Genomic DNA, 60,948 nt, shown 5'->3' on the forward strand with positions numbered 1-60,948 from the left:
ATTTAAAATGTGCTTAGTTTACCTAAAGAAAATATGACAGAGTCTGCCCAGTGGTGCCACAAGTCCCTGACTTCATAACCAATTCAGTCTAAATGACCACTGTTGAGTTGCTCCCTGCCCAGGGGAGGAAGTTCAACTTGGACTTTCCACCTACTGATTCAACTGGCTTGGGGCAGACACTGTGGTTTGGCTGCCCCCGCACTCATCCTGGCCACTCTTTCCTCTTCCCAGCCTTCCTTGCAGTTAGGGGGAGGCTGGATGACCCAAAAGCAGAAGCTTGCTGAAGAAACAGATGTGGCCGCCACTGTCAGTTCCTTCTTCTGTCTTGGATGTTGAAGTGATATCTAGAGTGGCAGCGGTCACTTTGAGGACATGAGGGGGCAGCGTGAGGAAGGGAGGGAAATGTGAGATGGCAGAGTACAAATACGCAGTCTGGGGCTCGGGGAGCTTCACTGAGGGGTCAAGCCAACACCAGCCACTGTCTTCCTCAGATTTCTTGTTACTTGAGAAAAATTAATTACTATTTGTTTTAGCCAGTTGTTCAGGTTTTCTGTGCCTGCTCTTGCAGCCTTTTCTTCTGGACACAGCAGGTTCCAGGAGCCCCTTTCAGATCTAGAACACTTGGTTCCCTTTTTCACTCTGCTCTTCTGCTTATTTCTTGTGGTGTTTGAGCAGAAAGCTTCAACTCAAGCTTGAGGTCATCTGGGGAAGCCTTCCAAGAGTGCCTTCCCCAAGCCTCACACCAGATGAGTTGAATCCACATCTCTGAGGGTGGGGACAGGCATGAATACTTTTAGGGGTTCCTCTAGATTACTCATTCCCAATTGTTTTCCTCATGACACTTTATACTCTTAAAAATTATGGAGGAGGGCCTCCTTTAGTGGCACAAGGGGTTAGGATGCAACCTATAAAGCTATCTGCAGCCACCGCAGCACAAGTTCGATCCCTGGCTGGCCAGGGAGCTACCCACATGGCGCGGCAGACCTCTCCTGACTCTCCCGCTGCTCCCCTCAGCAGTGTATTTCAGTCAGTCTGCCTGTTCTGTTCCCCACTCTGTCTCTGGTGAATCCTTTCACCCCCCCACATCTCAGGCCTGTAGCGCAGTTCTTGTATGCACAAATAAATAAATCTTTTTTAAAAATTATGGAGGACCCTAAAAGGTGTTACTTATGTTTGTTGTGTTGTTAATATTCACAATATACAGAGTTAAAACTGAGCAACATCAATATACATTTTTAAATAGAAATAATAAGCCACTTTTTATGTTTTCACAGTAAATTTTTTCATAGTAAAAGTAAACAAAAATAATTTAGATGAGGACATCAATTTTTAAAGACTTAAAGGATTTTTATCAACTTTATTTGGATTGTGATTCAAAGAAATACAAAAAAAAAAAAAAAACAAAAAAACAAAAAAAAAAAAAACCTCTAGAAGGCCTGAGAAGTGAGTAAATATTTGATGATGATGGGAATAAATATTAATTTTTAGATGTAATCATAGAATAGTGATTTTTTTTTTAAAAGATTTATTTATTTATTTATACAAGAACTGGGGTACAGGCCAGATGCATGGGAGGGTGAGAGGATTCACCAGAGACAGAGCGGGGAACAAGAACAGGCAGACTGACGAAATACACTGCTGAGGGGAGCAGCAGGTGAGACAGGAGAGGTCTGCCGCGCCATGTGGGACCCTCGCCAGCTGGCCGGTGCTGCAGAGGCTGCGGACAGCTTCACTGTGCGGGGCTCAACCGCCTGCACCCCCAGGGGAGGCCCTAGTGATTGTATTTTTAAGAGCCCTTATCTTTTAGGATTATATACTAAAAACGTTTGCAGATGAAATCTTATGCTATCTGAAACTATTTCAAAAGAATCCAGATGATGAGGAAGGAGCAAGTAAAGTAGAAATGAAGCAAGTGAATGAGATGGAAACAAGTGAAAATGTTGATCAACTCATGATGTATAGATACCAAAAAATTCATTTATTATTCTCTGCATGTTTGTATGTTTAAAATTTTCTATAACAAAAACTTCTAAAAACAGATGGTAGGCATAAATAAACCAGATAAAGCAAAAGAGAAAAAACAAAGCTTTTTAACATCAGACTAAATATATTGATCAGATTGTGCTGCTTGTAACAAAAAGAAGCTTAAGAAGAATGGCGCCATGACAGTTCCAAGATCAGAAGGGTAATGGGGAGCAGTGTGCCCCAGATGACAGTGTGTCACAGTGATCAACTCGGCGAGATGGAACCAAGGCAAATGCCCTCCCTTCTCTTTCCAAGGCAAAGACTGTCATTAAAGGGGAAATTACTCCCTTGCAGAGTAAGTACTATCCCCTTTTGTGGATGAGAAACCTGATGCTCATATTAAATAAGCAAAGCACCACTGGCAAGCTAAATGAAGAAGCCCTTGTTAGGAACATGGAGAGGCCTCTCGCCAGCCAACATCCGAACCATTCACTCTTGGCCCTAAGTCTGCTCAGCCCTCCCTAACCTAGACTGTCGCCAGTGCAAGCTTTTTCACTACAGGAGCTCTCTATCACCAGGGCTCCAACTAAATGTATTATTTGCCATCTGCTCCCTAAACCTAATATCTCCTAAACATGTTTCTTAGTCTTTACTTATTTGCTTCAGTAGATTTTCAATTTTGAACAATAAAGAAAATCTTGAGGCATTAATAAAAATAAATACAGCTAGAAAGTTGCAGAGTCATAAGATAGAATCATAGGTATATCTTATTTAGTGAGAAGAACTGACCTAGTACCTGACCCAGCACAATAGCCCAGATCCCGGGGAGACATGCTCACAACGTGTAAACATACCACAATGACCCAAATACTTCAGCCCAAGTTGCCCTGGAGTGTAAGCCCTTTGTAAATGAAATGGTGAGATCTGGAACATGATCTTTCTACCGGCAGCCACTGTGTCCAATGTGGCTTTTATCTGTGAAACATTCGAAAACCACTAGTCTTTCTTGGGAATCAAAAGACCTTCCACCTGGAAGTGAGCTATTACTAAGAGAAAGAGAGGTCAGAGCAAAGTAAACAAATGGATGGCCATGCTCCAGTCACCTGAGGGAAGGCCGTGTGATGAGCTGGCTCTCACTCAGGCCGATTTTATCATGTGAGCTGTTTGGGGGGGTACCCTAAAGGAGGCGCCCCAAAGAATGTCCCTGGTCTTCATTCAAGGACTATTGGACAGGTCTTCTCTACTGAGAAGGCAGTCTGCTGACAGGGCCAGTTCCCACAAAACTACCCTGAAGATGAGCAAAAAGGTAAAAGAAAGCCAACTGCAACACCCAAGGGTGACTTCTACTCACTTCAACAGATTTGTGCTGGGAAACATCATGGCAGCTTATGCACGGGCATGCTCCATGAGCAGCACAACTGGTCAAGAAGCTAGGCTGTGTCCTGACACTCACTCCCTGCTGGTCATGCCAAGCTTGCAGGAATAGGGACTGGAGTCACCATTCCCTCCCACACAAGAACTTCCTTCTGAGGCATCTAGAACCTTGCTTTGATCCACTTCCCTCCCCACCTGTCTCCACCCACCCTGATCCACTCAGAAACTACAAATCCCAGCATGCCAAGCAACCAATGGAGGGGGGACTATGGGGATATGCAGTCCTCTGTCTTATGAGATACCGATGCTCCCAGGGACAGTGATCTAAGTGGTCCAGATGTTACACATTGGTTTTTGACTATAAGACACAGGCACCAAAAATATCAGCCCAAAGCTAAAAAGCAGCTGCGAGGATGTGACTGATAGGCTAAAGGCCCCATCCCCACAGCCTTGGCCCTATAATCTCACTGACTGTCCCTCCCAGTCTTCTCCCCTAAGCGTCCAACCTGCTGTCAGTGTGTGTCTTGTTCAGGCCCTTCAAACCCTCATCACATCACTCCGTATATGTGGCACACAACCCCACCATATCACTTACCTTTCAGACATGTCAGTGATTCCTCTTCATTATTGGGTTCAAGTTTAACTTCTTTGAGAGGCAATAAAGACAGGTGGGAACCCAGCCCCTCTCATAAGAGTCTGTGTTCTGATCCAATCAAACCCAAAGTAGCTCCCCAAATCTCTGCCTCTCTCTCTTTTATTTCCTCCCCACCCCCGCTGCCCACAAGTCACTGGGACCAGCACACATATGACAGGGCACGTTCACTACCCACGCCCCACCCCACCCTGAGCTTGGAGCCAGACCCGGGCTTGCCCCAGGGAGGGAGAAGATCCTCCCGCAGGAGAGGGCTGTGGTGCTGGCGTCCTCGGCGGCAGCTTGGCACAGACGGCCTGTAAAACTGTTCTGTGGGTTGGTTGGCATAGTAATTGAATGGGCTTCTGTGGGTTGGCCTGAGAACTAACCGCCGTGTATAAATATTATCTGAATGAAAGTGTGGGGTTGTTTCCATGGAGAAAAGCCCTGTGAGCTCAGAGCATCTGACCAAAAGTGACCTTGGGGACACTCCTCTTTGTGCTCTGCGGCCGACCTCGGGGTGCGGCTGCAACTGCGGAGAAAGCCCCAGAGAAATCTCAGCCCGGCGGGCGCGGCCGGCAGCCGGTGGGGGAGTTGGCGCGCCGGCCGGCCAGGCTCTTCAGCTGGGGCCGGCAAGGAGGCCCGGCTGGGGTCTGGAGCCTTGAAACTTGGAGACTGAGACGGAGGGCATGGCGATCCCAGAAGCCTCATCCATTGCCTGACCCCAAAAGCACTAGGTCAGGGGCGTCCCTTCAGTCTGGCCTCCTCCGGGGCTGGGCGCAGCGGCCGCGAGGGTCTGGCGGGCGAGAGGGCGGGCGCGACCCGTCGTCTGGCTCCGCTCGCCCCTCCGCGGGGCGCGGCCTCCGCGGGCACCAGGGGGCAGCAGAGGGCGCGGGCGGCGCAGCCGGGGCGCCGGCGCGGAGGAGGGGCTCTCACCCCGCGGGGAGGGGGCGCCCACCCACCGCCGGTGCGCCGCGCGTCTCCAGGCCCGCGGGGTACAGTTAATTCCGCCCCAGAACGGGTGAGAGCCTGGAAACGCAGCGCGAGGATGGAAAGTCCCAGAAGAGGCGGGAGGCAGCGAGGGAGCCCTGCCAAGAGACCCTGTCCTGGGCCCAGGGACTGGCCCGGACGCCTGGCCCGGAGGACCCGCTGAGCACGGCTGAGTGGGGCCACTGCAGGAGTCAGTGGGGACCGCACAGAGTGGAGGAGACAGCGAGGACTGTCTAGACACAACAAACAGCCTGGAAAGGGTGTTGACGCCAAAGTACACAGGAGTGGGGGCAGGGCCCCAGCGCTGGCTTTTTGTGACAGGACGTCACAAGCCTGACAGGGATGAGGTGACCAGAGGTCCAGGTGCTATGAGCCTTGTCACCTCAGTCACCTGCACCTTGCAGACAGTTTAGACCCCCCCCCCCATCTGAGGCTCCTCCAGGGAAGGGGGAGCCTGGAGCTCGTGTTGAAGGAGGAATCTGGGAATCACCCAGAGCCAGTCCAGCGCCAGCGCCTCGTTCCCACCAGATGCCACTGGGAATTTGTTTGTAATTCTGTCCTTGTCAGCGTTATGACACCCTGTCAGCGTTATGGGGCCCGAACACCCCAACTGGACAGGACCGCCAGGAAAGAGGAAATAAGCCATCCTTTCTGGCAACAGCTCAGCCAAGACAGACCATGGGGCTGGGTGGAGATTGAAATAACAACACAAGCACCACACACACACACCCCGCGAAGAGACAATCACATTATTTAACCATCAGTCAGAATGGTCGCTGGTCATAGGGCTAAACAGGTCCTGGGAGTCCCTTCATCCACATGCCACACATTAACCCTTCAACTGCAGGATCAGGGGACATGAGGGGTGCCAGGGGAGGGACTGGGGTGGCCAGGATGGCAATGGAATACTCAGGGTGTTCAGGGCCCTAGTGATTTCCCAGCTAATGATATTTTCAATATTTCAACAGTCTGTGAAAACAGGCCCCACACATATCCCTCACTATTGCATTTCCCCCCTGGGGGACCTGGCCGGTCCCCACACAGCAGGCAGTTCCTGCAAGCCCCAGACCAAGTGAAAGACAGCAGGTGTGTGGGTCAGGGAGTCGGCACCCAGTAGGTAGGGACAAGGTGCCCCACTCTGGGCAGTCACAGCCCTGAGTCGAAGGAGACCATTATATTCCAGCATTCACAGTGGGTAGTACAGGTGGGGTGGGGGGGAGCTGGGGTTCAGCCAGAAAACCCCCCACATAGTCACTGAGAAAAACCATGAGGCCAGGATGAGGGTGCGGGGCTCACCCCTGGAGAGTGCAGCCTCCAAAGTTCGCAGAATTTTGTTGGCATTTCTCTTTATCTTTTTTGTTATTTTGTTTTCCACTCTTTAAATAATTAATATAATTACTTTTAAATACAAAATACACAGTGTCCTTTCTCTTCTCTTCCTCTTGTTTGGGGTGACTGGGAGATGAGTTTTAAATAAGGATTTCAGCTGTCTTAACAGGTCACAGGCTCCAGGGGGGAGGGCCAAGAGCCCCAGATGCCACCCCCCGGGGTTTCCTGGCACCCACTTCACCCCTCCCTGGACTGCCCCTAACAGGGGGCTCTCAGTGCCCTGGCCCAAGGCCCCCTAGATGGTGAGGAGCCCTCTTGGAGGTGGCACGGAGATGATGCTGTGGGATTCCAGGTGGGCCTGGATTTGATGGACAGGCTCAGAGAAGTCCTAGCCCATGAAGCAAACAGGCCCCAGCAGCACCCCTCCCCGCCTTGTGGGAGCCCCCAGATCTGAGAAGGAAGCGTCCAACACAGGCAGCTGCTCCAGCACAGGGGTTCGCACTTCCAGCACCGTCCGGCCCTGCTGTGTCTTAAGAGAGAGATGGAGAGGCAGTGAGCACGGTGGAAGCGCGCACACCCCACAGTTCCCCTGACCTGAGGCCAGGCTCACCTCTCCTCTGAGCACCCGAGATGCTAATCCCCCAATTTTTCACATGGTCAGTCTTGCTAAAACTTCTTCCAGAGAGTCAGGATTGGTAAAGCTGGGAAGGTGGAGTGTGTGCATGTGTGTGTGTGTGTGTGCACATATGCATGCACACATGTGCTTGTGAGCCAGTCCATGTAGCTTTGGGTTTGTCCTTGAGATGATCTGCATGTGGCAGCTGTAGGAGTCTGTGCACCTTTGTGGGTGTAACTGTGATGACAGCTGACATGATTCCATATGTGTGTATACCTGTGTGGCTCTGTCCAGGCAACTCTAGGAATGTACAGATTGGGGGTGTTGGTGTGTCCCTGTGCCTTTATGGAGGATATTTGTACCCCCATATGCCTCTTCTGAGCCCATATGATACTGGGTGATATAGCTGCGTGCACAGGGGGACACTAGCTTCTATCCTTCCCACCCGCTTTACCCCCATTTGAGCTCCCACAGGCATATCATGCACTGGGAAGCTCCCCTTGGATGCCCATACCCAAAGGGTCTTCCTCAGCCTGATTCTGGGGCCCACCCCTACCCAGCTCTTCCTGGTGCCCACCTGACAGCCATCTCTGAATTCCTTGACATAGGGGCTAGTCTCTGGGCTCAGCTCATCCTCATTGGCCCCCCGGAGCCTCAGGGGGCCATCCCGGGCCACCCCAGTGCAGGGGTAGGAGACATCCTGGTGAGCTGAGACACTGAGCAGCCGCAGGAAGGTGAGCTGGACCACGCCAACGGGGGAGCCTTCTGAGTCCACATAAGAGAACTGGCAGGAAAGAGTCTGTGTCAGGGCAGAGAGCTCCGGAGCATCTACAGAATGGGGCGGCTGAGCCAGGGTCACAAGCAAGGAAGGGGTAGGAGGATGGGCCAGAGTGGGAGCCAGGGGCCTGGGGGTCAACAACAGGCAAACTTATCTTGGGTTGTCAAGGGAAGGAAAGGGAGCAAGGAATGGAGACAGGTCAGCAGGCTCTGTACTTGTTGCGGGAGCCAGAAACCACTAGGCCTTGATGGGGTACAGCGTGGGGCAGGGTAGAGGGCAGTCAGGGGTCAGCTCTCACTTGCGTGACATCATCCCTGGGTGTCACACAGGTTTCCCCTCCTGCTGTAAAGTTGCAGAAAACCCGGAAGGCGTCCCGAGCACAGCCCTGGTTGGGGTCCACCCAGTAATCTCCTGTTGGGCCAGAGAAAGGGGAACATCAGGGCCCCCAGGTCTCAGACCCAGATGTTCTTTGCACCCATGTTCCTACACCCCCCCCATTGCTCTAAGCCCACCCAGCCCTCCCCACAATGCTGTCTCCCAATCTTTCCGCTCTCCCACCTGAGCCCCATGATACAGACCACCCTCCCTCAGTTTCCCTCATCACATTACACCCCTGCCCTATCTCTGATGTCCCTGTCCCAACAGGACCCCCAGGCTCCTCATGGGAGAAGACAGGGACACTGACACGTCATACTGGAGCAGTGCATGCAGATAGTTGACATATGTGTCCAACTGTGTAAATGCACACTCGTGTGTTCCAATGTGTATGTTTATCTAGTCCAGTAGATGTGCTGGTAGGACCGTACAGTAGCTAAAGTACTGAAATTCTTCTGACCTGGTTGGTAAAAAACAGCTGTTCCAAGCCCCTCAACCCTCACCCCTACCTCAACACCTTCCCCAAGGCCCCACCAACATGCATTCTGCTTGCCCATTCTGCACCATCCCTGCGGCCAGCACTGACCGTCGGGCAGCTCCGGGTGGCAGAGTTTCAGGTCCTGGCAGGTGCGAGCAGGGCTGTCCTGTGTCCCTGTCGGCCGTCTCATCTGCTCAATTTCTTCCCGCAGGGAGTCCAGGGAGCCAAAGATTTCCTCCAGCCCCCCAGGACTGCCCGGGGCCCCCCCAGTCGGCATGGCCTCATCTTCTTGCATCAGACGGCTACCGTCGACTGAGCGCCGAGTCTTCTTGGGCATCTGGATGGGCAGGGGCTGGATCACCTCGCCTGGAGGGCCCTGGGAGGAGGGACAGATAGAAAGGAAGAGAGGTGAGTGTGAGGGTAACGCAGAAAACAGCAGGGCAGAGGGGGGCTGTCAGAAAAGCAGGCCCTGACTCATAACTTACCGGGTGTCCTGGAGGGCCCTGGACACCCTTCTCTCCCTTGGGTCCAGCTGGGCCCTGCAAAGGAGTAAATGCGGTCATGAAGGAGTTAAGGAGTCATGTGATCAAGTTCATATGGGGTCAAATCAGCCTCTAGGATAAGCTGAGGGGCTCCCTGGGAGAGAATGTTTGTTCTGGAGAGACAGTGTCAAGTCCAGCCGGGGAGAGGGGCAGAGCTCAGAGATGGCCGCGTCACTTACTGTGGCTCCTTTGGCTCCTTTGGGGCCAGCAGGTCCCTGTGAAATGAGGAACAAGGAAGAGATAAGGTGGTCACCACAGGGGGAGGTCAGGACATGGAGGAATGAGAGGCTAGATGCTGAGTCCACACAAGTAACAGGAGCTACTACAGGAGGGACAGGCCAGAGGGAACATGGGGGTGATGGGAAGGCCCTGGAAGGAGGAACAGGAAATGCTGCAGGTCTAAGGACTCAAGGGGTTTCCAGGGCCTGAGCTCCTTCAGATCAAGGTTGCCATGGAAACCATTAGGGGATTATGGAGGGGAGAGCTGTGGGGCTTAGGAGATTTAACCAGGGAACAGATGGGGTACTCACAGGGAGGCCAGGGGGACCTCCAGGACCAATGGGGCCAGATGCTCCTGGAATACCCTAGGAAGGAGAGGGGCCTGCTTCAGTGGGGTCCTCCTCCTCACTCCCACCTCAACCCACAGCCGACTCTCCACCCAATCTGAATCCCTACCCCCATCCCCGCAGACCTCCCAGCACCCTCCTCTACTCACTGTCTCTCCCTTCTGTCCAGCGGAGCCCTGAGGGCCAGGAAGTCCCCGATCACCCTTCTCTCCCTGTTCCCCAGGGGGGCCGATCAGTCCAATGAGACCTGGGTGACCCTAGAGAAGGCACAGTGGTCAGCGGAGGCAGAGAGATGACATGTGGATGCAGAAGGAGCCCAGAGAGGGCCTCAGGCCAGAGCAGGACTGTGAACAGCTATCACCGAACAAGATCCCACCCCAAGACTGGGGTGCTGGAGGCCTGGGGCACAGCAGTGGGCACTCGGGGCCCCCATAGGTTTCAGGGGTAAAGATGAGGGAAGACAGCTGGCGACATATCTGTCACTCACCTTCTCTCCCTTGGCTCCAGCATCTCCTCTGAGGCCAGGAAGCCCTGGGGGTCCCTGTTCGGAGACAGGAAGAGATGGGCGCAAGCTCTCCCCCAACTTCCTCCAGGGCTTCAATTCATAGGCTACTATCCCAGAGGGCCCACCCATTCCAGTCACTCACCACAGGACCTGGAGGCCCAGCCTGGCCTGTAGCCCCGGGACGGCCTTGTTGACCCTGAAAATTTGAGGTGACCACAGAGATCAGGGGTGTTCCCAGACCATACCCCTCCCACCCCAGCCAAGTTCCATGACTCACCACTGAGCCTGGAAGCCCCCGCAGACCATCAGGGCCAGGCTTTCCTGCTGGGCCTGCAGGACCCACGGCACCTGTCTTCCCTGGGGCACCCACAGCACCAGGATCCCCCTGAAACACACATAAGGAGTATGTCCTAAAGGGAAGAGGAGGAGCAGGTGGGTGGACATAGAGAGTCCAAGACAAAAAGGGTACTGCAGGGTGATGGGGCCAAACCTCAAAAGGCCCGGAGCAGGAACAAAGGTAGGGGACCCCATCCCCAAAACGGGTACAATGGGTGGGGGTGGACATGGGGAAAGGCATCTCAGGAACTAGAGGGGTGGGAAGACAGAAGAATGTTCCAGCATCCAAAACAGCCTGTCCCTCACCTTGGCTCCCTTCTCTCCTTGTCGCCCCTCAGGACCAGGCGTGCCAGCAGGCCCCTGCAGGTGGAGGCAGAAAGAAGAGTAGATGAGGCAGGAGGTGGCCAGGCTCAGTACACGCAGACACACACACCGGCCCAGGCCCAGGCCCAGTAGCGGAGGCCGAGTGGTGATGGTGAGAGCCGGTGCAGCTGCACCAGCGGCTGAGACATGGAGTAGCTCTGTGCATTTGGAGAACAGCCACTTGTGTGAACACCAGCAACTAAAGCGTTAAAGCCTGGCCCTGCCAGAGCCTCCAGGAAAGCCAGCTCCTTCCTCCAGTGTCCATTCTGATTGGTCAGCACACACCACCACCCCTGGCTCGAAATACATGCCAAAGCCCAGGAACAAACACTCACATCTGTGCAGCATACTTATAAACACACCTGCCCACACATGTACACGGGGACAGCCCAATACCAGGCATCTGCCACTGCCCCATCCTCCATGTACCCTGCCCAGGGACTGCCCCTCAAGATCCCAGGTGTCCAGCCTGCTTACCCGCTTTCCAAGTGGTCCAGGGGGCCCATTCTCCCCAGTGGGACCAGGGGATCCCTAGAGAGGGAAGAATAGGAGTGGCTGTTTAGTCAGAAGCCAAAGGACCCCCCAGGATTGGAGACAGAAGTAGGGTGAGCGGTCTGAAGGCTGGGGTTCAGTGGTGGGGGAGGGGATACAGGTCACTCACAGGCTGTCCTGGCTCGCCATCCTCTCCACGATCGCCTTTAGCACCATCCTGGCCCTGCAAGGATGATGCAAGGTCAGGTGAGGCCCCACTTGACTGGCATCACCCCAAAACTGCCAACCCTTCTCCCCTCTGCCTCCCCTGCCTCCCCTCCCCCAAGCCTGTCAGCCCCACGGAGGCCTCCGTAGAGGGCCCCTCCTTGCCCTCCTGTCCCCCTCTAGATCAGACTCACCCGAGGGCCACCTTCTCCAGGAGGGCCAGGGTCACCAGGAAAACCAACAGGACCCTAATCCAGGGGAGATCAAAATTCAGGGTCACAGCTCCCTAAGCCCATCCAGGGCCAACACAGACCCCCAAGGGCACATGCCATTCTATAGGCAGAACCCACCTATATCACCCTGGCAAGAGGGTTTCTTGAACCCATTTTCCCCCACCTCATGCCTTCTTATCTTTTAGGGTATTTACCAGAGGGCACCTCTGCTTTATCATTCTCTGGATCCTGGGCCCTATACCTCCCTACCAGAAGACCCCATCCCCAGAGACTTCCTCCCACGTATCCCCCTGCTTTGGGCTCCCCTCACTCCAAAGTCCTCACTCACACACACCCATATTCCCAGGTCTCCTGTTCACAGGTCGGTCCCCCAAACTCACAGGGTTCCCTTTGGGGCCGTCATCTCCAGTGGGACCTTTAGGCCCTGGTGGTCCTGCCTCTCCCGGCTGCCCAGACTCTCCTTTCTCCCCGCGCTCCCCGCGTGGACCCTGGAGGGTGTGCAGAGGGTACAGACGACCCCAAAGCGGTCTTGAAGATCAAGGATGCAGCTTCGGCCTCCTCCTCGTCCCCTCGGAGACAGTGGGAGGCACACAGAGTCCAGCCCACAGGGGAGTGCAGGGCCCTCTTCCCTTCAGGCAAGGCGGGCAGGGCTCCCAGAGGGAGACCAGGCCTCAGAGCACGGCTAGGGGCACAGACTCCTGGGCTGCGAAGGAGCAGCAGCTCAAGGAGGGCATGGGAAAAGTGGAGTGGAGTTGAGGGGGACAAAGGGGACTTCAGAATGGGGCCTCACAGTTACCACTCACCTTGACACCTGGCTCGCCCTGGACCCCTGGAGATCCTGACTCTCCCGGCTCCCCCTGCAAGGAGATTGGGGTCAAAAACCTCCTCTGCCCCCCAAATCCTGATATTCCCCAAATCTCATACTCTTTTCTCCCTGCCCCAACCAAAATTGGTATAAGTTCAACCCTTATCCCCCCAAGACCATTCACCCCCTTCCCAGTCACAGTTACCTTCTCTCCTGGGGGGCCCAGGTTCCCAACACCTCCTGGGGGACCTTGTGGACCCTGGAAGAGGAACAGACATAGGGATCACAGCTTAGGAGGTGCCTGGACAGAGGTGGAGCCTGCCTGAGGGCCCAGGGAGTCGCCCCAGGCCAGGGCTTGCCCTTCATCTGAGAAAGGACTAGAGCTTATAGTCTGGGGAAAAGGAGGCAGAGGACTGGCCACGCCGATCTGAAGGGACAGGGGCCAAGAGGACTCACGTCAGCTCCATTGGGTCCAGCTGGGCCTCGAGGTCCTGGGGGGCCAGGTGGTCCCTGGGGAGAAGTAGATACAGCCGTGATGCGGAAGGGGAGGAGAGAAAGCATGATGGCCACGTGTGAATGGCAAATGGCAGGGGTTGGGTCAGGCATCAAGGAAGAGGGGCAGCCAGGCTAGAGGAGTGGTGGGGGACCTCACCTCACCCTCTGTCAATGGTGGTGGGGTGTTGGGGTGGGGCTGGATGGGCAGGGATGACAGTAGGTAGGGCTGGGGTCAGGAGAGGTCACACACCATCAATGGGGTCACACTCACCATAGGGCCTACATCGCCTGTTTCTCCCTTCTCCCCCGAGGGGCCTGGCAAACCCTGTGTAGCACACACAGCACAGACCCAGGTGACCCACCTACCCAAAGCCCAGCCCCAAGCCCCCCACTTCCCTTCCCCTCAAATGGCACATGCACTCCTAATCCTCCCAGCTCCCCAGTCTTCATCACCAGAGGTCGGGGTCTGGGGCAGACATCAGCCCTGGCCTAACCCCACCTCCTCAGCCCCTGGCTCCGCCCCAACTCACAGGACCCTCCACCCCGCCTTACCTGCAGGCCAATGGGTCCTGGGGGCCCATTGAATCCTCTTGTTCCTTCATCACCTTTGGCTCCAAAGTGTCCCTGGGGTCCCCGAGCTCCGGGCTCCCCATCAGCTCCCTGAGGTGGAGGGAGGGCAGGGATGGGACACAGAGATGGCCCCAGGTCAGGTGTTCTCTGTCCACAAATCTCCCCCAGAGCCGGCAGCAGGCCCAGAATCCCCCACTCCCACCCTCAACCCCAAGGCAGAGGGGAATAGCACGTCACTCACCGCTGCTCCAGGCTGCCCCACAGGACCAATGGGTCCAGGGGGTCCAGGAGGGCCCTGGGGAGAGAGAGGAGAGTCAGAGATGTCAGGATGTCAGGACGGAGAGAGAAGCGTGGTGGGAGCGAAGTTAAGGTCGGAGGTCAGAAATCAGTCATGGACACTTACGTGTTCACCCTTGTTCCCTTTGGTGCCCTTCTGTCCGGGATCTCCCACCTCACCCTGGGGGAGAAGCCAGATGAGCTATTAGAGACAGGAGCTGGGCAGAGCGGGGCGAGTAATGGGACAGGCGGGGCGCCATGCCAGCCCAGTGGCCTCATCAGGGAAGAAGACAGTCCCGGGTAGTTGGACCCCTCACCTTGTCTCCATCCTCTCCTGCCACACCTGGGGGCCCAGCGGGACCAGGAAGCCCCACAGGACCCTGCACCCCATCACGGCCAGTTGGACCAATAGGACCCTTCTCACCCTGTGGGAAGTGAAAGAAAGAGTGATGGCCTGGAGATAACCCTGACCCTCAAAAACCCCCACAGGAAACCCTCTGTGACCCAGCAGGCCCCTCCCCAGTATCTCCCCAAGGGCCCCGCACTCACCGGGACACCCTTTTCTCCAGCTGCTCCAGGGGGCCCCTGAGGTCCTGGGCGCCCTGGGGGGCCAATGGGTCCACCTGATCCTGCTGCACCTCGCTCCCCAGGGGAGCCCTGAGACAGGAGATGGACTCAGACCCCAACGAGGCGACAACATCCCACCCACACAAGAGGACCCCCCAACTGCAGTTCCCAGGGGAACAGCACAAAGGGAGTTGGTTGCAGTTGGCCCTATCCCCCGCTGCTGGCCCCACAGCCCCACCTACATCTAGATGCCACTCTGCATCCTTCCTCTCTCACCCCTTTCCTGGTTCCTCCCCTCTTCCCTCAAGAGACCCCAGACTCACTGCAGGGCCAGGAGGACCAGCTGGACCTTCATTTCCCTTCAAACCGGATCCACCCTACGAACCAGAGATGTGGGGCAACAGATGTGAGATGGGAGGGTGGGACTCCACAGGACAGGAGTAGAGGGCTGTGCAGAGGAGACTGAGAGGAGACAGGCTGAGATGGGTTGAGGGTGGGGTCTCTGAGGGGTGCCAGAATGCAGTGACTTCTTATAACCAGAGGGCTGGGGTCACACTCACAGCTGTGCCTGGAAGGCCTCTCTCTCCTGGGAAGCCCCTCAGACCAGCAGGTCCATCCTTCCCCGGTGCCCCTGGGGGTCCAGGGTCACCCTAAAAGAAAATGAAAGGTGATGAACCACAGTCATGCTCCCAAATTAGGCAGAGTGATCTCTGACCACCGCCCCCCCAAGTCCCTAATTATCTGTTCCCTTCAATACCCCAAATCTGGTCCCCCATGTCTCCTCTGACCAGCCCTTTACTGACCTTTGTTCCTTCTTTGCCAGCTGTTCCAGTCAGTCCCTGCTCTCCAGGGGGACCTGGGGGGCCAGGGTGACCTCTCTCCCCCATGGGCCCAGATTCTCCTGCTGCTCCCTGGGAAAGAGCAGAGAGACTCCAATTTCAGATGCCTCATGCTACTGTTTGTCCCAAGATGCTACCATGGCCATCCTAAAATAGCCCTCAAGAGCCCCTTTATCCCTGTCCCAAAGTTATTAGGAAATCCTGGGGTTCTCCTAGGCAGCTATGCCGATTTTAGGCCCATGTGGAGGAACTACACCACCTTGTGTCTCTGTTGAAGAACTGCCTCTTCTTTGAGACATGAGAAAATTGAAATTGGCCTAAGAAACAGGCTTAAGTTCGGAGTCCCTTCTCTAAATCCCAACCCCCACCACCTACCCCACCCCAGGGGTACAGGGGAGGCAAAGCAAAGGCAGGGCATTTCACTGGGAAGAGGGACAAGGGGGTAGGACGACTCCAGGGTCTGGGGTCCTTTCTTTCCAGAGGGCAGGCATACCTGAGGCCCCACCACCCCTGGAGGACCAGGAGGGCCGGTCTTCCCTTGGAAACCCTGACAAGAGAAGACAGAGCAGTCACAACATACAGTCAGGCACGGCCTTTGTGAGATTGTCCCAGGGTTCCTAGAGGCAGGGCAGGGTCACCACCATGTCCCTGACCCAGGTCTGAACAGTGCCAGGATCCTCTCCACCCTGCCAGGACAACCTCCCTGGTGAACCTTCCAGACAGCTCTAGAGTTTGAGGGTCTGAAGGGGTGAGGGCATCGCTTACCACTTCTCCTCTCTGGCCAGGGTGTCCCGGCAGCCCATCTTTCCCAGGGGGTCCCTAGGAGAGGTTCAGATGTCAGGGGGACTCTAGGCTAGAAGGGGATGGAAAAGAAGGACTCACAGAACCAAGGTGGGTCAGAGGTCAGAGGTCAGCTTACGGGCGGTCCTTTGGGGCCAGGAAATCCGCTGGGGCCCTGAGGTCCAGGGAGACCCTAGAAACAGAAACGGGAGAGTCAGGAGAATAGGGAGGGGTGCTAGGCAGGGGACACAGCTCTTCTCCTTGGGTGCTTTGGACAAGAGACTGAAGTCACACTCACCCTCTCTCCGGGGGGGCCGTGGGGGCCATCACCACCTGATGTTCCCTGTGGAGGGAAACAGAGTGAGAGGAGTTATTTTCTTGGTATCTGGAGGTCGGAGGAGTTGAGGGGGGCCTGGGTTTAGGGGCAGATATGGCAGAAATGCTGCCAAGATCACTAACCTTAGCTCCAGACTTCCCAGTGGCACCTCGAGGTCCCCGCTGACCCCGCGGACCCTAGAGAGAAAGTGGGGAATTGTCAGAAAGACCCCAATGCTACTCTGGATCCTGAGACACATGCCTCCCTGCTGCACTCACCGTGGGGCCCCTCTCTCCCCGAGGCCCGGATTTCCCCGACAGGCCCTGGTGGGAACAAAGCAGAGACAACACACATCACCCAGGCTGCGACCCCCACAGAGGCTCCCTGTCCTCACAGCCTCTCCCTGCCCAGCTTACCCGCGCTCCCTTCTCTCCACCGGCTCCAGGAAAACCAGGAAATCCCAGGGATCCCTGGTGAGGATGGAGAAGGGGAAACATTGAGAAGTCAGGGATGGGAAAGGCCTGGAAGGGCCAGGGGGGTCAGGGGAGGGGCAGGAAGGCGGTGTGGGAGACCTGGGCTCTGGCCTTGGGCCAACCCCTGCTGCCATCTGAACCTCTGTTCCCTCATCTGCGGAATGGGGGCAGGCTAAACTCCCACAAGGTCCCCCACTGCTCTGTCCAGTGCTTTCTGAAACCAGTGGTCTGGGAAAGGAAAAGAGGGGTCACAAGTGAGGCCTCACATCACCTTGGGACCCTGGCGTCCAGGGTAGCCAGGCAGACCAGGAACACCCAGCTTGCCCTGTGGAAGAAGAGGGAATGATTAGGAGGCAGATTCCCCGGGGCCTCAGCCCTCAGCACTGGGGCCAGTCCCCACCCAGCTCTACTTTCCACCAAACCCCCAGCCCTGGCCCTCATTTCCCACCCCAGGGCTGCCTGACTTTTGTAACCTCTCCTTCCTGAGGGGATTCTCCTGACTCCAGCACTGAGTGTGGAGACTAAAGTCTTGCAGTTCCACCCAGCCCCCAAGTGTCAACCTCAGCCCCCTCTTCGCCAGCACACATTGCTGCTCCCCAAGACCAGCCAGTTCCTCATAGACCTCCATACCACAAGGCCCACCTCTGCTCCTTGGCTCATGCTCCACACAGCCCCAATTCCCCAGCACGCACCCCCCACACCCCTACCCCCAGGTGCTTCGGGGCTGTCTTTCCAAGACAGATGTGGAACAGATGTTGGGAGCAGGAACTCTGCAGCCTGACTAGTTGGGCCCAAGCCCCGGCTGGGTCCCTCATTGGCTGTGCAGCAACAAGCATCCTAACCTGGGGGACTGTAACAGGACCTGCCCCACAGCATTCCCCTGACCAGGTCGCCAGCAGCCCACAGAGCTTGTGCAGTGAGAGCGCAGAGGGTCTCAGCCTCACCTCTTCTTGGACCCTCCTTACTCCTCCTGCTCTGAGTCTGGGCACATTTCACTCTGCCCTGCACCTACAGTTTCCCTCCGAGACCTCCATGCCTTGTCCCCATCCATCTAGTAAACACTCATGACAGGGATTTTCTGTATACATATCCCCCTCAACCCCTCCAGTGTCCATAGGTGCCAGCTACAGAGAGGAGCATAATTAATGCATGGTCACCTTTGACTTACAGACATCAGGTGTGGGTGCCCCCAGGCCCACCCTGGCCCCAGTGCCCAGGTCCTCTTGCCCTCCACACAGGCACAGACCCCTTAGCACCCATCACCTTCTCGCCCATGAGCCCAGTGGGCCCAGGGTCTCCAGTGGGTCCAGTGCGTCCCTTCGGCCCCTCAGGACCATCCTCTCCCCTGGACCCAGGGACGCCGACCTCGCCCTGGGTGAGAGGGTTGGAGAGGTCAGTGCCGGGGATGCGGCATGGGGTTGGACCCCAAGAGGGAAGAGGTGGGTCCCAGTGAATCCCCATGGAGTGGTGGGGGGGCCAGAGCTATTGCAGGGAGAGCTGTGACAGGAGGACCGTTAGGGCACAGGCCCTGGGGTCGTCATGCTGCAGGGGTCAGTCTCTACAGAGAGCAGCACACTGGAGATGGGGAGATGGGGTGTCAAGGAAGTAGGCTGGCAATTGGGGCTCCAGCGTGGAGGATCACTGGGACACAGAGTTGGAGGCCAGTGTCGGGGTTTCTACTCACCCTGTCACCTTTCACACCCATGTCACCTTTGAACCCAGGAAAGCCATCCTCGCCCTGAGAAAGATGGGGGCGAGAAGACACCACAGATGACAGAGCTCCAGGGAGGGTAAAGCAGAGGAGTTGAGAGAAGGTGGGTAGAAGGGGTGGATGTTGGGAGGCGGGACAGGGTGGCGGTGAGGAAAAGGGAAGGCAGAAGGGCTGGCGTGGGCTGGACAGCTGGGGAGTCAAAGCACACCACTCACCTTTTCACCCTTATGACCTTTCAGACCCCGAATTCCATCCACACCCTACAGTTGGGGGTGGGGGGTAGAGACAGAGATCAGGGAATGGCATTTGGGTTGGAAGGGCTGAGCTCCCCTGACCGCAGCCCTTCTTTACCTTGACACCTCGAGGTCCCGGGTATCCCAGAGGACCCTGTGGTCCAGATGGACCCTGGAAGGAGAAAGAGAGGCATCCATGAAGGAGTCTCAGGGTGTCACTGCGGGGGCCGCAGGAGGTGGGAGAAATGGCAAGCACCACAGGGCCTGGGGCTAAGATGTTAGAGCCGCATGAATGAGGAGACAAAAATCCCAAGGGGAGTGGGGCCCAGGGTGGCAGAGCTTCCATTAGGGGATGAGAGGAGGCATGGCGATCTTACTTGGTTTCCTTTGGTTCCAGGGGGACCTTCCTTCCCAGGGTGACCCTTGGGACAGATAAAAGAGAATGTGACCACAGGCCCCCATCGCCTTTTTTGCACCCAAACTTCAGCCCAAATCCCCCTGTGACATAACCAAGCCGACTGACCGTGGGCAGGCCCCACCAGTGACCTCCCAGGGCAAGGGACTCGGTGTGGACAGTCAGTGAGGACTCTTGAAGGTCACTTACCAGCACGGAGGGACAAGGGTGGGGGGTGGAATAAGAAGTAGGGACCCACTCACCGGAGGTCCATCAGAGCCAGGCATACCAGGGAGCCCTGGTTTTCCTCGAGGCCCCTAAGGGAAAACAGGAGGCTCAGGGTCACAGAGGTGTCAGCTCTGAACATGGCTAAAGTCCCAACCAGGCATTTAGGGCCCTCCCCACACCCCTTCTCAGACATCCGCTGACCCCACATCACCTAGTCACTTACCTTCTCTCCATGGGGGCCAATGGCACCCTGGGGCCCAGGAAGACCCTACATACAAGGAGAGAGAAGTTACGGGGGCCTCATGGGATGAGTCCGTTTTTCCTCCAGCCCACACCCTCGACTCAGAGTATGTGTCAAGTCTTGAGACCCTTAATTTTCCATCTCTATCTGGGATCTGACTGACTTTGGAAGCCCAGGGGAAGTTGCTGAGGTTGGGGGAGGGGACAGACAGGACCACTCACCTGAGTGCCAGGAGTGCCTTGTTGTCCAGGAGGTCCTGGCTCTCCCTGGGGCCCCTAGAAACAGGCCACCAGGCAGGGGTCAAAAGGAGGTGGTAATAGAACAAAGAGGACAGGGAGCCAAGTCACATTGGCGGGGACCAAGAGGACAGGACCCAGAAGAGGCAGGGAGTCACTCCCCTACCATCCCTCCCGCCCCCCACTCACCAGGCTCCCTTTGGGACCATTGGGACCATCCATGCCTCGAACTCCCTGAAACATGAGCGGGGCGTGAGCAGGGCAGGGCTGGCCCTGGGAGATCTGTGGTTTCTGGGAGGCCCAGACATTCCAGAGGGTGAGCAGGGGTCAGACCTCTAATTCATCCCTAACGTAACCAAACATAGCAGTCCCAGATCCACAGGGCGTAGGTCTGAGGGTTTGTGGGTTTTGTTTTATTTTCCTTGAGGATTTTTCCTTTCTTCTTTTGTGGCTCTGGCCAGAGCCTTTGGTGCCCTGCACCACCAGGCCCTAAGAGGGCACCAGGGGGTGAAGACTGAAGCAGGGCTGGGGGTGTGGGGGTGGGGGGCAGCCAGGGAGGAGGAGCTGGAAGGGAGGGGATGGGGAAGGAGGAAGGGTGGAGCATTAGAGAGGTCAGGTCAAAAGTCAGAGGCAGTCACATACCGGAGGTCCAGGAATACCCGGTGGGCCTTTGGGGCCAAGGAGACCTCGTGGTCCCTGCATTCAGGTGGGGTGGGGGGAGAATGGCATGCATGGGTAAGAGAACTATGTGTCCCTTTCATGCCCATATCCTTCCTCTGGCATCCTCAGAGTCCCCGCTCCCAGTCTGAAGCCCTGAAAACTCACCGATTCTCCAGGCAGTCCCCGAGGCCCAATCTCCCCATCGTCTCCCTAAAGGAGGAGGACATGGTAAAGAAGCCATCTTCCAGACCCCTCCCACCCCCAGCCTCTGCCCTGACCACACTCACCCGCTCTCCATCCTCACCAGGGGGGCCAGACAGGCCCTGCACACCAGTATCACCCTGGAAAATGGGCAAACAGGAAAGATGGGACTCAGTCCCCAACACAGGCAGACACAGCCTGACCCTTCCCATTAACCAACCAGCCTCATTTAATGGGCTCTTGCTGAGACCCTCAGCCTCCCTCCCTTGTCTTGACATCCTTCCCTCCCCCCTTCATTGTACTCACCCTCATCACAATACCCTACCCCCCAATACTCACCCTGTGTCCCTTCTCCCCCGGTAGACCTGGGAGTCCATCAAAACCTCGGTCACCCTAAGGGGAAGGGGGGAAGCCCAAGTGAGGTCCCAGCCCCTTCCCACCACACCCCTCCGCACTGCATTCTGAACGGGGAGGAAATGCTACGTGGGGGAACCTGGGGAGCTGGTCATCCCCATAAATCAAATGAGCTCAGGTGGGACCGGGGAAGCAGAGAGGAAGCCACGTCTGTTACCTTCACTCCAGGTTCCCCAGGCATTCCTCGGGCTCCGTCAGCGCCTGCTCGGCCCTGCAGGGACAAGGGAATGTCAGCACAAGTGGAAGCACCGGAAGCACCTTCCAGCTCCACACCCGCCTCCTACCCACTCCCATCCCGCCCCCAGCTCACTCACCCTTCGCCCAGCCTTGCCAGGGGGGCCTGTGAGTCCCTGAGGTCCTCTGGGGCCCTGTGAGGGAGAGTCAAGGGTGCGTTAATGGAGATTCAGGGGGAGCCACTGATCTGTGAATCAGCTGGAAAGGGGTGTCACCTGAGGTCCTAGGTCTCCAGATTCTCCTTTCAGGCCAGGGCTCCCAGGTTGTCCCTGTGAAAGAGAGGATAGTGATGTTGAAGCATGCACCCGATAGTAACCTCAAAACCCTCCCCAAACAAGCAAAATAATTTTCAATTTGATCTCTTTCCAGAACTATCCATGCCCCCCCACATATAAACACAGGATTCTCTAACCAATACCCCACTCACTCACCAAGGGGCCAGGGCGGCCTGTGTATCCCATCGGACCAGGGGGGCCACGGAGTGCCAGCTAGGAATCAGGGGAGACAACAGAGCTGAGGAAAAGGCAGCTGGAGAACTCCCCACCACACACACACACACACACACACACACACACACACACACTCCAAATTCACCTCTGCAGTCAATCCTGGTTCCACTGCCCTATATTCTCTCCACGTTTCCTCTCAGTCCCAAACCAACCCAGGCCTTCCCCTACCCTATATTCACTCCAAACAGCCCTTCCAACCCCTCCTAGAGTCCACCCTTCCCCGCCACACCCCTCTCCACGAAGATGCCCCCAGCCCTACTCACCCGTGCCTGCTGCAGAATTGCCTGGGCCTGGGCCTCCTGGGCTGCCACGACAGGGCCCTTCTCACCCCCACTACTACCAAACCGGAACTGAGGGGCAAGAAGAGAAGGTTCAGATTCTCTTCCAGGAAATCCAAGTGGCCCTTGTGGCCAGAGGGGTCATCCAAGATTTCTGCCCCATCCCCCAGGTTCTAGGTCACACCCATGCCCTCTTCCAGGGCCCTTCCCAGAGGTTTTCAGAAGTTCAAATCCTGTCCTCTTCCCCTACTTTCTAGCCTCCTTCTCCTAAAAGCCTCTCCCTTGGTTCTTGAGCTCCTGAAATAAAAGATTTTCCATCTGGTTTTTGATGATCCAAGTTTGGTTCTAAATGATCCAAGTTTGGGTCTAGGTCACTTCAAAAGGCCCAGTCTCTCCAATCTAAAGAGATCAGTCTCTTTGAGACAACGCCTTAGCATCCTGGCCTTCCAGTTCTTGGTGACACAGCACCATCCCCCTGCCCTCCCCATCAGTTCATTCCAAAGCCTGGAAGACAACTTACTGGGAGCATGAGGGATGTGCCGGGAGGGCCAGGGGCCCCATCAGATCCAGGGAGCCCTGCTCGGCCAGGGGGGCCCTGAAGTAAGGAGAGAAGGAGGAGAGGTGATAGATGGGGGGATATAGGAATCCTGGCATCATTTTGCAAGTCTCCTCAAATGGACAGATATAGATTTCCCTAGATCTTTCTGGAGCCCCCTCCCCTCCATGGAGAAAAATAAGGGTAAGACACCAGACTATTCCCCTCCCCAACCAGCCCCTCTGCCCTTCATTCTGATTGCCAGGGAGCACACCAGCCCCTCATTCATTAATCGCTAGCTAATGAGGAATCACTGACTTGGTACCCGTGTTGGGTACTAGTGGCTTTTCTGTAGGCCTCCCCCAAATGCATGGATAATCCCTTACCCTCTCTCCAGGGTCCCCAACTGGACCTGGGTTGCCCTGGATGCCAGGAGGACCAGTCAATCCCTGAGGGACAAAAGAGGTGGGAGTCAGGTGCAGGCGTTCAGACAGAAAAGGGTATGTGGCTGAGGGGTGGTGCCTACAAAAGGGATTTGGGAAAGTTTGTCTGGAAGGAGCTCAGGAGCTCTGAGAAGTTCTGGGAATGTGGGAAAGATACAGGGGAGTGTGTAGGAGAGGCCTCTGGATAAAAGAATGGAGGTTAACATATCACATTAGACTCACCGCAGGGCCTTCTGGGCCAGGGGGCCCCTCCACTAGCATACCCTGGGGAGTCAAAGGTTTAAAGTCAGAGGCTACAGGAGCAGTGTGCGCACGTGCGCGCGCACACACACACACACACACACACACACATACACACTTCTTCCTTCCCTTCCACCATTCTCAGCTCATTGACCAGTGTGACTTACAGGTTCCAGCACTGCAGGCTCCCCCTTCTCTCCCTTCAGCCCCCGGGATCCATGGGCAGCCTGAGGGAGACACACATGTAACCCCCAGTGGGACCAGTGAGCAGCCAGGACACCAGGACTGCCCCATCCCAACCCCCACAACCCCCACCTTCATTCCCAAGTCCCCTGGAGATGTCCCAGACCCTACTTCCAAATCCCCAGCCCACCCCCAAGGCACCCTCCCCAACAGCTCCTTCCCAAAACAGATCTCAGTCAGACAAGAAACCTCAGGGCCCCCCTCCCCGGCCTATCTCAGCAAACAAAATCTCATCTATACAAGAACCTCTTTTAGAAAGTTTTCCATATCCTCCCCGGGATTCCAACCCACACCCCAAACTTCCCAAATCCTCTTCTAAAGAACCCCACCTAGGCCCCAAACTCCCTCTGAGCCCAGGAATCCTTAGAACTTTAAGGAGTCATTAACTTCCTCACCCTTAGCCCAACTCACCAAATAAGAATCTCTTCCAAGATAGTGGGTAGATTCTTATTTGGGCTTGGAGGGAAGGCATAGATCCATATGAGAATCTGATGCAATCTATGGAAACTTTCTCCAGAAAAGAAAAACTGTATGCCTTCTACATAGGATTTTGCTTAGACTTTCAAGAGTTTTACAAGTTAAAACCTCTCCAGAGGTTAAACATCCATACCCTAAGTAGATTTGGAGGTCAATCCCTACTGATTTTCCAAACTTAGACTTTGTAACAAGTTTTTGGAAAAATACAGCTCTTGGGCTATTGTTCAAACCCTGGAGCAGACCCTCCCTAAAGTCCCCTCAGTCTCTCTGCCAGCAAAGCTGCTCCATTCTTGCTTTGGCACCTCCAAGCCCACCAGCTCCCTCTCTTCCACTCAGATGCCCACCCCCAGCTCTAAGGCCAGAATCAAGGTAAGGGCGAGGAGAACGGAGGACATTCAGGACCACCCCTACTCTCTCAACAAAGATCTTTAGAACCCCCCCCTCCACTGCCATCCTGATCAAACAGTAATGATCAATTCCCAAACACCCCCATGCCCCAGATCAGCTCCAAATTTCTAAAAAGCAGCACAAAGGAAAGGCAGCAGAGTGTCAAGGGTGGCGAGATGCGAGAAGGGAGATGTAGGAGGAGCAGCAGGGTAAGGAGGCAGCTCTAACTGCAAGGCAGGCAAAAGATGAAATCGAGTAGATAGGAAATATCTCAACTGACGAGGAAAGAGATTGACGACATGGCACACGAAAGAGACAGAACAAAGGGACAAATACTTAGAAGCAAGAATGATGCCAAGGCCAAGGAAAATTAAACAAGATGGGTAGAAATTGAACTGGACAAACAGGAAGTGGCGGGACAGAAGGAAAGCAGCCAAGAAAAGAGGATCCGGGAAGTGGACTTTCAACAGCAACATGGCTACCAGGACCGAGAGAGAAAAGGAATTCACAAAACAGACAGAAAGGGGAAAGGCACTATGACAATGAAATGCAAGTCTTCCAGAAAACACAAACATCAAGGCTAGTGCACACAGGAAATGGCCATGATAATATCTAGGTCCACAATGGAAGTTTTATGATTTGAATGACCTGAGACACACAGGAAATGGCTTATTATCAAAGGAAATTGTCCAATATTGGAGGAGGTAGGAGGGTGAGATCAAAGGACACTGCCACAGACAGCATGATAAACTAGAGCCAAGATACAAATAACAAGTCTCTTTCAGTCCAATCTGATACAGTCACCGAGATGGACACCACGGCTGGCACAGACAAGACAAGAGGGACAGACAGAAAGAGACCTAAGTCAGAAAATGTGACATAGGAAGCCAGATCATTTAGCAGCAACATGGATAAGAAATTGTTTTGACCAAGAAGAAATGATGGTGACAGACTGAAAGTGGACACGAGGGGCTTGTTGACTAAAAGCTTTATTACATCAGCTTGATTGAGACAGGAAGTGGCCGAGAAGACAGGAAGTGACCGTAGTTTTAAAAAAGAAAAATTGCCCTGGGCAGAAAGACCCAGAAAGAGTCAGAGCATAAGACATTTGGCAAGGGAAGGCAGGAAGTAATCTTTTCAAGCACATACACTTCACGTGAACAGAAATAACAAACCACCAATGGGAAGTAGCTCACAGCCAACAGACAATACTTGAAAACAACAGGAAGCGACCCTTCTAGCTCTCTCTGCAGGTCAAGGATGGCAGAGGAGCTTCTTTCACTTACGGCTCCTGAGTGAGCTGTCTCCGCAGAGAGGGCAGGGCCAAGCTCCGTCTCCTCGCGATAATCGTCCCCATAGCCATAGGCGTAATCGTAGGGCCCTGCTGGGGGGTCTGTGCCACCCTCCCCATATTCCTCTGTCAGGAACCTGTCGGCTGTGGAGGGGACCTGGAGATCTGTCTGCTCCTTCCCGAGGACGGGTAGGGAGAGGGGTAGACAGGGGCATTAGGGCTGAGAGGAGGTTTCCCCTGAGACCCGGGGTGTGCCAATTTCTAGCCCAAAGGATTCTGAGGGTAATTGGGTCTGGAGATTTTCTCCCAAGAAGAGCAAGGAGCGGTTGCCTAGAAAGGGGATGACCATGGAAGGCTTCAAATGAGGAGGGATGTCCAGAAAACGGGCTCAGTAGAAAGAAATGAAGAACAGAAGGGCGGCCGGAGGGCTGGACATGGAGCATATAGTCCAAGGGGTCCAGATGGTCCTGGACCCCTTTCTCTCTCATGCGAGACAAAGGGGTCCGGGAATGACCAAAGAAATGGAAGGGAAGATGGGGAGAGGAGAAAAAAGTGAGCATTGGATAGAAAGATGACTCCTGGGAACAGAAATAGAACAGTGAAATCATTTGGCACCAACATGGAGAGGAGGGTACTCCAGAATCAGAGGACAAGGGAAGCAGACACAGACACTGACGGAAAATGGCTGTACCAAGAAACAAGCAGACCAGGGGGCCTGTAGTGACCAGAAGACAGGAGGCCACCGATGGGGATGACGAAGAGCCCTCCGGCCAGAGGAGGGGCTGACTCATCAAGACGACAAGGGGCCAGGGGAGTGGGTGACAGATGCCCACGGCTCCCAGCGAGGTGAGGGTGGGGTTGGAGTTACCTCCTCAGGGGGTGGCAAAGGACTTGACTCCAGGATTCCTTCCTCTTCTCCTGGGATGGGGTCCTAGCCCCAAGTGGAAGGGGGAGAAGAATAGCAAGGGGCAGGGAGGAAGGAGAAAGGTTAGTGGGAAGGGAGGCAAAGCAGCACCTCGTTACCCCCTGAGAACAGTGTGTGTGCTGGGGGGTGGGGGAAATCTCAGATCTTGCAGTCCCTTGGAGGGGGGACAGTGAATCTCCAAGGTGATAGAGATTTAGGGGCAGAGATCTGGATACCCCGGCTCTACCTGCCGGTAACCGCTGCCTCTGGTCCTGGGGGGGGCCCGGGCAGTGGAGGGAGCTGCCCTCCGAGCTGGGCTTCGGGAGGGGGGAGGCTGGCCCCGTGCTGGGCGGGAACCTCCAATTCGAGAGGGCCTCCGGCCTGATGAGGGGGACGCCTGCCTGGCCGCTGACCTCTTGGCAGGTGGGGTAGGCTTTCGGGGAGGGGTCCGACGCCCCCTGGGGGAAGGGGGAGCCCTGTGTTTGGGGCTTAGAGGGCGCTGCAGCAGAGAGACATGAGAAGGGACAGTGAGGAAACTCCCATAACCTAAATGCACAGCGTCTCTCCCAGCTGATGCCAGGGGAGGAAGGTGGCACAGATGTCTGCAAGGTGTGGTGGGAGGAATGGGAGGAATGAAGGGGTCCCTCAAGTTTACCTGATAATCAGGGGTCGTTCCCGCAGTCATCTCATCATAATAGGGGGGTTCGTAGTCATAGTAGACCGACTCAGTGGGCTGGGGTCAGTGGGGATAGGTAGGAAGGGAATTGGGGGGGCAGGGGAGGAAAGGGAAATGAGGAGGTAGGGTGGGAGTTGAGGTGGGGACCAAAGGAGAGGTTGGGGGTCAGGAGGGAGATGGGGAGGGGTGGGCCCCGCATGTGGGACAAAAGCAGACACAATTAAGAGATTGGCCCCCCCCTCTTCACACCATTTACCCCAGATCATATCTGTCAACCTAAAAATCTGGACCTCACCCTATTCAGAGTCTCCTTTCCTTCCCCCCCCAACCTTATCCTGCACCTCCAAGTGCAGGGGCCCAGAGACAGTCCAGCCCCCAAGTCCCCTCAGCCCACTGCTCCTGTGGGATTCCCTCTGTCACTTCTTCCCCATTTCTCCCCCAGGCCTTACCATTTGATCTGCTTTCTCCCTGTCTCTCTCTCCCTACTCTGCCCTCCCAGCCTCCACCAATCTCTTAATTCAAGGAAGGGACGGGAAACCCAATTCCAGGAAGACTGGAAGAGGAGGAGACACAAGCAGGGGACACATCCCCCAGCCAGGAATTCTTCCTAATGACTCTTTTTATTTTTAAATGAAAATAAAAAGGCCGATGAATGAGGGGAGGAGAGAGCTGGGAGCTGGGAGGCATGTTTGGGGAGGGGAGCCAGGGAGGGAGAACAGGAGTCTAAAATAGGATGGGGAGCGCTGGAATATTGGAGGAATTCTCCTAGGGAGATGTCTGGGTGTCCTCCCTCCCTGGGGTGTGCTGCAGTTGGGGGTTCTCCTGGCTGCCTCACCTGTCGCTGGGGTTCCTGGTTCTGTGGCCTGTGAAGCCTGGATGGTTGCTGCTTTGGAGACCTCTGGGCTCTGCGAGGTTGTTGGTTCTGAGGTTTCTCCGTCCAACTCCCCTCACACTCCAGATCCTTCTGGTCACAGGAGTCATAGGCAGCTTGCACCCCCGGGACAATGACAAGCTCCTGGACATCACCCTGCAAAGACATGAGGAAGACACAGCAATGGAAGGAGGCAAAGAGGCCTTCAGAGGCAAAAGGGACAGGCTAGAACAAAGGTAGGGTCCAATCCTAAGTAAAACTGTATCAGGAGAGAAGGTCATTATCAGTCTCCCCATGTGCCCTGCCCTTTCAAAGGCTCTTCTTACTCATCCTCCCATTGGCCCCTCACCACTGGAAAAGTCCATACCACAAGGATCTCTGTGCCCATTTTTCAGATATAGTCTATTCTGAAATGCTTAAGGCAGCAATTACTAGCCCAAGGTCACCTGCGGTGGTAGGTAGAATTCAGGCCTTCCAACTCTAAATTCAATAGACTTTGCCTCTTTCCTGCCCTAGTGGGTCATGCATGAGCCTTCTCACAGGAGTTTCTGAAGACAGAGGCCCAGGCTTAGTTGGCAGAGATGATAAGAATTCTCAGGACCTCTACAAATGGGGGCCCAGGGAGTCACTTCCAAATTCCATTTATTTGTGCCCACACATGGTGCTTAGCACACCCTGTCTTGTTTTATAGTTTTAGGATATTATCTCGTCTCCAGAGTCAAACTGGGAACTCCTTGGGCTAATTGAGATCTTGTGGTACTCTGTGTTCCCAATGGCAATGGCATAGCAGGTATTCAGTAAATGTAGACTGGCTGAGTGGGCTGAACAGATGGATGGGTGGGTGGGTGGGTGGGTGGGTGGGTGGATGGGTGGATGGATGGATGGATGGATGGATGGGTGGGTGGGTGGATGGGTAGATGGATGGATGGATGGATGAGTAGATGGGTGGGTGGATTGGTGGATGGATGGATGGATGGATAGATGGATGGATGGGAAGGTAGATGGGTGGATGGATGGGTGGATGGATGGATGGATGGATAAATAGGGACACACTGACTGGATTTTGAATGAATGTATGTAGGGGTGGGTTGGTAGGTAGATAAATGGAAGGCAGAGAGTAAGTGGAGACACACTGGTAGGTAGGTGGATGGAAGTGACTGTGGGTGAATGAATGGTTGGATGGGGAGACAGTGAATGAGGAGATAGGAAGGTGAATGGACAGGCGGGTACATAAATGCTTACACGCAAGGGTAGATGGAGTAGGTGGGTGAATGGTTGAGTGGATAGATGGAGGGATGGGTTAAAGACGATGGAGGGTTTAGAAGATTAGATGGGCTGTTCAAAGAAGAGAGGGGGCCTCCCTGGTGGTACAAGGGGTTAAGCACCACTCTATGAAGCTAGCTGCAGCCCCTGCAGCATGAGTTCAATCCCTGGTCAGGGAGATACCCACATGGTGCTGCAGACCTCTCCTGACTCACCTGCTGCTTCCCTCAGCAGTGTATTTCAGTCAGTCTGCCTGTTCTGTTCCCCACTCTGTCTCTGGTGAATCCTCCCACCTCCATACCTCTGGCCTGTACCCCAGTTCTTGTATGAATAAATGAATATATCTTTTAAAAAAGTAAAGTAGGGCCTCCCGGGTGGCGCAGCTGTTGAGTGCTGGGTTGCGAGGCAGCCTGCAGCCTCTGCAGTGCCGGTTCAATCCCTGGCCACTGGGTGAGGGCCCCACATGGCACCCAGACCTCTCCTGCCACCCGCTGCTCCCCTCAGCAGTGTGCTTCATCAGTCTGCCTGTTCTGCTCCCCACTCTGTCTCTGGTGAATTCTCTCACCCTCCTGCACTTCTGACTGTACCCAGTGCTTGTATAAATAAATAAATAAATCTTTAAAAAATAAAATAAAATAAAACTGAAGAAATTTCAAAAAAAATTAAAAAATAAAGTAGAGAGGGGCAGAGTGGGGGTGGAGGGCGGGGAGGGAGTGGGCAGGTGTGTGGCTACAAGCCTGAATGCTGGGTGAGTGTGAAATGGATGCTATGACTTGGTGACGGGTAACTGGATTGCTGGATAGATAGATCAGTTGAAAAGATGGATGGATGGACAAAATAATGAAGACTGGGCCTCCCTGGTGGCGCAAGGGGTTAAGCACCGCACTATGAAGCAATCCACAGCCTCTGCAGCACGAGTTCAATCCCCCGTGGGCCAGGGAGCAACCCACATGGCGATGCAGACCTCTCCTGTCCCGCCCGCTGCTCCCCTCAGCAGTGTATTTCAGTCAATCTGCCTGTTCTGTTCCCCACTCTGTCTCTGATGAGTCCTCTCACCCCCGCACACACACCTCTGGCCTATACCCCAGCTCTTGTATGCATAAATAAATAAACCTTAAAAAAAACAAACAAACGAACTAATGAAGACTGAGTGACAGACTACGTGACTATGGATGGTCCTGCCATAAGTGGACCCCTAGTTTTCCTAGAGAGAAAATTAACCTTGAAGATAAAAAATAGAAATAAAATACAGGAAAAATGAAGGACTAGGCCATGGGAAGTTGGAATACTGGAGGCAAAAGTTGAGTGGACACAAGTTATAGCATCAGAAATCCCTCCACTCTCAGATTGCTCTAGTTACCTCAAAGACTTCTTCATCCAGGATACGGGCACCAAAGATTATCACTCCACGGGTGTCCAATACCGGACGAACACTTCGGGGAAGGGGGCGGGTAACTCGCTTCTTACAGTCAACTATGAGGGTGACAGACTGACCCTTCACAGCCACAGCCACCCGGTGCCACCTGTCATGGGGGAGAGGTTCAAGTGACTGACCATAGGGGGAAAAGTCAAAGGATTAGGGTGCAGTTGATGGAAAGTTTGGAGCCAAAAATACAGCAGCAATCACAAGACACTTCTTTAGTGCTTACAAGGCACCAGGTACCATGAGATAATTTTCCCATTTGATTTTCAAGATTCTATTATCCCTATTTTAAAGACATAGAAACTGAGGCTCAAAAAAAGTCATGTAACTTGCCCAAGGTACAGAGAATCCTCCATGCAAAGATTTAAAATCTAAAGTCTAGGCTGGGCCTCCCTGGTGGCGCAAGGGGTTAAGCACTGCACTATGAAGCAGTCCACAGCCTCTGTAGCATGAGTTCGATCCTTAGCCGGCCAGGGAGAAATCCACATGGCGAGACAGACCTCTCCTGTCTTCCCCGCTGTTCCCCTCAACGGTGTATTTCAGTCAGTCTGCCTGTTCTGTTCCCCACTCTGTCTCTGGTGGATCCTCTCACCCCCCGCATCTCTGGCCTATACACCAGCTTTTGTATTGTATGCATAAATAAATAAAAATCTATAAAATAATAATAAAAATAAAGTCCAGACTTCGGGCTAGAAGTGAACAAAATAGTATGGGCAGTGGGTAGGTGAAGTGTGACCAAAAGGGCTGGCAGGGTTTCCTAGTTGAGGGAGTTCTGAGGATGGGATCCAAAAGAGAGCTCCTGAAAGTGTAGGCCAAGCCAACCAGAGGAGCAAGCTGACTTACTTGCCATCTGCTAGGCTGAGGCCTCGGAAGACTGGCTGAGCTGGGGGTCGAGGCCGTCCAGTCTGGTCCTCATACAGGAAGCGGACAGGTCGGCCAAGCTCCAGGCCCAGCTGTCGGACGCCCTGGGCACTGTAGAGGGTCAGGAGGGGAGCCTGCAGTCCAGGGCGGGTCCGGACAGCAGCCAGCAGAGAGAAATCTTTGGGGAAGCCTCCTAGTACCCGAGAGAGACACACCAGTGGAATCTTGGTAAAGAGAGCCATAAACCCCTTCCCTTCTAGAGTCTGGTCCCAGACCCCACCCCATGACCTCCTCCAGCTCCCCCTCATCTCCCACATCAACCATACCTGGGAAGAGCTGGCGGGTGGGTGCACTGAGCTGGGCAGGTCGGGATACTCGATAGGCCACATCAGCTGGACAGATGCCCCTCGCCTTCCGGACACCATCAGGGAGGGCGGGGAACCTCAGGGCCCGGAGCACATCCACAGGGGCTGTACCTGGGGGAGTCCAGGGGGTCAGGGGAAGGGATACACCCTCAGGTGAGTCTAGAAAGGGCACATTTGGGGTCTAGAACTCAGTTTCCTGGGGCTCAAACTCTCTGGGAGGTAAAGATGAGCTCTTCCTTACTTGCTCAGGAATGGCCCTGAACAGAGGAAAGGAAACCAGAGTCACCTGGGAAAAGGCAGCAGTGGTGCGCTGCCTCCCCCACCCCCATATTCAGTCCCAGGCCCTGTCCTGCCCCTCCCCCTCCCAGGGTCTCCCTCAGCCCTGCTCTGGACTCACTCCATGCCATCTCTCTCAGCTTTCCGCAGATCTCGCCTCTGTGTGTCACTTACTCTCTTTGTCTCTGTGTTGGTTTTTCTGTCTCCCTGTCCTCCCCCACTGTCCTCACACTCTAACTTTTTCTTTCCCAGTCTCTCTCCTGCTCTCTCACTTCTTTTCCCTATCTCTCAGTCTCTCAGTCTCTGGCCCGTGTCCCGTGTCTCCAGCACAAACAACATCTGGGCAATCGATCACCCTGGGCACAGGAGGAGCAGGGGGGCGTCGCCAGGGAGGGAGCACAGGGGCAGTGTGGCCATGGGGAAACGGCTTCAAACTTTCCTGCTTCTTGAATTTGGGGAGGTGGGCACCAGATGAGGAAGTAGATACAAGACAAAGTCACCCCCCAGGAATCTGTGCCCCAGGCTTAGGTGATGAGCAGGGGGGTGGGAAGACTGAAGCTGCCACGCGGAACCAGAGCTGGTCCAGGGCCTCCAGCCACACATCTGTGGATCCCATCAGCATCCTTGCCCAAAATGCAGGCAAGCTCCCCGCACCTGGAACTTCTCCCCTGCCCCACAGCCCCGCACCAGCCCTGTCCACCTAGAATTCAGCTTCATAAGGTTCAAACTCCAAGGAAGATGAAAGTCACCCCTCACATTTTCCCCAACACGCACACTACTCACACCATCAGCTCCAGACTGGAAAAATCCCAAAGAAAGTTCCAGCAAGACTTTCATAGAAGTGTGGGGTAGGGCAAGGGCCAGAGCGATCAGGAGAGCAGAGCTGGGTGGAGTGGGTGAGGTGGGGCGGGCAGGCAGAGAAAAGGCCCTTTGAGTCCAGGAGCCGGGAAACCACGGCCTTGCCCCTCCGCCCCCCCTCACTAGCCTGGCCCCCACATGTGGCAGCTCCGCAAACACCAACACACAAGGGCCGCTTTGAAAGACGAAGGGTGAGTGAGACAGAGACACAGAGACTCACAGAGACCCCAGGCCAAGGAGACCTCAGAGGCCCCTGAGCTCCACCAAAGCCCAGGAAAGTACAGTTCCATCCTATAGACAACCTACCCACAAGTCTGCCCACCCGCTTCCCAACTCACTCCACCTATGTGCCCCGCTGTCTCCAGCCCCGGTCTGCCCCACAGGCTCTACCCCATCACCCGCAATACTAGACCCCTGGCCGCCAAATGCCCCTTGTGAATTTCACACTAACCCATTTCCCTATGGCGTCCCCCCTCTGCCCACTCAACCCCCAAATAAGAGACAATCATCTCAGCCATGCCCCTGCCTCCATGCTAGAGGGTCTCCTTCCCCCCAGAAAGACACCTACAGTCTACAGACTTCAATTTCCTATCCCTGAACCTCAGAGTCCTTCCATCTTGGAAATTCTTCCTTCCGTAATCTAAAGTTTTTATGATGATATCCTGACCATTTCCTCTCCAGAGCAGGGAAGAAATGAGAAGTTAAGTTATACGATAATCAGCCACCAGAATTTCCAGGAGTTGGGGGGGGTCCCCCAACTACCTAGGACCTAAGTGCTCCCAGTCCCTTCTCTCTGACATCAATTCCCTCTCCTAGGAGCCAGGCCTTATAGATCCTGGGAAAAAGAAGGAAAGGATTGGGGTTGTGGACACCAGGGTCCCACGGGAGCCCTGTTGGCCAGAGGGGGAGGGGTGGGGCAGGAATGCAGAGAGTTGGCTCCCGCCTGAGACACCTGATCCCGGCCTGTCCAGCGGCCGTCCTGTTGGCAGCCAGCCCCAGTGCTCCCCAGAGCCAGCCGCGTGGCAGCATCGAGGGCACAGGGAGGGGGAAGGGGATTCTGTTGGGGGGGGCCAGTGGACTAATATTTCAGGTGTCCCTCCTTTCTCTACTTACTAGGACCTGCTCTGGCCACAGATGCTTCCCCCTTATACGAGAGATATATACAGAAAGCGCAGAAGACATGTACATACGCTGCACCCGTGGACACTGGCATCTACCCCACACCCACCCCAGCAGTGCTGGACCACACTCGCCCTGACCATCTCAAGTTCTAGTAGAAGGCCCCAGCATCCAGGTCCTCTCATGGTGCACTAAGAGGCACTCCCACCTCTCAGCCTTTCCTGCCTTCCCCCAGTCACATCCTGGCTCTGAGGGACCCAGGGTGTCCTGCCCTCCAGCCTGGAACCTTGACACTCCCCCATACTCCTTTTGAGACTCAGAATCTCCGCCTCAGGCATCGGCTGTCTCCTACCACAGGGACACTCAGAGCTCCAGTCGGACTCTGGCAGCCCCAGCATCGGGACAGGTAAGCCCCTCTTACCTGCCCAGGCCCGGGCGGTGCTCAGCCCCAACACCAGCGGCACCAGCAGGACCAGGCGATGGCAGCGGCTGCACCGCTCCATAACTGGTTACCGGAACGCTGGGTCCCAGGGGCCCTGAGGCTGCGGGCACCTCGAGGCTGACAGGAGAGTCAGGCTGTGAGCCGCGGACGCCTGGGTCCCGCGATCAAAGGCTGTCGGGTGGTGACAGCGCTCAGCCGCCCAGCTCCATGCAACGAGGCGCCGTCGGGGCTCCGGGGCTGCTCCCTCCTCGGTGGCCGCCGCTCCTGTGTGTCCCGGGCCACCCCGGCAGCCCAGAGCCCCTACCTCGCCCCCGCCCCCGGCCCAGCCCCCGCCTCCAGCCGCCCGCCCACAGCCACGGAGGGGAAACCCCACCCTCGATCTCCACCTGGGGAGGCGGGGCGACAACCTTCCCTCGCTGACCCTCGTTCAGCTCGCCCCTGCTCTCCGCAGAGAATCAGTGTCCTGCACCCTAAAATTCTCTTTTCGGTAATCCCAATACCTCTTCCCCAGCCCTTTCCTTTTCTAGGGCCCGGATGTCCAGTTACATCCCCCCACACACCCCAGTTCACCACCTCTGGGGAGGCCAGAACCCCCTTTTTGCAAAGTCCTGGGCGGGACTTCGGGCACAGTCAGTGGGTGGAGAGAGGAGGGCCTGAGGGTCTCTACCTCACCCCCCCCACTCTCCCCCCGCGCCCCCCTCACACACCAGATCTCCATAATTACGTCCCCTCGCCCCGCCCGGTAAAATTACAGAGCCTGGGCTGGGGCTGGGGTATTTATAGACCGGGCTATAGATAGCGACTCGAGACCCGCCACTCGACGGCAGCGGGGGGCGGGGGGAGGGAGTCAAGAGGAGCCGGCGAAGAGGCAGAGAGAGGCCAGAGACTAGACAGACCCACTGGCTTCTGGGGCCCAAGGAGATGAAAATGGGGCTTCCAGGTAAGGGGGTGCGGGCGCCCAGGTGGAAAGGGACCCGAGGAAGAAATGAGTAGTCATCACTAGTCGGAGGAGTCCGGGGAAAGAGGGTCATTCAGGGACGAGCGGCCGCCAGCCGGCGGGCAACGCCTGAGTCCGCGGTGCTCGGCGCCCAGCGCGCCCCCACGAACGGGCACCGCGCCGGGTCTGCCCGGAGCCCGCGGCGCGCCCGGAGAGAAGACGCGCGCGAGCCGAGACGCCGCCGCCCGCTGGCGCTGGGAGGGCGCTGGCGAACAAGGCGCCTTTGAGAAGCAGCCGCCCCCTCCTCCTGCCGCCGGCCCCGCCCCCAGCCTGGCACACCCTCTTCCCCCCCGCCCCGACAAAGCGCGCCTTGTGTCCCCCACCCCGCGCCCGCCTCCCGGCCCCGGGGAACCTCAGCGGCCACCGCGGCGGCCAGGGCTCCCGACCGGATACCCCCCCCCCAGGTCAACGCCGCGCCGCTACCCCACTGCCCCCGGCCCCCCCAAGAGTCACCTCGGTACAGAAAACATCGATTTTAATTTGAAAGCGATTTTATGTGTGAGTAAAAGTGAGGGGAAGGGAACTGCAGAGAGAAGAGCTGCAGGGCAAAAATCATGCAGCCCCGGCACCCATCTCTGCGAGCCGGCCGTCTCCCCTCAATACTCAGGCCAGGATCCTGTGCGCCCAGCCTGCGCGGTGTGTACCCAGGGCCGGGGAGAGCAGTGAAGGGAAGGGCTTGAGGACTACACGCCAAACCATCCCCTAATGGCTCAGCCACGTCTGCCGGGGCGCTTCTCCAAGTTAGATAGAAAGAGATGGGGGAGGGGAGGGGGCAGACCACCTCAAGGCCCTGCCTTTCCCCACACCACCTCCACCCCTGGCATCTCTTAGTCAGCCTGGGAAAGTACAGTACTTCTTTGAGTCTAACTGCAAGTCTCTATCCTTAGAGGAAATTAAAAATAGCAGATGGGTCTTAAATCTCCACCTGCCCCTTAACTCCCACCACCTTTGTATTTTTCAGTCCGATTGCAGGTGAAGCGTGAGAGGGGACTCTGGACAGGAGACAGCACGGCCCCCTTTTCCTCTTCCAGAGTCGCCCCCATCTGCTGGGCTTGGTTAGAGGAAGGTCTGTCAGAGCATTACTCCCATGTCCATCAATTTGGGGGGCCTGCCCCCCAAATCTATCTCTGGGGAAGTTCCCATTTCCACTCTTCAGAGAGGGATCTTGGTGAGACAAGATGAGGAGAAAGCAAAATCCTGGGAGCGAGGCCAGTGCTTTGTGCTGAGGGAAGGAGATTACTCCAGGTAGGGGGTAAGAAGTCACCCCAAATCACGGGAAACTCAGACAAATTCAGAGACTCAAGGCCACTGGAGAGATCCAGCCCTCACAGGATTCTGGGGTCCCTCTGACTTGGGATATCAACAAGCCCCTCGGAAGTCTCAGTTATGCCCTGTACTCCTCACCCCACCAAGGTTCTAGGAATACGGCCCCTCCCCACCCTGCCCCAAGGCTCGGAGTCCCTGTCCGACATTCACTCCTCAAGTGTGAGGAGCACCTCATCTGGGTCTGGGCTCAGGCCAGCTGGTGGGGAGCCTCAAGCATTTCCATGAGGAAGGTGTCAATGGGGGTGTCGCCAATGAGCTTGAAGAAAAACAGATGCTCTAGACACTTAAGGCCGATGGACCTGAGGGCAGGAAGACGTAGCAGCAGCTTGGCAAACCTGAGTTGGGGGTGGGAAGAAACAAGTGAGAGCTGGACTCACATTGACCCTGAATATACCCTTGTCACACCCCACACCCCCAAGGGACCTTGGTTCCCACAATCCCTCACCCCACAACTCTCTCACCGTCCCTGCTGCTCAGGGTACTTCTGTTTGCAATAGGTCTCCAGTGACGCATACACTTTCTCCCGCAGCACCTCCACTTCACTGGGGTTGGAGAGGCCCTTGGCATCTGGGATGGCAGGGAAGACAGGAGGAAGAGGAAGGAAGACAAATCAAATGAGGACAAACACAGAAATGTGGCCCACACAATGTTCCTTTTGAGCCCCTTCCCCCCAGATGACTGGCAAGGGAAGCAGGATGTGTTGGGTTTCTGGGATGGGTTCCAAAAGGGAATATATCAGTACATGCGGACTTTTCTTGGTCAGCTGGGTTGAGGGTCTTACTGAGGGGATAGTTGGGTAACTTAGGAGTCTCCGGAGAAGAGGAGGCTCCAAGGTTGCCTTGGTCTCGAGAAACAGGGGTGATCTTCCTCTTACCTGGATTGAACAGAATGATTGCCCTCAGGCAGCCAAGCTCTGTCTTGTCCATCCTCATGTCACGCATTTTGGACACTAGCTCTGTCAGCACCCTGGAGAGGGACCTGCAGGTCACTCAAAGGTCACAGCTCAGCCAGCCTTGGACACGGACCAGCCTATAACCCCACCCCATCTACCTACAGGCCTTAAGGCCAGCCTAGCCGAGGGCCACTGACCGATCAAAGATGGCTCCCACGCCTGCAGAATGGGCTGAGTTGCGGTGCACATGAAGACCTGTAGCGAGGAGGATGCCATCTCGGACATCAATGGATCGGTGGGAGAAAGAAGCAATGAGGAGCTCGTTCCAGCCTGGGTGGGGAGCAGCAAGGGTCAGGAGCCAGAGAGCAGGCCATGGGATTCAAAGCAGATCGGGGAAGAGGAGAAGAGGTACCAAGGTCAATGAGCTTAACTCCCTGAGTATGCCAGCATGCACTGGGGTCACTGGAGGTCAAGAAGTCAAAGAGGGGTCAACTGTCAAGAAGTGAAAGGGATTCAAGGTCACTGACCTGCCCGCAGCAATATGACCTGGTCATCCAGAGGCAAGGAGGAAAAGTGTGGGATCCTCTTCGCCCACTCAACAAGCGTGAACAGCTGTTTGTCAGCTGCCTGACAGATGTTAGTCACAGGGTCATTTGGCTGCAGGGGACGGGGAGTAAGAGTTATGGAAGATTTGGAGGTACACTGTGAGCCCCCCCCCCCTTGTAGTAAGAGGCTTTAAACATCCCTCATTAGGTGCAGTCTCTCTCCAAGTCCCATCTGAACCAATCCCTGTAAATCAGACTTCTCTTCTACCATTCATGAAAACAATTATTTGGAAGCTGCCTGTGGTTCTGCCAGTGGGTTGCTTTGGGGTGAGGTCAGAGGAAGCTAGCACACCCACCTCAGATGTTTGAGAGACCTTGTTTGGCAGCTCTTCCAGTCTCGGGCAATGTTAGGAGGGTTGTGAGGGGAGGGAGGAGAGGGGAGGTAGAACAGACCTAGACTCCCGCTCCCACCCCCATCAGGAAGAAGAGTGGATCAACCCCATCACTCACGCTGCTGCCGCTACCCCCGGTTCCCCCAGGACCCTCAACGCCCTGGTCACTCTTCTGTTCCACCGCAAGCTCTGCCTCCAGGATCCTGTCCACAGGCATCTCCTCGGGGGCTCCCCCAGCCCCCTCCCCATCCCCATCCTTGTCCTTTCCCCGCTGACGCTCCTCCTGTACCGCTGGGGGGAGGGGCAAAAGGGGGAGAAAAAGTGAAAAGTCAGCAGCCAGCTATGAGGGGGTTCCCAAATGTCCTCAAGCCTTATCAGGGACTCATGGCCCTTAGGAGATATTTATAGTCACTAGAAACAACACTGGATTGGGAAGGGGAGCGTGCAGTCTGGAAGCCGGGGTTACACAAGGTCAGATTAAATAAGCCAAGAAAGAAAAGGAAAGAGGGAGGGTAAAAGAATTAGGCAGAAAGCTTACATATCCACTGAGGGCCCACTACAAGCTTAGAAATGTGTAAAACATATTTTAACATTCATCCAATTTTTACAAGGACTCTGTGAGCTCTTGGACCCCCTCTTTTAGATGAAGAATTTGGGGCCTTCACATCAGAAGTGAAATAGCTTGCCAAGTTCACACAATACATGGCAAATCATACATTTGAATCCAAGAGCACCTGACTATAATTCTTGTATTCTGAATAAACAAACAGGCGGTGAAAGAGGCACTGGCCTGGGTGGGTCTCTAGAGATGGGATCCCGGCCCTGCTACTCTCGTGTTGCATGACCCTAGGAAAGCCAGGTCTCAGGCTCAGCATCTCTAAAATGAGGGTTTTGACCAAGAAAAGGTTCTCACTCAGAATTCCAGAATGGGACTCGAGAAGGTAAGACAGAGATTAAAAAAGGAAGGTCTTCAGAAAGGTCTGCTGCAGAAGAAGGTAAAGTCAGAGCCCACAGGACACACCACAGATAACAAGGAAACAGATCAGAGAGGAAGCATTGGGTCAAAGAGAGAAAAGACTATTAGGTGTTAAAAGGGGAGGGACAGAAAGCCATCCTGGGGAAGGGCAAGTTATCCTACCCTAGCATCAGACCTGTGGGGTTCCTGGGTTTCTCTGGGGGAGCGGACTGGGGGAAGCCCAATGAAAACTCCCAGACCAGGGAGGGCCACAAAGACAGAATCATTAAGACAGAAACTCAAGGGACCAACCAGACCTGGGAGAAGGGTACCAAGGAGAAGAGAGTATGAGGAGGGAAGAGAACTCAAACACTGCCCTCTGGAGGAGGGAACAGTCCAGTCCTGAGAGGTGTACAGTCTGGGTTTCAAGGGTCCTTCTACCCCACCCCCCAATAGATTCAGAGTGAGAATTCTGGTAGGAGCACGCCCTTACCCTCCCTCTTCATGCCGGTGGCCAGGCACTTCTGATAGCGGCAGTACTGACAGCGGTTCCGCTGGCGCTTGTCCACAGTGCAGTCCTTGTTGTCGCGGCACGAGTAGGTCAGATCTTTCCGGATGGTGCGCTTAAAGAAGCCTTTGCAGCCCTCACAGCTGTAAACCCCATAGTGTTTGCCTGGAGGTGTGGTGGGGGGAGAAAAATAGTAGTAACAAGGGTGCTTGTAGACCCCTTGCCATTTAAGTCCCTTGCCAACTTCCCTTCAGCAACTCGGTGTAAGTTCATTCTGTGTCAAATACAGAGGAAAGAACCAGGACGTGAGAGATGATTCAGTCCCACTTTCCTCACTTTAAAAAACCCTATAACAGGCCCCACTTCTCCTTGGCCACCCCATTCCCATATCTGAGCTTCAGGTTCTTTAGTTTTCTTTGGGCCCCCTCCCAGTTCACTCCCCCAGAGAAACCCCATGAGTCCCCAGGAACCCCACAGGATGGTAAAAGGCAGATTCTCTTTTTTCTTCTCTAGGTCCCATACCTGAGCTTCGGTCCCCGCAGATTGCACAAAGTCGTTTGCCAGCCCCAGGGCCACCGGGAGGGGGTGGACAGTGCAGGCCCCGGACCCCTAAGACCGGTGGCTTCACATCTTCAGGGGGGACAGAACCACCCCCAGGGAGCGACACTGTTGAATTAATCTGGGATGGGGAAATAGGGAGTCACAGAGGGACTCATTGGGAAGGAGAATCTCTCGGGGGTGACAGAAATCAATCCCTACCACACAGGCAGGGCCCTGCATTGCACATTCCAGAGGACATTACTTACACTGCAGTCTATGTAAAGGGCCACCTCTGAGGCACAATCCCAAAGAAATTAGACATACAGTTCCCCCTGAAATTGTGCAACACAGTAGCCCTGAAGGGCACGTATCTCAGAAGGGCAGATGGGACAAAAAGGGCAGAAAATCACTGACAGATGAGAGGGACATCAATAATATCAGGGTTCTTTCCTAGGATTGTTAAGGAAGCATGCACTGAAAGATTAGTCACCTCAGGAAGGGTAAGGGGTCTCACAAGGACCACAGGCCTGCCAGGATTAGAGTACTAGAAAGTCAGTGAGCCATGGGGAAGTTCACACAAGGATCTTGGGTCACAAGGAAACAGGGAATGAAAGAAGAGAGGCAGTAAATTGGTCACAACCTCTCACCTGGGGACTGCTGACAGGCCCGGAGAATCCAGGGGGAGCTGGAGGGGGCAGGCCAGGGGACCCCATGGAAGAGCTGATGACAGGGAAGGGGGAACCCAGTGGGGGTGGTGGCATCGGGGGTGGAGGTGGGGCCCCAGAGCCTCCAAGGGATGGGGCTGCTGAAGGGGGGAGGGGTGGCCCAGGAGAAGGGGGAGGGGCACCCTGGGGGAGGGGGTTAGGGGAGGAACTATCTGGGCTTCGGGAGTCTGAGAGAGGGGTACAAAGAGGCACAGAGAGACACAAACAGGAGAGACAAAAAGAGAAAATGAGTCTTCAATTGATCACTCAACTAGAGACTTTAATTCTCTCTGATCCCCCACTTTCCCCCCACCCCACCGACCTCATCCATCCCCAAGTCATCACAAAACAGTTTAACTTCTAATTGTGGTGAGAGGTGTAGCAGATGACAGAGAAGGGCTGTGCAGGTGAGAAAAAAAACAAACAATGCATCTGGTCACCCCGAGCCCGAGGCATCTCGTGCGGGTGAGGCAGCACGTGGGGTGGGAGCAACCAGGCCCTCCACTCCCAGCTTGTAGCTGGAGCGCGCAGGGGGCAGAGAGAGTTGGAAGAGACCCTCCTAGGACGCAGGACCTGCCTTCAAACATCCAGAATCTTCAAGCTGGAGGGACCGCGTCCCACGCCCGGAGCCTCGGGTGCGCAAGGCCTCAAGCGGCCGCCGCTAGGAAGGCGGAAGCTCCCCCTCCCCGCCCCGCCCCGGGGGGAGGGCGCTGGGGCCCTCGCGAGGGAGGGGACGCGTGTTTACAAACAAGGGGGCGGGAGCGGCCGGGAAAGAGCGCCGGGGGAGAGGGGGAGGGGCTGCTGATAAAGCGGTCACGGGCCCGCCAGTCCGTCGGCCATGGCACACTCACCCCGCCCGCTGTCGCCCATCCCGTCCCGTCCAGCCTCCCCCGGCTCCAGCTCCGGGGTTTGTTGTTCTCCGGCTGCCGCCGCTGCTGCCGCCGCCGCCGCCGCTGCTGCGGGATCCAGCCAGGGCCGTCGCCGCCGCCACCGGGACGCGACCCCACAATGCATTTCTTTTCGCACCCCCACCGGCCCACACTGCCCCGCGGCATGCCGCTGGGGGAGGAAGGGCGGGCGAGAAGCCCAAGACATGATTCCTGCCTGAGTGTAGGGATGCCGAGGAGGTATACCAGGGATGCCCAAGGGCTGATCGGGGGACTAGCTGAGCACGAGGACGCCCCAGAGAAAAAGACTCTGGCCTGAACCGGCTCGAATTAAGGGCTTCGCTCTGCCCTGTACCAAAATGACAGCGCCGATGTGGCAGCCATCTTGGTATAGACGGGAAGTCTCCGCGCTAGTTCCCGCCCCCTCGTCTAGTTGGAAACGGAGGAGGCGGTCTCCTCGGGCCTGGTAGCCGGCCTCGCCCGGCCTCCCCTCAAATAACCTCCGCATCCGCGCATGCGCGCCACGGCAAGGCCGCTTTGCCTCTACCGGAGTTTCTCCATGTTGGTAAAGGTATTGGGACGGGGCTAGAACGGGACTTCCTGCTCTCGCGGGAGCTGGAGGCGGGACTGCCACGTCCGACCTAACCGGGAAAGGAGAGGACCCCGGAGCCGGTGAGAACTCCCTGCTTTCCCCTACCATCCTTTCTAGACCTTTTTCTCCACCTGGGGGGTCATAGAGACGAGGGCCCAGAGAGACCCTAAAGTGGGGGATCCAAGCCTAGAGCGGTGTCCCCCCCCCCCCGGGGCCCTACATCCGGGAGGGGGTACGGGATAAAGAGAACGGGTCTTGGAAACAATGTGGGTGGGAACAGAATGGAAGGGGGGCGCGACCCATAGAAGTGAACGGAGGGCGTGAGCGAAATAAAGCGGACCCTGCATAAGTATAGAGTTGAGGGTCAAGTGGAGTCACTTTCTCTGTCCCTCTGGTCAGCGTGATGGCCAGAGGCCTGGGGGCACCCCACAGGGTGGCAGTGGGACTGCTGACCTGGGCGGCCTTGGGGCTGCTAGTGGCCGGACACGGGGGTCATGGCGAGCTGCACGAGGACCCGCACGAGGACTTCCATGGCCACGGCCACAGCCACAGGCACTCACATGAGGATTTCCACCATGGACACAGCCATGCCCATGGCCATGGCCACACTCAAGAGAGCATCTGGCATGGGCATACTCACAGTCACGACCATGGACATTCACATGAGGATTTGCACCATGGTCATAGCCATGTGCACAGCCATGGAGGCTATGGGGAGTCTGGGGCTCCAGGCATCAAGCAAGACCTGGACACTGTCACTCTCTGGGCCTATGTGAGTCCCCAAGGGATGGGGGAGAGAGGGTGGTTCTGGATTATTGGCAAACCCAGCACCACTTGACCCTGACTCTCTCTCAATAGGCACTGGGGGCCACAGTGCTGATCTCTGCAGCTCCATTTTTTGTCCTCTTCCTTATCCCGGTGGAGTCAAACTCCCCCCGGCACCGCTCTTTGCTCCAGATCTTGCTCAGTTTTGCTTCAGGTGGGCTCTTGGGTGATGCCTTCCTGCACCTGATCCCTCATGCTCTGGGTAAGTGATCTCTTGCCTCTACCTCAAATCTTAGTATGTTTTATTCTTTGAGCAAAAGGGTTCTTCCCCTTTTGTAATCCCTAATTTGCAATTTTCTCCCAAATACGTAACACATGGAGTTTGGTATGCCCATGTCTGACCTTTTCTCCCCCTTCTTCCAGAGCCTCATTCTCACCATGTTCTGGAGCAACCAAAGGGACATGGACACTCCCACAGTGGTGAGGAAGGAACAGAAGATGATGAGGGTTGGGGTGCTAAGGAAGGCTTATTCCTCCCTATTCTTCTGCACTTGTGGCAGAGGAGTATGGAATCCCCATCTCCCTTAATATCTCAATGCCTTCATTCCCAGGCCAAGGCCCCATTCTGTCTGTTGGACTGTGGGTCCTTGGTGGAATTGTCGCCTTTCTTGTGGTGGAGAAATTTGTAAGACATGTGAAAGGAGGACATGGACACAGTCATGGACATGCTCACAGCCACACACATGGAAGTCACGGGCATGGAAAGCGGGGTAAGCCCAAGAACACAAGTCTCTTTGCCTGCCTCAGAATCCTCTTATCATATGGCTTTTACGTGGGAAGGGACTTCTTTTTTGAAGATATATGGGCACGTTTGTTATCAACTTCTTTGTTTCCTCAGAGCATTCTTCGAAGGAGAAGCAGAGCTCAGAAGAAGAAGAAAAGGATGCAGGGGGGTTAAAAAAGAGGAAAGGAGAAAACATGGGGCCCAAAGATGGGCCAGTAAGATCTCAGAATTCTGAAGAGGAAAAAGCAGGTTCAGGTGAGAGCTGGAGCCTGTGATACACTTGGGTGAGGGATATTGTTGTGAGTCACGTGGAATTTGCACTGTGGGTAATGGCAGGTGTCTGAGAAACATGGAGGCGCTGGGTGTGAAGTGGTCTGGGAGTATGCTTATGGCTGACTACTGCTGGGACTAGGAGTGATGGATGTCTCTAATCATCTTCCTTTACCAGACCTACGTGTATCGGGGTACCTGAATCTGGCTGCTGACCTTGCACACAACTTCACTGATGGTCTGGCCATTGGTGCCTCATTTCGAGGGGGTCGGGGGCTAGGGATCCTGACCACAATGACTGTCCTGCTACATGAAGTGCCCCATGAAGTTGGGGACTTTGCCATCTTGGTCCAGTCTGGCTGCAGCAAAAAGCAGGTTAGTGATGATGTGCACCAAACATGGTTGCCCCAAACTTTTAACCCCTGTTCATCCACCCCAAACCCAAGACTGCCTCTCATTAATTCCACACAAGTCACACTGTTACTGGTAACAGATCCCATAGAAATGAAAGGGAAGAAGTCCTTTGTCCTGTGACTCAATATTTTTTGAACTGAGATTCATAAGCCATCTCTAAATGGCTTGTGGGGTCTTTCACTGCTCCCTGTCCTGACCTACTGAATCAGATGATGTGTGGTAAAGATCTCTTTGATTACTAAGGTTCTTAAGAAAATGTCTATTCTAGACCTCCCCTCTTTTTGCCTTACTCTTTTCGTTTGCAAAGACATGCCCATTACCCATATATATACACTTGTATCCCACCTCTCTCTCTTTTCTGTTCACTAGGCGATGCGTCTACAACTCCTGACAGCAATAGGGGCACTGGCAGGCACAGCCTGTGCCCTCCTAACTGAAGGAGGAGCAGTGGGCAGTGACGTTGCAGGTGGTGCAGGTCCTGGCTGGGTTCTGCCATTCACTGCAGGTGGCTTTATCTATGTAGCAACAGTATCCGTGTTGCCTGAGCTGTTAAGGGAGGCTTCACCCTTACAGTCACTTCTGGAGGTGCTGGGCCTACTGGGGGGAGTCCTCATGATGGTGCTGATTGCCCACCTTGAGTGAGAGATTGGATAAATCCCCCCACCATGGCCCCAAACCTCTAACCCAAGTCCTGCAGGTCAGGGGTCTGTGGATATTTTGGGGGCCCTGACTAGAGATATCTGCCAAGAAAGGAGTTGTTCTTGGGAAGTGTTGACTTTGGCAAGAGGGCCTTCAAGGTTTGCCAGACTTAAGGGACTTCAGAGGTGAGAATGAGAGGCCAGAGGGACCATAATGTTGGGCATGTGCTGACCATGTTGTTGGGTTTGTGGGGCTAAGTGGGCCATGAAGAGTAGAAGAGGGAGGGGTCATGGCAGCCTACCTGTGGTCCCCTACACCACCTGTTCTCAGAGGACCAAGCCGGCACACACAGGCTCCTCCCACTTGGCTGAGCATCAAGGAAGATCAGAGCCCAGGACCGAGCGGGTAGCAGTGGGGATAAACACCAATCGTGCGTCCTGATTTGGGAGTGATTGGCGGGGAGGGGGCGTTAGTTGCTAATCTCATGGCCTAATTTTTTATTTGTTTCTATTCTTTTTATATCAATGTTTGAATCGAGTGGGAGGGTGATGACCGGAAATAAAAACGTTAGATTTTCCCGCCCCACGTGCTGTCTTTGTCTTTTTGGGGTGAGGTTGGGGAATCCTAGACTACTCACTCCCCGGATCCCAAGCGCCGGACGTCCCACGCGGCGGTGCCTGGCCCCGCCCCCGCGCCGGCGGGCGGCCTGCGCTGGCTGTCCACGCTGGCCGGGCTTCGATTGGCCCGGCTGTGCTCGCGCCACGCCCCCTCTGTTCTCGGATTGGCTTGTTTCTGGGGCGTCCGCCTGCCCACCGCCCACCATGGCGTCCCAGCTCCGGCTCCGCTCCGCGCTGGCTCTGGTCACAGGTTGAGGGGCTGCTCTCCTAGGGCGGGCTGGGTTTCCCGAGTCATGTCAGGGCCGCGCAGGATTTTGCAGGTGCTGTCACCTCTGGCTCCTGCTCCAAATGTACTGACTTTGCGCCCTGTTGACCTCTGGCCCCTACCCACTCCACGGGGCCCCGGGTCCGCTCAGCGCGTTCTCTCCCACCTCAGGTGCGGGTAGTGGTATCGGCCGAGCGGTCAGTGTGCGCCTGGCCGGAGAGGGAGCCGCCGTGGCCGCTTGCGACCTGGACGGGGCAGCGGCACGAGAGACTGTGCGGCTGTTGGGCGGTCCGGAGAGCGCAGAGGGGGCGCCCCGTGGGGATCACGCGGCCTTCCAGGCTGACGTTTCTGAGGCGGGGGCTGCCAGGCGCCTGCTTGAACAAGTGCAGGTGAACGGAGATAACCTCTTCCCCTTCAAAGCGCTAAGGTTGCATCCACTCTCCTGGCTCTTCGTGGCTTATTGGTGTGTGACTTCCCCTCCCACAGGCCTGCTTTTCTCGCCCACCATCTGTTGTTGTGTCCTGTGCGGGCATCACAAGGGATGAATTTCTGCTCCACATGTCTGAAGATGACTGGGACAAAGTCATAGCTGTCAACCTCAAGGTGGTGACCCCTGAACCTGTGACTTCTGGCCCCTCTAGCCTGGAGAGAAAGCTGGAGAAGGACGATCACCCCAGCTGATTCTTTTTGCCTTGTTATTCTCTCCCCCTAGGGCATCTTTCTAATCACTCAGGCTGCAGCCCAAGCCATGGTGACTAGTGGTTGTCATGGCTCCATCATCAACATCAGCAGCATTGTGGGGAAGGTCAGTTTGATGTGGGACCAAGTCAGCCAGCCAGCCAAGTGGGCATAGAGTATAGGCCCTCTTTGGAATTCCTGACTCATCCTGAATCTCTGACTCACCCATAGGTGGGGAACGTGGGACAGACCAACTATGCAGCATCCAAGGCTGGCGTGATTGGGTTGACCCAGACTGCAGCCCGTGAGCTTGGACGGTTGGTCAGACACATGGGGGGTGATGGGAGCTTTGCTGAACCATGTGTGAGGTGGGAGGCAACGGTCAGTGTTCACACGTCCCTAGAGTCAACAGGCACTGTCCTTCCACAGACATGGAATCCGCTGTAACTCTGTCCTCCCAGGGTTCATTACAACACCAATGACCCAGAAGATGCCACAGAAGGTGCAGGACAAGGTAGGAAGCTGTGGATGGAAGGCAAAGGGCAGAATCATTCAAAGACGTGACCTCTGGTCTTCAGAGACAGAGACTGCTGAGCATGGTACCTAGCTAATAGTAGGTATTCAGTAAGTGTACCAGAAATGAAGACAAAATAAGGGTCAGAGACTCAGTCTCAAAAAAATTACCCATAAGAGAAATTTTCACCCACATGAGTATTTCCTTACAGGTGACTGGATTGATCCCGATGGGACATATGGGGGACCCTAAGGGTGAGCAAGCCTGAATGGCAAGGAGGCCCTGGAGAGAGGGCCTGAATGAAGAGATCCCAAAGTCTGTGGTATCTCAGTGGGTCTCACAAGGATTGGTGGTGGGGGTCTGTGTTTGCGGGGAGGAATGTACCTGGTGGTGGATGACAGCCAATTTGGACCCATGGAGTAAGTAAGATGGCACCCTCTCCCTACCATTCCTATAGATGTGGCAGATGTGGTTGCATTCTTGGCATCTGAAGACAGTGGATACATCACAGGGGCCTCAGTGGAAGTCACTGGTATGAGGCCATTGTGGGAGATGGCAGAGAAGTGGGACCCACTGGAGTCACTGAGGGAAGGGCAAAAGTTGCACTAAAGTGGGCACTCCCCAGCCCATGTGTCTCCTCCTATGCATCTATCCAATTGTTTCTGCCCCTCCCAGGAGGTCTTTTCATGTAACTGCCTCAAGGACCCTGGATTGTACTCACTCCCCCACCACTCTGCTGGACCTCCTGTGGATGAGGACTCTAAATTCCCAGGCAACAAAAGGGGCTGCAGTGTATGACTCAGGAATGCTGAATTCGGGAGGCAGGGGTGCTTGTGACCCTAATAAATTCCAAATCCTCTTCCCTGCCACCTCCAGTTCTTGTGTCCAAGCCCTCAGACCCTTCCCCACCTCCCCCTCCTTTCCCTTTCCCTAAGGATTGTTCCCTTTCACTGCCTGGTCTCCCAGGGCAACCCCAGCCGCCGGGTGTGAGAGAAGAGAGTGTGTGACACTGTGTATGCGTGACACTCTGGGTCTTTTTGGAGGGAGGGGTCTCTGCCCCACCCCCTTCTTCTGGCCCCGCAGCCCCAGTCCCCTCCCCCCAATTCCCTGAGTCCTTATGGCCCTCAAGAGTGATTTGTTCATGGCCCCATCCCGGTGTCCTGTCTGGCCTTGGGAGGGGGTCTTGGAACAGGTGGCCCTCCCCCATCCCTCCCCTTTCTCTGAATTCCCCCCTCCCCTTTCTCTCCACCTTACAATAGCTGCAGCCGGCCAGGGGTCGGATGGGGGGGATTAGGGGAGGGGGCCAGGATTAGGGGAATGGGCCCGCCGATGAAAGGGGCTGGAGGAGAGCAGAAGGGAGGGGGCTGGGAGGAGGAGGAGGAAGGGGAGGGGGTCTGCGCTAATCGACTCTGGAGCCCACATAAGGACTGGCCACGGACTGAAGGAGAGGACAGGGAAGTAGGGGGGACCTGGTGGAGGGGGCGAGGGGACCCACTGCTGCCTTGTTCCAGAAACTGGCCACCCCTGGCAGCTACAGCCCAAGTCCCGGAGCCCCAGCTCAAGCTGGAGGAGACAGCACGCCCATCAGGGTTTCTGCCCCCCACCCCACCCCTCTCATCTTCTGCCCTCAATGGGGATCGCTCTGCCCCTTCCACTTCTCTTCCTCCCTGTCTCCTTCCTTTACTGCAAAGTCCTGGAGAACGCTGCTGCCCGCTTCTCACTCCAGACATTCGGCCCCTGTGGCCCCCCCTTCCACATGCGCTCACCCCCTCCCCAAGAGGGGCCCCATCTTGTGTGTGTCCCTGCTTCCGCGTGGTGTCTCCATTCCCCCGTTCCTCCCGTGCGCTCCCTCCCCCGCCCCGGGCCGCGGCTCTTGATTGTCCAAACGCAATTCTCGAGTCTATGGCTCCGGCCGAGAGTTGAGTCTGGACGTCCCGAGCCGCTGCCTCCAAACCTCGAGGGGAGAGCGGGTCGGAGGGTCAAGGGAGAGCCAAGCGGAGGGTGGAGCAAGCCCCCGGGCGGAGAGGGGCATCCCGGGCGCGCCGGGACTTGGCCGCGTCCACAGGACTGGAGAAGTGCAGCGGCCGTGGATCCTTGGCAGCGTTTCCCCCGGAATCCGGCCTGGGGTTCCCGAGCAAGTTGCGCTGGGGGGCGGGGGAAGCCGTTCCTCCGAGTTGCTAGGGGACCCGGAGTGGGGGAGGCGGCCCTTTTCCCAGCCAGGGTCCCCGCGGGGGTCTGAGCGACCCCAGGCCCCGCCCTCCGGAGCCGAGGCGCGGGTGGGGGCCGCGGCGGGGAGCGGGGCCCGCGTGACGCGGCGCGGCGGTGCCGGGCTGGGGGCGGAGACCGCGGCCCCCACGTGGCGCGGGGCTCCGGCGACGCCGGCTCCTCACTGGGGGCGGGCGCGTCCCGAGGGCGGGGGAACCCGGGCGTCCACGTCGCGTCCCACCCGCGCCGCGAGTGGCGGGTGACGTCTCCGCCGGCGGGGGGAGTGGAGTGCAGGGGCAGGCGGAAGTGACGTAGGGTCCCAGCGCCCGGCCATGGCGGTGGCGGCGGCGGGAGCTGCTGCGGTCTGAGCCGCGGCTGCCGACCGAGCGAGCTCCGCCGGGGCATCTGGGCCCAGGGAGCGGCGTCGCGACCGCGGGAGCGCGGACGGCCAGAGCCGGGTGAGGGGCCGCGCTGGCGCGGGGGCGGGGGCTGAGAGGGGCGCCTCCGGAGGGGCGGGGTCTGCGCGAGGGGCGGCCCCCCTAAACGCCCTCCCTCCCCTTCCCCCTTCCCCTCTCCCCAGCCTACCTCTCCTCCGCGGCTGTGGAGCCCTGGTGGGGGGGTCCGTGCCCGGTCACCATGACGACGCCGGCGAATGCCCAGAATGCCAGCAAAACGTGGGAACTGAGTCTGTATGAGCTGCACCGGACCCCGCAGGTGACAGGGAGTCTCCCTCCACAGCTTACGCCGTCTCCACAGGCCCTTCAGGCCTCAGACCCCCCATCTCGCAGCCTCTTCCATTTTTTGCCCCATTCTGCCACCCCTGCCCGACTTCACAGACTCCCATGCCCCTACCCTTGAATCACCTCAGCCTTTTCATATCTACTTCAAAACAGCCATGCCAGAGAGGTAGAGCAAGTATTACTATTTCGTTTGAAAGACAGTAAACAGACAGAAATTGTCTTCTTTTTCTCAGTTCAGTGTATAGGTCAGTGCATGTCAGACTCACCTTGGGAGTTTACTGTAAAGTGGAGTTTCTCAGCCCCCACACACTTAAACACACACATTCTGACCCAAGTAATGGGAAGTCCTAGAATCTGCATTTTGAACAGGCATCCTAGTGGATGCTGATAGAGATAGTACCAGGCCCACACTTGAAGAAATTCTGTAGAATTAGTTCCCTAAATCACTTGTCTGTGCCTCCCCTATCCCCAAACTCTCACAACACCTCAGATCCTCCTATTGGAAAGCTCCTACTCAGTGGACGCTAATCCATTCTGTTCTCCATTCTCTCCGGGTCATTAGTCTCTCTATCTCAGAATTCCAGTCTTCCCCAAGTGGCCAACATGGGAGTATTTCCCAAAACTCCCATATAACAGACTTCTTGTTTCTAAAATCTGCCCCCCCCCCAACCTACCACCACTTTCTCACTCACTAATGCCCTCCAGGAAGCCATCATGGATGGCACAGAGATTGCGGTTTCTCCTCGCTCACTGCATTCAGAACTCATGTGTCCCATCTGCCTGGACATGCTGAAGAATACAATGACCACCAAGGAGTGCCTCCATCGATTCTGCTCCGACTGCATTGTCACCGCCCTGAGGAGCGGGTAACAGGAGGGATGTGTTTGAGATGGGGTGAAGGCCACAGAGTTGGAACCTCAGTGACTGACTGCTCAGGGATACCTCTTTCCTACCACAGGAACAAGGAGTGTCCTACCTGCCGCAAGAAGCTGGTATCCAAGCGGTCTCTGCGACCAGATCCCAACTTTGATGCCCTGATCTCTAAGATCTATCCCAGCCGAGAGGAATATGAGGCCCACCAAGATCGGGTGCTCATCCGCCTCAGCCGCTTGCACAACCAGCAGGCGCTGAGCTCCAGCATTGAGGAGGGGCTGCGCATGCAGGCCATGCACAGGTTCGGGGCTGGGAGAGAGGCAGCAACAGGGCTGATCGGACAGATCTGTGGGTCAGACTCTTGGTGCTGCCTTTACTGCCGGCCAGCTTTTTACCTTACCATCCTAAGAGCTCACACCAGCCTTACTGGCAGACCTGGTAGTCATGGATGTAAATTGCAGCTTCTTAGCTGCTGGCACTGTTATTCTTAAAAAATAGCTCACCCTCTAAGTTTCTCGAAATTAGAGTAGTTGAGTGGTTTTTAGCATAAACTCTAGATTCACACCACTGGGAATTAAATCACCTCTTAGGCCAGCCTGTCTCAGTCTTTAATCTGTATGCCTATTAAAAGGGTATTGTTAAAGGTGCATATTGTGATTCAGTTAGTCTAGAATTGAGTCTAAGATTCTGCATCCCTACAAACCTATGCTACCGGCTCTTAGATCATAATTTGAGAGGTGAAGGACTGTGATCTCAAACAAGTTATTTAACATCTCTAAACTTCAGTTTTTCAGTCATAAAGTAGAATGTAATTAGCTGTTTCTAGTTGTGTGATGTGAGCCGATCAGTGCAAAACATTTAGCAGCGTGCTTGGCGCACAGTTAGCAGTTTAGTAAATGTTAGATGTGATCATTAAGATTTCCCTGATCTCTTAGTCTCTGAAGTTTAAAATCTAAACCCCTTATCCTTGGTGCTTTCTAACCTTGACCGTTTTCTTCTACAGGGCCCAGCGTGTGAGGCGGCCGATGCCCGGGTCAGATCAGACCACCACGATGAGTGGGGGGGAAGGAGAGCCTGGGGAGGGAGAGGGGGATGGAGAGGATGTGAGCTCAGATTCTGCCCCTGACTCTGCCCCAGGCCCTGCTCCCAAGCGACCCCGTCCTGGGGGTGCAGGGGGGAGCAGTGTAGGGACAGGGGGAGGTGGCACTGGCGGGGTGGGTGGTGGTGCTGGTTCTGAAGACTCTGGTGACAGGGGTGGGACCCTGGGAGGGGGAACCTTGGGCCCCCCAAGCCCTCCTGGGGCCCCCAGTCCCCCAGAGCCAGGTGGAGAAATTGAGCTCGTGTTCCGGCCCCACCCCCTGCTCGTGGAGAAGGGAGAATACTGCCAGACTAGGTGAGAGTCCTGTCTGTCCCCAGACCACTGAGAAAACAAAGACCACCTAGACTTCCATCAGAAGTGGGCTTCGCCCAAACCCAGAAAGAAATCCTAAGCCAGAGGCCCTTTTGGAAAGTCCCCTGTTTCCCTTCTCTGGTTGAGGCTTCCTGTGCTCTAAACCTGCCCTCTTTCCCACTCCAGATATGTGAAGACAACTGGGAATGCCACGGTGGATCATCTCTCCAAGTACCTGGCCCTGCGCATTGCCCTTGAGCGGAGGCAGCAGCAAGAGGCTGGGGAGCCAGGAGGGCCTGGAGGGGGTGCCTCTGATGCTGGGGGACCTGATGGGGGTGGTGGGGAGGGTGGAGGCACTGGAGGAGGTGACGGCCCTGAGGAGCCTGCTTTGCCCAGTCTGGAAGGTGTCAGCGAAAAGCAGTACACCATCTACATTGCCCCTGGGGGCGGAGCTTTCACGGTGAGAGCGCCTGAGGGTGTGGTGGGAGGCTTGCCAGGGGACACAGAGAACCCAGGATCCCCACCTCCTAACCCACCAACCCTCTTTTCCCTCTGCATATCCCATCTCCCTTCCTTGTTCCTTTCTCCTCTCCTATCACTGCCTGTGCCCCTACTTTTCAAACGCCATCTCTTTTATTATTTTTTTCTTTCCTTCTCCCTTCATCACACTTTACCTCTCACTCATTTCCTTTGCCATCTTCTCCAACTCTTCTTTCCTCTTCTTCCGCCTCTCCATTCCCCCCGCCTGTAGACACTGAATGGGTCGCTGACCCTGGAGCTGGTGAACGAGAAGTTCTGGAAGGTGTCCCGGCCATTGGAACTCTGCTATGCTCCCACCAAGGATCCAAAGTGACCCCACAGGGGGACAGCCAGAGGATGAGGACCAAGAGGTGTTCCTGTGTCCTGGCCCACTACTCCAGCTTCTTTGTCCCCCAGTGGCCCCCGACCCAGCCAGCCAGCAAGAGGACATAAATGGACAAATGGCTTTTATACAAAGTATCTATATCAGATTCTTCTATATTGTACAGAGTGGGGCATGCACCCCCATCTACTGCCTTTTCTATTGCCTCCCAGCTCCATCTATACAAGATGTTGGGGAAGGTGAAGAATCGTCCCCTTCATGCCCGCCTACAAACAACAAACTTGCTTTTTTTCCTCTTTGAAATCTGCAATTCTGTGTCTCTGTTCATCAGGGGTATACTAGAAGGGGGAAAAAAAAAAAAAGATTGGGGAGGGAAGTCTAGAAACCAAGAAACCATGTGGAATCAGCCTTGGAAATGAGGAAATGCCAAAGGTTACTCGGTTTGTAAATTCCATTTTTCTGAACCTGCAAATCAGTAAATATAAACATGGAGAAAAGATCTGGAAAGCTAGAAGAGACAGGATGAAGAACAGGAGGGATTGGAGGCAGATTTCAAAACTTGAATAGCTCAACCTCAAGCCCAGGGTTTTAATACCAGAGGGGAATCAGAAAAGTGGCTCTGTAAGGACAGGCAGGCCAGGATATTTTTGCAAAGGGCGTAATTCCTCTTTTTTAAAAAAAGATTTATTTCTTTATGTATACAAGAACTGGGGTACAGACCAGAGGTGCAGAAGGGTGAGAGGATTCACCAGAGACAGAGTGGGGAGCAGAACAGGCAGATTGACCAAAAGCACTGCTGAGGGGAGCAGCGGGCAAGACAGGAGAGGTCTGCTGTGCCATGTGGGTTTCTCTCTGGCTGACCGGGAATCGAACCAGCACTGTAAAGGCTGTGGACAGCGCTGTGCTCAACCCACCGCACCACCAGGAGGCCCGTAATTCCTCTTCATGGAGAAGCTTTTCTGTAGCTGGAAAGAATCTCTTTGGGGGGTAGGGTGTGAGGAGGGGGCACAGTAGGGATGACAGTTCCCCGGGCGCATGTGAGCTAATGCCTCCTGAGCCCATGGCTGTGTGGAGGCTGTGTGGAGGGGGGGCAACCCCGCGATATAGTTCCGTACCTGACCAGGCAACTGCTGAGAGAAGAAGGTGGAGCATCAAGGAAAGCTGTCTCTGCCTCCTAACCTCCAATTCCACAGCTTGGGCCCCAAACCTGGGACTGGGGACCAGGCTTTAGACTGCAAGGAGGGAAAAGGTGGGGAGGAGGAATCCCTTTCTAGGAGACACCAACACTTGTCTTCCTGCCCCAGCTTCTCAGCCCCTCACTTCCTGTTTCTATTGCCCAGCTTGCTCCCTCCCCATCCACCCCCAAAGTCCTGTGGCTAATTCAGTTCTGTGTGCCCCCTCTGCATGCTTGTGATTTCTGGTTGGTTCCCCTATTCCCTATTACCCTCAACAGAGCTAACTAAAGGGGCATCCTCCAGCCCCGGGGCTGACTACAGACTTGGCGGCCTGGCGCTCACCCTAGAGACCTGCAGACATAGAGGGCATCCCCACCACCCTCAGGAGCTGTTTTACATCCGCCTACCCCAACTCAGATCCTGGCTCCCCTTATCTCCACCGGGTATCCAGGGGCTGTGATGCTCCCAGGATTTTGTGGGCGGGTTGGTAGGTTGGCGTTACTCCTGGAGTTTTGAAGATGAGAAATAGAGGAAGAGGAGGAGGGAGGGATACCTGGTGGATGCCGAAGCATATAATAAACTTGGCATCTCTTCTGTTCCGGGGACGGCTGGGAGCTTCACCCCCTCACTCTCTTCATTCTCCCCAACCTCAACCAACCTGGAACCTCTTCTTGCCTGCCCCCTCCTCGCTTGACTCTGGCGGCCCATGACCCCTGTGTGATGATCTCCCCCTCCTAAGGCCCCTCTAAGCCTTCTCAGCCCCCTAGTCCACACCTTTGCTTCATCCTCCCCTTCTGCCACTTCTCACTTTTCTCCTCCTGCTCCCTCTCTCTGTCCCCATAACTGTGAAATTCACAGACACATCTGTTTATTGAGGTGACGCCATTTGGGAGACATAGAGCCCTTGCCCTAAGTGAGTCTCCCCTACCTGGCCAGACCTTCTCCTTCCCTAGTACTGGGGTGGGGGGCAAGGGTTGGTGTCAAGTTCCCTTGGACCTGTTGGCTCTCCTGGGTTAGTTGCCCTAGTGAGTTGTGAGTTGCTCTCAGTTAAGCCTGTATCTGAGTCAGGCAAGCGCGTGATACAAAGTATACAAAAGGAACTTTGTTGACAGGACAAGATACATATAGGAGAATAAATAACAATGCCAAGAAACAAGGTGGATAAAGAAAGAAAAGGTCAGCAGGAAAGTCACAGGGACCTGGAGGCAGTTCTTCCCCTGCCACTGACACTGAGCGGCCTTGACCAGACCCTGGGGAGGTGCAAGCACCACCGGGGGAGACCAGCCTTGCTTTTCAGCAAGTCCTCTGCAATGAGAGCATTAGCCTCCATCCCCCAGGGGAAGAGAGTATCCCACAAAGGAGCAGTCCCACACTTCTGGTGCAGGGGGCCACTGGGAGCCCATAGGGTAACAGGAAGGGCCTCTGAGAGGCAGCAGGTCTGACTGGGATGAATAGGAGGGGAAGAAGGAAGTCCTTGGAAGGGGGAGGTATGAGAGGACTCTTCTCTCCTTCATCCCCGCCCCACCCCCATTTGACTATCCTCAGGTTCCTTGGCCCCCAAGCCATAGCAGAGCATGTGTCTGAGTGCAGAAGTGGAGCCCGAGAGCCCAGGTCCTCAGGACCCTGAGAGAAAGTGCCCTCCAGGAGACCCCTACCCAGGTGAAGCCTTACTCTGAGGGCCCTGTCCTTGCCTGGCAGCCCTCAAAGCCCTGCAAACTGCTCACAGCAAAGTTGTGCTCTGGGTACCCCACCAATCCCACACTGCCCTTGAGAGGTGAGGGAAGGGTTGCTGAACCCCAGCCACGCCATCACTTGGGGCCGGTTCCTAGACTGTACTCTCCACCTCATCTCTGCCTCCTCCTCTTCCTTGCTGCTTTCACCTTAGCCACTCTGGCCTCACAGGCTGGGGGCAAAAGAAGAGAAGGAAGAGAGGGCAGGACAGAGCTCCCTGTCCACTGGGGCACCCTTGACTCCCCTCGGGTGTCACAACTGACCCTTCTCCACTTCCCATACCCAGTCCTGCCCCCACCACAATGCCCTTATCCCTTGTGGAAAGTGAAGCCTCCTCTTCTGCCATCCACTTGAGTGAGCGCCCTTTCCTGCACCCAATGTGGAAGTGCTTCAGCTGCTCTCCCTGTACCTGCATCCCACACAGGCAACAAGCTCCACCCCTAAGGCCAAATGATGTGGCCACACTCCTGCCCCAGTTCACTCCTGCCCAAGCCCCACCGCACCCTGTGGCCAGTGTGGATGGACGTGTTCCTCCCAAGCTCCTGCCAGCTGCAGCACCACTGTTCACACTGGCAAGTGGCCCTTGGTCTGTGTGGATAGGGTTTGGGTGCCCCCCCATTCCCCAAACTGTCCACTGTGAAAAGGCTCACTTAGGGAGCACCCCTGCCTCTGCTCCTGCCCCTGTCCCAAGTATGGTGAGTATCTTGCCCAGGGCACTATCCTGGCCTAGCTCCTACAGAGCACACAGGAAGACATCTTGCCCTTGCAGCCAGTGTGGTCAGGCTCTACTCTACCCCTCTCTGCCAGGTGCTGGCAGCAGTGCGCTGCCACACAGCCCAGCAGGCCACGAAGTCTTTCCTCTGCTCCCTGGTTTGGGGAGGGCTCCAGCCACTCCAACCTGTAAGGCCATCAGCAGGACCAGGGCAGTGAGCAGCTCAGGACAGGTGGTGTAGCAAGGGCTTCGGGCAGAGCTCAGGGCTGGTGCAGCACCCGAGAGTCCACGGGCAAGACAGCAGGTGAGGTCCTGATACAGCTCCAGCCTGACCAGGGCCTCCACAGCCACTCTGGGGGCAGTCCCTATGACTCTGGCCTCTGCTGCCTTGATTGACTCTGAGCAGCCATCTGCCCCGGTGACAAGCCATGCCCAGCAGGGAAGCCTGGATTGAACACAGCGGGGGAGGGAGTCAGGAGGCAAAGTCATGGCCCCGTGGTAGTGCTACTTACACCCCACAGCATTCTAGGAGCACACAGAGGCAGCCCTGGTAACAGACCCCTGCACAGTGTGAGTGACACCCTCCTCTGCAGGGCCATGATCGAACACAGGTCCCACCCCATGCCTGCCCAGCAACTTTCAGAGCAACCGTGTCTGGCAGCCAGTGTCTCACCTGGCCTTACTTAAAGCTGGAGCGGCCAGGCCCACCTCACCACCAGTCCACAGTGCCAATCCCCCAGGGAGCTCAGGCCTGGAACCCTTATCCTTAGAAAGGAATCTGCACTTCCAATCTCCTACCCTCCATCTGAGAAATTGAACCAGATGATCTGGGACCTGCTACCTATCATGGATTCCCTGGGATTTTCTTGAAGGGATCATTTTAAAGAAATAACTGAATCCCCAGAGCTCTCCATGACAGCCCCCACCATCAAATCCTAGTGCCCTCTAATTCCATTCAATACTGTCACTTTCCCCGGAGGCTGCTGGGTCTTTGTCTTCTAAAGCTATCCCAGATCTCCCTGTGTGACGATGCCATCTCCCAGTGTCCCCTCCTGTACTCACTGGGCCCAGTTTCTAGGACCCCAACGCTTTCTAAAAACCCCAATTGCACTTTAAGAATAAAGCCCACATGGAGGCTGCTCTCGGGCAGAGTCATGTGCCCAAGGAGAAGGTGTGGAAATGGAGGAGAGGGAGACCAGCAAAAGAAGCCAAGGGAGGTTGAAGGAGAAAGTAGTAGTAGGTTCTGGAAGGTGGAGAAAAGAGAATAGGGCTGCATGAGATGAGACATGCAAGAAACATTTCAGAAAAGCTCATAAATGTCTTCAGGTACAGACATCCTCAGGGAGCCACACATTTCTTCAGTTTACATCTCTCCTCAACACCAGTGCCAACACTAGCACTTTGTGCCCTGCCATTTCCACTTCTTACACAAAGCTGCTTGCTTAACATCAACATCATGTACTGGAAAACTGGTTTGTTGGTTTTTTACAGATTTTTTTATTTATGCATACAAGAACTGGGCTGTAGGGCCTCCCTGGTGGTGCAAGGGGTTAAGACGCAACTTATGAAGCTACCCACAGCCTCTGCAGCCCAAGTTCAGTCCCTCTCCAGGGAGCTTCCCACATGGCACAGCAGACCTCTCCTGTCTTGCCTGCTGCTCCCCTCAGCAGTGTATTTCAGTACTTCTGCATGTTCTGTTCCCCACTCTGTCTCTGGTAAATCCTCTCACCCCCTGTACCTCTGACCTGTACCCCACTTCTTGTATGCCTAAATAAATAAATCTAAAAAAAAAAGAAAAAAAAGAACTGGGCTGTAGGCCAGAGGCATGGGGGGTGAGAGGGTTCACCAGAGACAGAGTGGGGAGCAAAACAGGTGGATCTACTGAGATACACTGCTGAGGGGAGCAGCGGGTGAGACGGGAGAGTCTGCTGCGCCATGTCGGTCAGCTCCCTGGCTGGGGTTGGAACTCATGTTATAGCGGTTGCCAATAGCTTCATAGTGTTGAGACTTAACCCCTTGTACCACCAGGGAGGCCCCAGAAAACTGGTTTTGGACAAAATAATGGGGAATCCCACAGGATCCCTTCCAAATTGGCGTTCCACTTCCCCCTCTCCCCCCCACCGTCCAAGCCCATCCTGGCACTGAGGAGCACACTGTCATCATGCACCCTTGCAGAAGGCTCTGCTGGATGAGTTATTCCCTCATGGGACTGGGGTCTCTGACTGCAAGTTGCAATGCAACTCTTTAGACCTTGGCAGATTTCTCATTATGATATTTCAGAAAGACTGATTATTATCACATGCAAGAAGGAATTAAACACCTTCCAAAGTAAAATGATCACTCAGGAGACTAGTCAGTTTCATGCTTTTAGGAAATATATATCCAGTTCACCCCATGTCAGGAACAGTTCTGTGACCTGGGTATTACAAACAGGCACATGATGTAAGCCATAACTTCAAAGGCTTTGCTCTAGGGGTGTTTTGAGGTAGCATCTCCATATGAAATCTAGCATGTAGTCCTTGCGATTCTATTCATTATCTCTCTCTCTCTTTTTTAAAGATTTATTTATACAAGAACCGGGGTACAGGCCAGATGCGTTGGAGGGTGAGAGGATTCACCAGAGACAGAGCGGGGAACAGAACAGGCAGACTGACTGAAATACACTGCTGAGGGGAGTAGCAGGCGAGACAGGAAATGTCTGCTTTGCCGTGTGGGTTGCTCCGCGGCTGGTGGGGATCAAACTGGCACTGCAGAGGCTGTGGACAGCTTCACAGCACTGTGCTCAACCACCAGGGAGGCCCCCTTATATCTCTCGAGTCCACTTTTCTCCATCTCCCTGGTCCAGCTACAACCCAGACCATCTGGCTCTCCTCAGAATCATTACAAGCTGCAGTGGATGGGCTTCTCTAACACAAGTTGCACTCCCCAGCAAGAGAGATCTTTTTGAAATGCAAATCAGATTGTTTCAGGCACCTGTAAACCCATGCAATGGTTTCACATTGATCTAAAGACCTGAATCCCAAACTGGCCTGGCCTCCTCAGCCATGTTTGGCGCTGCTTGCCTC

The 60,948-nt window shown here is 55.4% G+C and overlaps 5 protein-coding genes across 10 annotated transcripts; 3 read left to right on the plus strand and 2 right to left on the minus strand.

Moving 5' to 3' along the window:
• Positions 1-5,694: 5,694 nt before the first annotated feature.
• On the minus strand, positions 5,695-35,181 carry COL11A2 (collagen type XI alpha 2 chain). Of its 2 annotated transcripts, XM_037519501.1 has the most exons (66): positions 34,891-35,181; positions 32,178-32,327; positions 31,834-32,044; positions 30,928-31,090; positions 28,269-28,460; positions 27,413-27,490; positions 26,722-26,784; positions 25,849-26,028; positions 23,623-23,682; positions 23,438-23,479; positions 23,159-23,221; positions 22,758-22,832; positions 22,223-22,309; positions 21,882-21,938; positions 21,666-21,719; positions 21,531-21,584; positions 21,374-21,427; positions 21,142-21,195; positions 20,889-20,942; positions 20,767-20,811; positions 20,584-20,637; positions 20,131-20,175; positions 19,927-19,980; positions 19,688-19,732; positions 19,500-19,553; positions 19,220-19,264; positions 18,961-19,014; positions 18,825-18,869; positions 18,583-18,636; positions 18,162-18,269; positions 17,170-17,223; positions 16,842-16,895; positions 16,704-16,748; positions 16,569-16,622; positions 16,408-16,452; positions 16,249-16,302; positions 16,095-16,148; positions 15,823-15,876; positions 15,294-15,401; positions 15,051-15,140; positions 14,814-14,867; positions 14,473-14,580; positions 14,241-14,348; positions 14,051-14,104; positions 13,889-13,942; positions 13,630-13,737; positions 13,349-13,402; positions 13,039-13,092; positions 12,788-12,841; positions 12,581-12,634; positions 12,158-12,265; positions 11,739-11,792; positions 11,510-11,563; positions 11,326-11,379; positions 10,792-10,845; positions 10,427-10,534; positions 10,292-10,345; positions 10,132-10,185; positions 9,794-9,901; positions 9,609-9,662; positions 9,258-9,293; positions 9,022-9,075; positions 8,645-8,912; positions 7,982-8,094; positions 7,483-7,689; positions 5,695-6,818 (listed from the first exon to the last, which is right to left on the minus strand). In XM_037519501.1, the coding sequence occupies exons 1-66, from the start codon at positions 34,970-34,972 to the stop codon at positions 6,678-6,680; spliced, it is 5,211 nt and encodes a 1,736-aa protein (XP_037375398.1). In that variant the 5' UTR covers positions 34,973-35,181; the 3' UTR covers positions 5,695-6,677. The 2 variants fall into 2 exon arrangements, with proteins under 2 accessions (XP_037375398.1, XP_054554689.1); XM_054698714.1 differs by lacking the exons at positions 5,695-6,818; positions 7,483-7,689; positions 7,982-8,094; ... (53 more) ...; positions 23,438-23,479; positions 23,623-23,682 and having other exon boundaries at positions 25,977-25,997; positions 34,891-35,141.
• A 1,181-nt stretch (positions 35,182-36,362) lies between these two features.
• RXRB (retinoid X receptor beta) lies at positions 36,363-43,044 on the minus strand. Of its 4 annotated transcripts, none has more exons than XM_037519502.2 (10): positions 42,622-43,044; positions 41,714-41,958; positions 41,049-41,205; positions 40,512-40,691; positions 39,182-39,354; positions 38,654-38,783; positions 38,324-38,456; positions 38,109-38,212; positions 37,696-37,801; positions 36,363-37,569 (listed from the first exon to the last, which is right to left on the minus strand). In XM_037519502.2, the coding sequence occupies exons 1-10, from the start codon at positions 42,863-42,865 to the stop codon at positions 37,422-37,424; spliced, it is 1,620 nt and encodes a 539-aa protein (XP_037375399.1). In that variant the 5' UTR covers positions 42,866-43,044; the 3' UTR covers positions 36,363-37,421. The 4 variants fall into 4 exon arrangements, with proteins under 4 accessions (XP_037375399.1, XP_037375400.1, XP_054554690.1 ...); XM_037519503.2 differs by having other exon boundaries at positions 38,109-38,200; positions 42,622-43,039; XM_054698715.1 differs by lacking the exon at positions 42,622-43,044 and adding an exon at positions 42,348-42,388.
• SLC39A7 (solute carrier family 39 member 7) lies at positions 42,830-46,727 on the plus strand. Of its 2 annotated transcripts, XM_037519505.2 has the most exons (8): positions 42,830-43,329; positions 43,649-44,021; positions 44,108-44,276; positions 44,438-44,494; positions 44,626-44,784; positions 44,913-45,053; positions 45,247-45,443; positions 45,852-46,727. In XM_037519505.2, exons 2-8 carry the CDS (start codon positions 43,653-43,655, stop codon positions 46,122-46,124), a joined length of 1,365 nt encoding a protein of 454 aa, XP_037375402.1. In that variant the 5' UTR covers positions 42,830-43,329; positions 43,649-43,652; the 3' UTR covers positions 46,125-46,727. The 2 variants fall into 2 exon arrangements, with proteins under 2 accessions (XP_037375402.1, XP_037375403.1); XM_037519506.2 differs by lacking the exon at positions 42,830-43,329 and having other exon boundaries at positions 43,744-43,801; positions 44,124-44,276.
• A 201-nt stretch (positions 46,728-46,928) lies between these two features.
• Positions 46,929-49,055, plus strand: HSD17B8 (hydroxysteroid 17-beta dehydrogenase 8). The gene is made up of 9 exons (XM_037519507.1): positions 46,929-46,988; positions 47,175-47,392; positions 47,490-47,606; positions 47,716-47,808; positions 47,913-47,998; positions 48,111-48,195; positions 48,407-48,449; positions 48,653-48,727; positions 48,871-49,055. Exons 1-9 carry the CDS (start codon positions 46,943-46,945, stop codon positions 48,885-48,887), a joined length of 780 nt encoding a protein of 259 aa, XP_037375404.1. The 5' UTR covers positions 46,929-46,942; the 3' UTR covers positions 48,888-49,055.
• Positions 49,056-50,711: 1,656 nt separating this feature from the next.
• RING1 (ring finger protein 1) lies at positions 50,712-54,568 on the plus strand. Its single transcript, XM_037519508.2, has 7 exons — positions 50,712-50,858; positions 50,981-51,114; positions 51,846-52,006; positions 52,099-52,314; positions 53,017-53,406; positions 53,590-53,863; positions 54,155-54,568. The coding sequence occupies exons 2-7, from the start codon at positions 51,037-51,039 to the stop codon at positions 54,254-54,256; spliced, it is 1,221 nt and encodes a 406-aa protein (XP_037375405.1). The 5' UTR covers positions 50,712-50,858; positions 50,981-51,036; the 3' UTR covers positions 54,257-54,568.
• The last annotated feature ends 6,380 nt before the right edge of the window (positions 54,569-60,948 follow it).

This window comes from Talpa occidentalis, unplaced genomic scaffold (assembly GCF_014898055.3).
Source record: "Talpa occidentalis isolate TD23 unplaced genomic scaffold, MPIMG_talOcc4v2.1 talOcc4.2, whole genome shotgun sequence".
NCBI classification, from domain to species: Eukaryota; Metazoa; Chordata; class Mammalia; order Eulipotyphla; family Talpidae; genus Talpa; species Talpa occidentalis.

Excerpts from the sequence above, each read along its gene's own strand:
- COL11A2 (XM_037519501.1), bottom strand. The coding sequence starts at position 34,972 with ATGGAGCGGTGCAGCCGCTGCCATCGCCTGGTCCTGCTGGTGCCGCTG. Across the intron at positions 20,176-20,583 it reads CGGGTATTCCTGGACCTCCG|GGAGTTCGAGGCATGGATGG; the intron begins GTATGTGACTGC and ends CTCATGTTTCAG. Across the intron at positions 8,095-8,644 it reads CCACCCGGAGCTGCCCGACG|GAGATTACTGGGTGGACCCC; the intron begins GTCAGTGCTGGC and ends CTGGCCCAACAG.
- RXRB (XM_037519502.2), bottom strand. The coding sequence starts at position 42,865 with ATGTCTTGGGCTTCTCGCCCGCCCTTCCTCCCCCAGCGGCATGCCGCG. Across the intron at positions 40,692-41,048 it reads CTGCGGGGACCGAAGCTCAG|GCAAACACTATGGGGTTTAC; the intron begins GTATGGGACCTA and ends CCACACCTCCAG. Across the intron at positions 38,457-38,653 it reads GGTCATATTGCTGCGGGCAG|GCTGGAACGAGCTCCTCATT; the intron begins GTCAGTGACCTT and ends CTCCCCACCCAG.
- SLC39A7 (XM_037519505.2), top strand. The coding sequence starts at position 43,653 with ATGGCCAGAGGCCTGGGGGCACCCCACAGGGTGGCAGTGGGACTGCTG. Across the intron at positions 44,495-44,625 it reads ACATGGACACTCCCACAGTG|GCCAAGGCCCCATTCTGTCT; the intron begins GTGAGGAAGGAA and ends CTTCATTCCCAG. Across the intron at positions 44,785-44,912 it reads TCACGGGCATGGAAAGCGGG|AGCATTCTTCGAAGGAGAAG; the intron begins GTAAGCCCAAGA and ends TTGTTTCCTCAG.
- HSD17B8 (XM_037519507.1), top strand. The coding sequence starts at position 46,943 with ATGGCGTCCCAGCTCCGGCTCCGCTCCGCGCTGGCTCTGGTCACAG. Across the intron at positions 47,393-47,489 it reads GCCTGCTTGAACAAGTGCAG|GCCTGCTTTTCTCGCCCACC; the intron begins GTGAACGGAGAT and ends CCCCTCCCACAG. Across the intron at positions 47,809-47,912 it reads TCAGCAGCATTGTGGGGAAG|GTGGGGAACGTGGGACAGAC; the intron begins GTCAGTTTGATG and ends ACTCACCCATAG.
- RING1 (XM_037519508.2), top strand. The coding sequence starts at position 51,037 with ATGACGACGCCGGCGAATGCCCAGAATGCCAGCAAAACGTGGGAACTG. Across the intron at positions 51,115-51,845 it reads AGCTGCACCGGACCCCGCAG|GAAGCCATCATGGATGGCAC; the intron begins GTGACAGGGAGT and ends AATGCCCTCCAG. Across the intron at positions 52,315-53,016 it reads CGCATGCAGGCCATGCACAG|GGCCCAGCGTGTGAGGCGGC; the intron begins GTTCGGGGCTGG and ends TTTCTTCTACAG.